Raw genomic sequence first — 70,218 nt, forward strand, 5'->3', positions numbered from 1 at the left:
AAAAGTTATTCAAGAATATCTCCTCAGATTTTGGGGAATTTCCTCGTTCGACCCCTTCCGAAGGTCGGAGAAGCTCGGGGATGGCACCAATCGATCCGCAGGACCGAAATTAGTCCAGACGGAACCACTTTCCAAGTCGCTCCGACCTTCACAAAAAAAGTTATTCAAGAATATCTCCTTCTCCTATGTGCTTTTATCCCTTATCCTAACCCTAACCCTAACCCTAACCCCCTAACCCTAACCCTAACCCTAACCCTAAATATCTCTGCAAATAAGCCACCCAAACTTCACATTTGTGGATATTTACCATCCCAAGAGACAGTTCTCCCAATACAGATCCTTTAATTCTATAAAATTCAAAAATCTGAAAAAACCATAACAAAGGTGGCCTCTCACAGAGTATAGATGCTGCAAAGATAAACAGCTCTTCAGACCAATCATGGGGAAATCCAAGATCAGTCGTTTGTTAGAATGATAGTAAAGCATCTCCTTGGGCCGTGCGGTGTATGGGGCACAGGAGGTTCCCCCGGGGGGGCCAAGGAGGTGCCAGGGGGTGCCAAGGAGGCCAAGGAGGCAATGCTTTGGATACATATCAGGCTCCTCTTCCTTCAACATCACAGGTAAGAGTGCAGAGAGATGCCTAACCCTGACCTGAATCCATACACTAACCCTAACCACTCCCTCCCCAAGCCTAAACCTAACCCCAACTCTCCCAATCTTAGCCCTGACCTGAATCCATACGCTAACCCTAACCAACCCTTCCCAAAGCCTAAACCTAACCAGAATATCTCCATCAGCTGACGTGTTGACCCCCCAGTATAAGTCAATTTTTACCATTTCGTCGTTCGACCCCTTCCGAAGGTCGGAGAAGCTCGGGGATGGCACCAATCGATCCGCAGGGCCCAAATTAGTCCAGACGGAACCACTTTCCAAGTCACTCCGACCTTCACAAAAAAAGTTATTCAAGAATATCTCCTTCTCCTATGTGCTTTTACCCCTAACCCTAACCCTAACCCTGAAAATGGGGGGGTAGCAAACGTCCCTAGTCTCTGGCACCCGTGGAAATAGCGTGTCCGCAGAGCCGGACGCGGACACGCTTGGCTATTATCCCCTTACCTGAACTGAACCCTAAAGCCGTTACGCCCTGCACCATATGTGCTGACGCCACACACGTGATGCTTAGAGTGGGCCCAGTTGATTGCCATGTACACAGTGGTGGTGTAGCTTGTACCGGGCAAAGAAATCTTCCATTTCCTAGTCTCCCCTCTGAAATACAATGAAATACAACAATACAATGAAATACTTAAACAAGTAATGGTAACCGTACTGATGACATGATGGTCGTGTAATTGTTACCAACAGTATGTTATAATAATAACAGTATATAATGATAACATTTATAATATATTCTGGAGGAACGATTTTCACCGCCACACTTGGTGAAATTTTCACTTCTGACTGCTTAATTCGCTTATAATGGGGAGTCATTTTTCGCCAATATCTCTATTTCAATTATACATATCTGATTAATAAATATTAAAAAACAACTATTAGACCTTGATTAAAAAATAAATGTATTACTAAATAGCAAAGGAGTCTGCACAAGCACCCATGATTAATTCACACACACATAAATATTTCAAACAAACAATCACACAGTAACCCAAAATGGGTAACTTCAATGAAGACAGTGGGGGATGGAGCACTGTACGATACGGGAGGCAACAAGGCTGTCCCCATCAGCATAACTGAGACCAGGGAGCATCCTGGGGGAAGGACAGACCACCTCCGGCCATCTTTCATAGGAGACAGGCTCAGTTCCCCTACCCTAACCCTAAGCCCCTAAACACCAAACCCTAACCCAAACCTAACCCTAACCCTAACCCCATTCTTTAAAAAAATTAATGTTATGGTCACTTCTATCATTAGGGAGTTTAATGAATAGTACTGGTGGTAACATGTGTGTGTACGTGCGTGTTTGACATGACACTCTATCTGACCTCTCATGTTTCAGTAAAGCAGGCGACGAAGGCAAGGCCAGCAAACACGAGTGGAAGAGAGACAGACACTTACAGTGAGAGACAGACAGGTGGACAGACAGGTTTCTCACTCTCGTGTTTACTTGAATGTTTTCGGAAGATACAACAGAAACAGGTCAGTGTAAACTATCAGCTGTTTCTGTAATTGATTAACTGTGTGAATCTGTAATGATGTAACTAACTGTTTTTGAGTATATGCAAGTTTAGATGACAATCAGTATTTGGGAGAATATCTACATATATATATATATATATATATATATATATATATATATATATATATATATACATGGGAGTATGTATGAGAATGTATGAGTGTCAATATTTAACAATGGAAATGATAAGCACATTGCTATCTTCAGCTTAGCGTAGCAGGTATGTTATGATGTGATGGGTCGTGACACAGGAAGTCTGGTGGATTATCACATTTATGTGGTTACTGAAAATATATGTGCTACAACAGTGATGACAGAGAAGCTAACAGTTAGCTTAGCATCTGTCAAAGGATCTAACCTAACATTTGTCAGCTGGCATTCATTTAATCAACAGGCCCTTAGAACTGAAAAGTCTAAACTCCCATTGTTTACTATATTTCAAAACAAGTGACTTTTCTTCATTTAAAAAAATATGTCTGATTTAACGTTTCATGTTTTTAATCATTTAGTCAGACAACAAGTCCTTTTTCATTTGAAAAATGTTTACAGGACAATCTGTTTCATCAATTCAATTTCTTTAAAGATGACTTTGTTTGCAAATTATATATTTTAATTATAAATATATATTAATATAAATATATTTTATTTATATATTTTAATATATATATTAATATAAATATAATTATAAATATATATTTCATGAAAATGTAATATACAGTGATGAAACACTGTACAAAAAATGCAGATTTCATGTCATCTGATGGTGATAAACACTAATCTATTGTGGAGAAACTCTGTTGTGTTGACCATTTGATGGTTGAAGCTGAACTTTGTTTCTATAAGAGAAAATAATATGATTATCTGGATAAATATTTATGAAGCAGTTGAAGTGTGTGATCAATGATCATTTTTTTCAAGTGTAGATTAAGGCATCAAGATTTTATCTTGAAAGTCACATTGTGACGTCTACAATGAACTGATTGGACGAGAGTTCAGGATGAGACATTACTCCGACTCTTGACGGTCACAGAATTTAATTTCACACAGTCATCATATGAAACTTGATCAAACTGGAGTCATGTTCAGCTGTTACCACATCTCAGATTAATCTGTCTCTGAGCATACAGATGAATTATTTTCATTCATTAGTAACAACGTTTTCAGATGAGAGCAGGTTCAGACTGAGCACATGTGACAGGCCTGAAAGAGTCTGGGGATGTCTTGGTTAACATTATGCTGCTGTAACATCATCTATGACTGGTTTGGTGGAGGGTCAGTAATGGTCTGGGAAGGCAGATCCTTGGAGGGTCAACAGACCTCCATGTCATAGCCAACGGTTCCCTGACTACCAGACTGAAAATCCTCAGAGTGACTTCCAGACCTTATCCTGGTGCAGTGGCCCCTGTCTTACTCCCGGGGCCCACGTTACCATGGTAACCATGGCACAGCTCCTTACAGTGGTGGGTAACAGTGTAAATCACATCAAACAGGCTTTGGGGAATCCTCTCTATCAGGTGTGTCCAATACAGAAATATCATTGACCCTGAGCTCCAGTTAAATGTTCATATATCCTCAGTACAGGTGTGAACCTCTTTGATCATTTTATTGCCACAGGTAGGTTAACTTAGGTTGGTTAGGGTTGTTACTTACATTTTTTTGAGTTTCACTCAACTATTTTATCAGTTTGCATTAAATTGTAAATGAACATACAATATACTCATCATAATCACATGAGTATTATTCAGCACACACACACACACACTATATATATATATATATATAGTTTTATTTTAGTTGAGCTGACGGAGAGGGAGAGGAAATGCCGAGCGTCTCTGACTGAGTCCAACAACATTTTGCCATCTAGAGTTACACACACACACACACACACACATACAATCACGTTGATACACTTACACACAGATGCGCACACACACACGATCAGAGTGGCAGCTGTGGCTCAGATGGTAGAGCAGCTCATCCACTAACCAGAGGGTTGGCGATTTGATCACCGTCTCTGTCATTCTGCGGGTTGAAGTTTCCTTGGACAAGAAACTGAAACCCAAATTGCCCCTGACGGCTTTGCCTGCAGTGTATGACTGGTATATGATGGAGATAATGCTTCACATAGACGCACTGTATGAATGGGAGGGTGACTGTGTGGAGAGGCAAAACTCAGGATGAAGAAGAGGAGCCGTACACATAGAAGACAACCCTAACCCTAACCCTAACTTGGAAAGACGAGGTGGTTCCAGATGTTTTGGTGATGAGGGCCAACGCCAGTGTGGACGAGCTGTAAACAACAACACTGATCTTTACATGGTAGAGTTTAGATGTCATGTCCCGCCTCCTGCTGCTCTACAGGCTCCACCCCTCACCTGAATGTTCCCCACATGTTCCTGTTGTTGTGAACGAGTCGGACCCGGACAATCTGCTGCACACACTGACTACACATGTCCAGACAACATTTTAAACAGTTTATGTGTGAAAACAGCTTTGATGTAAATATAGAAGCAGAGTAAATATAAGAGAACCAGTCCTCATATATTCATGAGACACTTGTTACTGTCGCTCTGTGGGAGCATTCCATTATACCTCGGATCTCAGAGCTCAGCCCTCGGAATGATGTCACGCTTGAATAACCCAAGTTGATAGCATTCCAGTTGCATAGGAACAATGTTTACGTTAGCCAGTTAGCCATTTTTAGAAAAACAGTCCATAATAACACATTCCGCTGCATTTCATGCACACTAACACTGTAGTAACATGTCCTGAGGCAGTTATTGGACAGTACTATGTGTATAACAAATGTAATGACTAGTGCTATTACACAGTAAAACTACAGCTTTAACTATTGTTGATTCATGGAGCGGCCATCTTGGACGGTGGTGGGGTTCCACCGATCTTCTGAGTCAATATTCCGACTTGAGGGTGTGTTACAGTTGTAACTTCCAACTCGGCAGTGGGTAATTCTGAGCTTCAAAGTTTAATGGAAACATAACTCCTGACTCCTCCTCCTACTGCTGACTGATCAAGATTATGTCTAACATGTCTCAAACCATAACTTAACTCCAACCTAACTCAAACTCTAGCCACACTGAACAGGATGATGACAGTGAATGTCGAATGTACAGTTTGGATTTTTTTCTGCATCTCGGTGGCATTGTTCATTAGATAAGCTCATGAATCTTAAACTCAGTGATATTCAGTCATCTAACACTAAATATACCATTACACCAATCTGGTGCATGAAACTTGTTTGTGTGTGTGTGTGTATATTTTTAGCCTCCTGTAGTCTAATATTTGTGGGAAATAGCAGAGTCAGAAAGAGAGAGGATTAGGTATCAAAAAACAAGAAATGATAATAAAAGTTGTATTTACATTTATATATATATATATAGAATCAAATGTGTGTTTGTGTGTGTGTGAACTTTTACTTTTACTTATATTTGTGAGGACCACTTTGAGCATAGGCCTTATGGAACGAGAACATTTGGGGAAAATGAGGACATTTTGCGAGTCCTCACTATGTCAAGGGGGTGTTTGAGGGTTAAGACTTGGTTATTAGGTTAGATTTAGGTTTAGATTAGGGTTAGGGTCAGGCATTTAGTTTTGATGGTTAAGTAGAATCCCTAAACTGGCAAATGTATTGTGAGTGTCCTCACTAAGATAGGGTTAGTACAACAATGTGTGTGTGTGTGTGTGTGTGTGTGTGTGTGTGTGTGTGTGTGTGTGTGTGTGTGTGTGTGTGTGTGTGTGTGTGTGTGTGTGTGTGTGTGTGGAGAATGAGCTGGGTCATCGTACTCTGTAACTTTACACTGGAGGGTCAAACTGAAGACTTGCAACAGCTGCTGCCATAGTGACAGTTAGGGTGGGGTCAAATCTGGCTCCACGCACAAGTGTGTGTTTGTGTGTGCACTGTTGTGAACTTTTCAAGAAACTTCTTAGACCTGTCAACTTTGATTCTTTGATCTGTATTTGTGTGTCTGTCACTACACTTTGAATGTTTTACACATTTAATGTTCAAAACTTTTAATGTTTTTGGGGTTAGGGTTGTTTTTAAAGGTTCAGTGTGTAGAATTTAGTGATATCTAGTGGTGAAGTATCATGTTGCAGCTTAATACCACCCCCTTCCAAACATGAAAGAGAACCGGTGGCAGCTTCAGTTGTCATAGAAACACAAAAGGTTTAGTTTGTCCAGTAAAAAAACATGGCTGTCTTCATAGAGAGGAGCCGCTCCTGATGTAAATATAAAGTATTTATAAATAAAGAATGTAAGTATTTATATAAGGGCCCATTGTAGGGTAAAGAAAACAACGATAACAATTTGTACAATTTAGATGAAACACACTTGTGAAAACATCACTGGTATTATTTTATATTCAATTTCTGCCGATAGATACTTTCACCTAAATCTTACACACTGAACTTTTAATGTTTTCCACTTTTAATGTTGACAATTTTAAAGGTTTTATACTTTTAATGTAGTAATATATATTCAGGTGGGACTTTTTGTTTATTGGATGTGTTTTGTCTTCATTGTTTTTATATTTTCTGTATTGATTTCTTTTATATGGATTTGTGTATTATTTATTGTTTTAAACCTTTTAGTTTGTGAAACTTTTTATTTGCCTTGGTTATTGATATCATAGTTGTTTACACTTTAAGTTCTTTGTTTCCTTTTATATTTTAGAGTTTTTTGTGTCTCTTATTTTACTTCCTGTCTGTATGTAGTTTCCTGTGATTGTCTTACCTCCATTACTTCCTTTCTTTACTTCACTTGTTTTTCTTTATTCTTCGTCTGTTGTTTGTTTGTTTAAATGTCACATCAGTTGTAAAACTTTCTTATCAGATTCATTTTGCTCATTGTTTTTTATAATCATATCATATAAAAGGATTTATATTGTCATGAAACTTTATATAAACAGCTAGTTTACAATAAAGGTGACTTAGATATACCCCCCAACCCCACCCCACCAGGAGGCAGTTGCTCGGCGAAGGTGGAGTTCAGGCAGCACTGCATGATGTCAGGATGGCACCTATGCTGCCCCCTCTTGGCACGGAGGTCTTTAGACGCTTTACACCTGCTTCACTAGAGGAAATCCAACAGCGACACGAAGCTGAAGAAAAAGAGCATCAGAGAAGGAAGGAAAAAAACATCGAGGTAAATAACATATTGATTGAAAAATTATCAAGTAATAAAAACACTAACAGTCAACTGTGACAGCTGGATGACGTCAGACCTCTTGGACAAGTCACATGATGTGATGAGGAAAAAACAGAAGAGCCTTAGAATAAGTTGAAAGGTTTCTGATTGGCTTTCTCTCTGACTCATAGGTAGCGGAGGAAGATCTTCCCAAACCAGCAAGTGACCTTGAGGCTGGGAAGCCCCTCCCATTCATCTATGGAGACCCTCCCCCTGGGCTCCTCAACACCCCATTGGAGGAGCTGGATCCCTTCTATCAATCACACAAGGTTTCTGTTGAGTTAGATCATGTGATGAGGTCATGAAGGGTACAGGGTTTTTTGTCACTGAAAGTGTTTTGTTGATATAATAAAGCTCTTTTGTATGATTCTCTGACTGCAGACGTTCATCGTGCTCAGTAGAGGAAACATCATCTACAGGTTTAACGCTGAACCCGCCTGTTTCCTTCTTAGTCCATTCAGTCGTTTGAGAACCTTCGCCATCAGGATACTCATCCATTCATATCCTTTGTGGTGTCACAATTCATGTTCTTCATTTTAACCATAAAGTGAAAAACAAATTCCAAAAATAAAATCTAAACAAAATTGAAGGCTATTCACCATCAGCCAACCATGACACAGCCCCGTGTGATGTCACTGTTGCTCCTGATGAATATACAGATTACTTTGATTGTATCAGGATCAATAACTGTACCACAAATTGATCAACAGGATATTGATCAATGATCATCTGATCATGTTCCTTAAAATAGAAAACTTTATTCAGTTTATTCATCATGATGACGATTATGACAAACTGTGCTTTCATGACGATGAGTGATCCGCCATCTTGGAGCAAGACTGTGGAGTGAGACACAATCACACACAAACACACACACACAGACCAACAACTTATATTTTGACATTTTAAGTTTTTGTTTTGTGTAACAGATACGTGTTTACGTTCATCTACACATTTGAAGCAACAATCAAAGTTTTGTCACGAGGATTCTGTGTCGGAGACTTCACCTTCCTCAGAGACCCCTGGAACTGGCTTGACTTCATGGTCATCAGCATGGCGTAAGCATGAATAACATTCCTGATCGGGAGCACACGCATGATGTTGATGATGATGTGATGATGATGATGTGATGATGATGATGTGATGATGATGATGATGATGATGATGATGTGATGATGATGATGATGATGATGATGTGATGATGATGATGATGATGATGTGATGATGATGTGATGATGATGATGATGATGATGATGATGATGTGATGATGATGATGATGATGATGTGATGATGATGTGATGATGATGATGATGATGATGATGATGTGATGATGATGATGATGATGATGATGATGTGATGATGATGATGATGATGTGATGATGATGTGATGATGATGATGATGATGATGATGTGATGATGATGTGATGATGATGATGATGATGATGATGTGATGATGATGATGAAGATGATGATGATGATGATAATGATGATGTGATGATGATGATGATGATGAAGATGATGATGATGTGATGATGATGATGATGATGTGATGATGATGTGATGATGATGATGATGATGATGATGATGATGATGTGATGATGATGATGATGATGTGATGATGATGTGATGATGATGATGATGATGATGATGATGATGATGATGTGATGATGATGATGATGATGTGATGATGATGTGATGATGATGATGATGATGATGATGTGATGATGATGATGATGATGTGATGATGATGTGATGATGATGATGATGATGATGATGATGATGATGTGATGATGATGATGATGATGATGTGATGATGATGATGATGATGATGATGATGTGATGATGATGTGATGATGATGTGATGATGATGATGATGATGATGATGATGTGATGATGTGATGATGATGTGATGATGTGATGATGATGATAATGATGTGATGATGATGATGATGTGATGATGATGATGATGATGTAATGATGATGATGATGATGATGATGATGATGATGATGTGATGATGATGATGATGATGATGTGATGATGATGATGATAATTATGTGATGATGATGATGATGATGATGATGATGATGTGATGATGATGATGATGATGATGATGATGTGATGATGATGATGATGATGTGATGATGATGATGATGATGATGAAGATGATGATGATAATGATGTGATGATGATGATGATGATGATGTGATGATGATGATGATGATGATGATGTGATGATGATGATGATGATGGTGTGATGATGATGATGATGATGATGATGATGATGAAGATGATGATGATAATGATGTGATGATGATGATGATGTGATGATGATGTGATGATGATGATGATGATGATGATGTGATGATGATGATGATGATGGTGTGATGATGATGATGATGATGATGATGATGATGATGATGATGATGATGAAGATGAAGGTGATGATGATGTGATGATGATGATGATGATGATGATGATGATGATGATGTGATGATGTGATGATGATGATGAAGATGATGATGATGATGATGATGTGATGATGATGATGAAGATGAAGATGAAGATGAAGATGATGATGATGTGATGATGATGATGATGATGATGATGATGATGATGATGATCGATGATGATGGATCGATGATCGATGATGATGCTTGCATGATGATGATCGCATGCCTGATCGATCGATGATGAAGCATGAAGCATGATCGATGATGATGATGATGATGATGATGATGATCGATGCTGATGATGATCCGCTGATGCATGATGATGCTGACGATGATGATCGATGATGATGATGATGATCGATGATGCTGATTATGATGCTTGATGATGATCTATGATGATGCTGCTGACGATGATGATGATGATGTGATGATCGATGATGTGATGATGCTGCTGTCGATGATCGATGATGCATATCGCATGATGCTGCACCGATGATGATAATGATGATGATATCGATGATGATGCTCGATGCCTGATGATGATGATCGATGATGATGATGATGATGAGCATGATGAAGCATGATGCCTGATGCCTGATCGATGATGTGATGCAGCAGTAGATGATGATGATGATCATCGTCGATTCAGTATATCGCACAGAGTCTCGTAGACTTCTGGCAAAGTTCCTAGAACATTGCGAACGTTCAGAGTTCTTCGAGCACTGAAGACCATCACAGTCATCCCTGGTTCGTTAGTGTTTCACATCTTTTGGTGAATTTAACACCTTCACTCCTCCTTAAAGAGATAGTTCACACTAAAATGAAAATTCACAGATTCTCTACTCAGCACTGTGATGGAGGGGGGGTGAAGTGTTTGACTCCACAAAACACTTTTAGAGTTTCAGGGGTAAACAGTGTTGCAGCAGAATCCGTCTTCAGGTTCAGCTCAAGGTGTGTTTGACTTGATACAGCGCTGACCTAAAGCGATGCATGCTGGTCCAAACACAATGCTTGGCGGTCAGATTGTTTGTCCGACTTCATTTAGCACGTCACCACTCATGTGACTTTAAAACATGGCAGGAGCGGGCCAGCTCCAGTCAGACCGTTTCCAGCTGCACCTTGGAGTTGCTTCTCTGACATCACAACTCTGTTCTGATTGCCTGAAGGCTTCACTGTCACGCAATTTTGAGCTGGTGTGCAAAAACACAAGGATTTCTAAAATATCCATTTTATTTACGATGAAAAAAACAAAAACTGCAAGATTGCTCGTTGATCTCGTCTCACTGATGCTACAAGTAGAAAAAGTCTGACTTTTCGTCTGCATTGCTTCACTCCTCCCCTACAACTGCAGACAGGTCATGTCGGTGGATCAGGTCAGACATAGTCAGACCAAGTCCAGGTCGAACACACCTTCAGTCTCTTTTGATCAGTTGTTGATTTTCATCCTTCTAATTGGTCCGTGAGTATTAATCCACAGTATCCTACTCAGGTCTGAAGACGATTGTTGGAGCTCTCATCCAATCAGTGAAGAAGCTGGCTGATGTCATGATCCTGACGGTGTTCTGCCTCAGTGTCTTCGCTTTGATCGGTCTTCAGCTCTTCATGGGAAACCTGAGACAAAAGTGTGTCCTGATACCTCCACTGCTGAGCAACCACTCTCCTGATGCTGATCCCAAAAACTTTTACCATGGCAACATCACCCTCAGCAACCAAACCTGTCACAATGACACAGGAACCAGTAACTTTGATTTCTATCAGTATATCAACAACCAAGGTCTGAATTATTTATTTTACCAAAATCTTTTTCATCAATCAAAACATTTTTTTCGAATTTATTGGTTCCAGTCAAATCATGTGTTTTATTTCGGACAGAAAATTATTACTTTCTTCCTGGAAACGTGGATCCTCTGCTCTGTGGAAACAGTTCTGATGCAGGGTACGTTTCCATGACGATGATGGTGGTGATGATGAAACTGATAATATTTATGATGATGATTTTGACAATACTATGATGGCGACAAAATTGATGACAAATATGATGATATTGATGATGATGAAATTCATTAATGATGATGTGATCAGGGTCTGTCCAGAGGGTTTCATGTGTCTGAAAACAGGTAGAAATCCAAACTATGGTTACACCAGCTATGACTCGTTTGGTTGGGCATTTCTGGCTCTGTTCAGACTCATGACCCAGGACTTCTGGGAAAATCTCTTCCAGCTCGTAAGTAAGAAGAGCAGATTAGAGAGATGTCATCACTGGTTACAACTCTCACCTGTTGCTCTCTCTCTCTCACCTGTCTCTCTCTCTTCAGACATTAAGAGCGGCAGGTAAAACCTACATGATCTTCTTTGTGGTCGTCATCTTCCTGGGCTCGTTCTACCTCATTAACCTGATCCTGGCGGTGGTTGCAATGGCGTACGCAGAGCAGAATGAGGCCACAATTTCTGAGGCAAAACATAAAGAGGAGGAGTACGCTGAGATCCTGGAAGCGCTGAAGAAGAGAGACGAGGTCGTCAGAGCTGACGAAGACTAACACAAACAACATGAATGAAGAGGGAAACACATTGAAACATAAATAGACTCAACAAAGATACAACATAAATTCAACACAGATACAGTGTAGATACAACATAAATACAACATAGAATGAAATCTGATACAACAGAGATACAACATTATCACAACATTGATACAACATAAATATTACTTATATTACCACTGTTGTTCCAGGAGGCAGCCTGCAGGGCGGAGCTATCAGAATCACACAACCCAAATGCAATGCAGAGTCATGACCAAGAACACACTGCCATAGAAGGTACCACACACACACACGCACATTGTCTGTTCCTGGAATGAAATGCTTCACTTTGTTAGAGGTCAGAACAGTAGATCTTTGTTTGTTTTTTTGGTTGGTTGGTTGTTTGGTTGTATTGGGTTGAGTTGTTTTTTATTTCCCATCAGTCACCACAGTGTAGATTCTGATGTAGTGAGTGTAGGGCAGAACCCTGAGTGATGGTGGGGGTTAGGGTTAGGAGAATTGATGAACCTTATGTTTGGGTTAGGGTTAGGAGGTCACATGACTATTCAGTTGTTAGACTGATAAGACATTCAAACTTTATGATATTTCAGACTTTGAGGACGACCAGAGGACGTGTCCCGTGTGTTGGTATGCCTTCGTTGAAGTCTTCTTGAAGTGGAACTGCTGCAGGTGCTGGAGGTGGCTGAAACAGCGGCTCAACACCATCGTCATGGACCCGTTTGTTGACCTCAGCATCACCATCTGCATCGTTCTCAACACTGTCTTTATGGCCTTAGAGCATTATCCAATGACGGAGGAGTTTGAGGAGCTGCTGAGTGTCGGGAACCTGGTGAGTGAAGAAAATTCCTGACATGGGTCATTGCATAACCACAGCCGTTTGACGGCAGCAGGTTCCATCAGTCACCAGAGTCATGACATTACAGTCACACTGTTGACCTCTGATCCACTGCAACAGGTCTTCACAGGGATCTTCACAGCTGAGATGCTCTTCAAGCTTCTGGCCATGGACCCATATTACTACTTTCAGGTCAGACTTCCTGTTTGTCGCTTCTCAGTGATGATATGTGGAAACTGTTACCATGGTGATGCGTGTCTGTTCTGTTGTCATGGTAATAGGTGGGTTGGAACATCTTTGACAGCATTATCGTCACCATGAGTCTGGTGGAGCTTGGACTGGCTAATGTTCAGGGCCTGTCTGTGCTGCGCTCATTCCGATTGGTCAGTATGGTTTCATCGTTACCTGTCTTTATTCTTGTCCCCTCACCCAGCTCTCACATGCTTTGCTCCCTCTCTTTTGTCCAGATGCGAGTCTTTAAGTTGGCCAAGTCATGGCCCACCCTCAACATGCTGATTAAGATCATCGGGAACTCTGTGGGAGCTCTGGGGAACCTGACTCTTGTTCTAGCAATCATTGTCTTCATCTTTGCCGTCGTTGGAATGCAGCTGTTTGGGAAGAACTACAAAGATTGTGTCTGTCGCATCGCAGATGACTGTGAACTTCCACGTTGGCACATGAACGACTTTTTCCACGCCTTCCTCATCATCTTTAGAGTCCTGTGTGGAGAGTGGATCGAGACCATGTGGGACTGCATGGAGGTCTCCGGTCAGACCATGTGTCTGATTGTCTACATGATGGTCCTGGTCATTGGAAACCTAGTGGTGAGTCACCGCATGCTGAAAGTTAACCTGACGTACTGTTTGCTTCTAGGTCTGGTTTCAGGGCCTGAATCTTTTCTTGGTCTGGTTTCAGGTCCTAAATCTGTTCCTGGCCCTGTTGCTTAGCTCGTTCAGTGGAGATAATCTGGCAGCTCCAGAAGATGAAGGTGAAAACAATTTGCAGATTGCCATAAATCGGATCAACAGGGCTGTGGTCTGGACCAGGTCAGGGATCTTGGAGCACATCTGGACTCTTATTGGAAAGAAGAACCATGAACAAGAAAACAACGGTAGGGTTAGGGTTACGAGACCAGGAACTTCATTAATGTTTTATCCATTTGTGTTTGTTGTGTTTTAACATTTAATGTTTATTTTTTGTTCCAGGTGTTTACAAATATGACACTTAATTTTTTCTTCAAGTAATATGTTTATAATTACTTTACAGGAGTTGACAGTGAAGATGACAACAAAATCTCAAAGGAGGTTTTACCTTTGACCTTTGTGACTTCAGACCAACAACTGTCAGAGATCAACAGCCTCAGCTGTAGCCGTGACAACGTGACCAGCAGCTACCACAACATCACCTTCCTGAGGGTGCCCATTGCCGAGGCAGAGTCCGAATCAGAATCTGAGACACCTGAAAATGAGGATCAGGAGGGTGAAGAGGAAGATAAAGATAACTATTCCCAAGTAAATATATGTTCTGTTCAATGGGAAATTCACAAATTACACAGTAGCACAAGAAAGTAGTGCAAGGGGAAATATGGTGAGATAAATATATATGAATAAAAATAGAAATATTATATACAACAAAGTAGAACTAATGCTATAAATACACAAGGCTGTTTTTTTCAAAAATGTGCAATATAGAGATGGGGATTAAAGATGTGTTGTTGTGCAATTTGTCCATTCTTTGTAATATAAAGAGTGCAAAATGTGCAGCAGTTCTTACCTGAAATATAGTTTTCAGTGTTTGACGGAAGGTGTGGTTTTATGCAGTCTAATGTCTGATGGCACAGAGGAACCCCTCAGGTGCTTTGAGGCTCATGGCTGGATGAGTGTGAACGGACTCCTGAGCTGCCTCAGTTTAGCAGAGAGGAGATAAGAGGGGGCTCGTCCATGATGGCTTTTAGTTTTCCTTTCTGTTCAGGGCCTCAGTGTTTTCTGATCAGGTTTTTAGGAAACTTTTGAATATTTTTAGTGTAATCACAGGAAAATTAAATCTGAGTTTGCCAGTGTCCAACAGTGGTGGGACTTTGGCAAGACTCAGATAAAACAGCTGTGTCAGCAGTTCACTCACAATATCACTGGAGATATAACCAGATCTATGAAGGACCTGGAGACTCAGGTGGTAGAATTGCTTGGTTTAGTAGATTCTACAGGAGAAGGAGGCTTTATAAACTCCCTCAAATCAAAAAAGTCATATCTGGCCAACCTGCTGGGTGTCACAGCACAGGGAGCTCTGGTCAGGTTTCCTGGACGTCACACAGATGGATGCCCCGTCTCAGCTCTTCTTTGGTCTGGAGAAGAAAAATGGAAAGAGAAAAACAATCCACACTCCAGTGGTGGTTCTAAAATCTCAGATTCATCTGGGATAAGAAAATTCAGTGTCAGATTTTTATGGAGACCTTTTTAAGAATAAACTGGCAGACAACCCAGACATCAGGGACAGTTTCCTCACTGGTTTTCCTAAGGTGGAAAATAAGACAAATATGAGACTGGACGCTCGGTCCCCCTACAAGAACTATACACTGCTCTAATGACACTCCAGAATGGGAGAGTTTCAGGGTTAGATGCTCTCCCAGTGATTTTTTGTCAGTGAAGTCCTTCTGGTCCATACTGGGTGAAGACCTGACAAACAGTCTGGAGAATGGACATCTGCCTCTAAGCTGCAGGAGATGAAGAACTGGAAACCAGTTTCACTGCTCTGCTTGGACTATAAGATTCTGTCCAAGGTTTTGGCCACCAGACTGAGAGAGGTGATGGCTTCTGTCATCCACACTGGACTTACTGTGTTCCCGGCAGGCTGATGTTTTGGAGGTCTCTAGCTCATTGGCCTTTGACACTGGTCTGATTTCGATAGAACAGGAAAAGGCTTTGACCGGATTGAGCATCAGTATCTTTGGCAGACCTGAGATGCTTTGGTTTCAGCCCAGGTTTCACAGCCAAGATCAAGGTTCTCTATAGTGACATAATGAGTGTTCTGAAAATCAATGGAGGTCTGAGTGCTCCCTTCAGTGTTCAGAGGGGGTCCGACAGGGCTGCTCTCTTTCAGGCATGCTCTACTTGTTAGCCATTGAGCTCCACAAGCTCAGATCTAATCTGAGTGGTGTTTCCTTTCCTGACTGCAGGATTCCAGTTAAACTGTCAGCATATGCTGATGATGTCATCATGATGGTTAACAATCAAAAAGACATCAACATGTTAGTAAACACTGTAAAAAGTTTTGATTGTATTTCCTCTGCCAAGGTAAACTGGGAGAAGAGCGAGGCAGTGCTGGTCGGGGACAGGCTGAGGGATCAGCTCAGGCTACCAGGAGGCTTGATCTGGAAAAAAAAGAAGGGTTTAGTATCTGGGAGTTTTTCTGGGAAACAATACTTTTTTAATGGAAAACTGGGATCATTTTCTGTAAAAGGTAAAAGGCCGTCTAGAAAAATGGACCTAGATTTGATCAAAAATATCTTACAAACATTGAGTGCTGATCACAAACAATCTTGTGTCTTCTGCTCTGTAGCATCGGTTGGCCTGGGTGGACCCCTCAGCTTCTCTGTTGTCACAAATCCAGAGTGTTAGTTAATATTTTTGGGACAAGCTGCACTGGATTCCACAGAGTGTCCTGTTCTTTCCAAAGGAGGGTGGACAGGGTCTGGGTCACCTGGCCAGCAGGGTAGCGGCTTTTTGCCTCAGGTTTGTTCAGAGGCTGCTGACTAGACTAACTAACATGGCATGGCGACCTCTGTCCTGCTGCATCCTGAGACATTTTGGTGGTTTGGGTCTGGACTTCACACTGGGTTTTTTGGACTCCGGGAAGTTGAGCTCCTCGTCTCTGCCAGACTTTTATCGAAATATCTTTTCAGTGTGTTTTTTGCTGAAAAAGCAGAGACAGGAGCAGACAGCTTCTTTGTACTGACAAGGAGGTGCCAGTGGCTCTTTCGTTGGGTCTGCCAGTGAAGGCAGGTCTATATTCGGTTCTATGAGTGTTTGCAGCCCGGTGTCTATGGTTATTTCAGCAGAAGTGCAGACTGAAGCTGTGATTGTGTCCACGGTTGTTAGTGTCCCGGTGCCCAGCGGCTCTGTGGATGGGTCTGGACAGAATAAGGATGCTGAGGACAGTCCTGCTGAACAGGAGACTGAGATGATAAGGCCTGCTGGTTGTCATAGTGATGATGATGCTGACATGGACGTGAATTCTGCCTTCGAAAGTGTGTCTGTTGTTGTTTGTTGTTTCTCAGAACATTGACCTGTATTCTGTGGAGGAGATTAATACTTTTCTAGATGATAAGTTAGGTAGGGTGGTTTATGTAAAAGATAATTTCCGGATGTAGAAAAATTAATTCAGTCAGTTACCACAAGAAAGTTGTTGGGTTAAACTTACTGGATTGAAAGAAACGCTACTGTCTAAAGAAACTTGTCACTGGGGTTAGAAAAGGTTTAAAGGCATTGAACACAAAAACAGTAAAGAAAATGAAACTCATACATCACTGGGTGTTTCACTCTTACTGTCTGTTTTTCTGTTTTCTGTTTTCTCTCTCCTCTCTTCTTATGCAGGGTTTAAAGGTGGCTTCATTAAATGTAAACGGGGGCAGAGATGCACAGAAAAGAGCCTGTCTATCAGAAACAATTCAACAGAAGAGACTTGATGTTGTCTTTCTTCAAGAAACAAACAGTGACCATTTAAAAGAAATAGATTGGGACTTATCAGAATCAGAATCTGGTGTTATTACCAAGCAGGTTTACATATCAAGGAATTTGCTTTTGCGTGTTTGTGCAATATAAATATAGAGAATATAAAAATAGGAAACAAAAATTAAATATATAAATAAAATTTAAAAATACTATAACAACTAACCCAAATTAAAACAGAAATTAGTATAAGTATATAATCTGATGGACCACAGCCTCCTGCCAGAGAAAGAGGCTTAAAGTGTCCATGTTCAGGGTGGGAGGGGTCGCCCACAATCTTACGTGCACATCTCAGAGTCCTGGAAACATACAGGTCTTGGAGAGAGGGCAGGTTGCAGCCGATCACATTCTTGCCTGAGTGAATGATGCACTGCAATCTGGCAAGGTCCTTGGTTGTAGCAGCAGCGTATCATACATTGATGGATGAGGGAGGATGGTCTCGATGATGCAGTGTAGAAGTTCACCATCATCTGTTTTGGCAGGTTGAATGTTTTCAGCTTCTGCAAGAAATAAATCCTCTGCTGGGCTTTTTTGATGAGGGAGCCAATGTTCAGCTCCCACTTCAGGTCCTGGGTACTTCAAGAGCTTGACAGACTGGTGACAGGAGGTGTTCGTGTACAGGGAGAAGAGCAGAGGAGAAAGAACGCAGCCTTGGGGGTATCCGGTGCTGATGGTCCGGGGGTCAGAGACATGTTCCCCCAGCTTCAAACGCTGCCTTCTGGTCTTAATGACTACAGACTTAAGACAATTATACGTCATAATGAATATTATGGTGGGGAGGACAGCATGTTCTTAGCCATGGGACAAATTTGAGAGCAGGAGTTGCAATTTTATTTTGACATAATAATGATTATGATTATTATTATTAGTAGTAGTAGTAGTAGTAGTAGTATATATTGTAGTTATTATTAGATTGGGTATAACATCTATTTAATGTGTTTGTTCAGTGTGACGAGTCGTCGTTCTGCAGCACAATACAGACACTTCCTGACATCAGAGAGGATGAAGATCATGAAGATCATGAGTCAAACGCACCTGAGGACTGTTGTACCGACAGTATGAACACAAACACACACACACACACACACACTCAAGTCTTGTGATTGACTGATTCAGATAAATCATGTGTTTTTATGTTTCAGAGTGTTATCTTAGATGTCCATTCCTGGACATAGACACGTCCCAGGGCAGAGGGAGGGTCTGGTCTAACTTCAGGAGAACATGTTTCTCCATCGTAGAACACAACTACTTTGAGACATTCATCATCTTCATGATTCTGCTGAGCAGTGGCGCTCTGGTAAATATGATTATCGATCACTGACCAAACATGATCAGTTTTAATTGATTGTGTGAATTAATGCATTTGTTTTATTGTATTTGTTCAGAAGAATGTTAGAATATATATTTTTTAAATACTCTTAACTTCTCCTGGTGCTGGTTGGTCTGTTTAATCTGGTCATGTGACTGACCTGGTTTTCAGGAATGTGTGCAGTGTGATTACTAACTTATGAAGACAACATGGCTACCATAGCTAACAGTGGACTACAAACTGACTACTAACATGGCTGCCATGCTTTACCGAGGTGAGATGATATTTAACTTTTCAACTCTGAAATAAAATTCATAAATCTTCAATAAACCAAAATATGACAACGAAGATGTAAGAACACAAACTTAATAAAACACATCAAAACAAAAAAAGACCAAGAATAACAACATTAAATTCTGGATAATTCTCATTTAAGTTCTCACTTTACTTTGTCACTGCTGATGAATTCAGTCATCAAACATCATTGTTCACAGCTCAACCAAAAGCCCTTCACCAGGTGGAAAACACATGCACCGCTGAAAACTTTATTCAAAGTTTTTCAAGCATCAGATCTTCTACTGACAAAGAAAATAAAATCACAAGGAAAAGGGGGGCAGACGATGAGGGCGGAGCCTCTGCAGTTTGGAACAAGTCTCCTCCGGAGGGATAACATTGCATGTGTGTTCCAGTGTGAGAAGGAGGCTGGTGAAATAGTCATAGCCGGTTGGGAGGATGAGCAGAAGGTTGTGGAGTAAGAAAACCAGACAAGTAGAACATCTCTTCAGGTCAACCTGGAGACTGATAAGACTGAGGGTTGGCTGGAGGTCAGAGGAGGCAGGTAGATTGAGATGACTGTGGGTCATGAGGGGTTGGTGGTTCCATCCCTGGCTGCAAGTCTGTCTGCTGGTTTGTACTAGAAACCAGAAGCAGATGTTTGTTGGATCACTGACTGGAGATCAGGAGCCGGTAACTTGAGTTGTTTTGCAATTCTAAACCACCAACCAAGAAGCAGAAGCAGGAGTCATCTGGACCATCAAAGGGGTTTCAGGATTAAACTTGCAGATGACAGTAGCTGGGTCCATGGATTCAGGAACAGATGAAACATTTAATGGGGCCCCTTAACATCAGAAAATTAAGCTTGGACCCTGACAGCTGGGATGTATGGAGGATCAATGTCTCTGTGACAGTCTTTGACATGGTGTTCCTACCCCTTGATACGAAAATTAGCCTCCAATAATACATCTACTCAGTTTGTACTGACACGATTAGAAGTTTACGGGACACACGAATGCAGGTAGCTGCAGTGAAGATACTTTAATGTCAACAATGAAAGGCTGGAAGAAGCAATGACAAAGAAAATTGAGGAACTTAAACAGAAAGTCGAAGACAGTGACGAAATAAAAACCAGAAGCTCAGAGAACAAAAGAAACTCAAACCTACAAACTAACAAGAGCAGGAAGTAAAACAGCAACACACATGAGGAATGCAATGACAAATAAAACAGGAAATAACATGTAGTATTAAGTGAAAAGATTCATGCAATCAGATTACATCAAACCATTTGTTTTTTAGTTGAACGATAATCAATGATCTTTGTTACCTAACCCTGACACTGAGAATTAAGAATCGTTATTGATCACTAATCTGGGTGATAACCATGATCTTGTTGTGAACAGGCATTCGAGGATATCTACTTGGAGCAGCGTCGGGTGATAAAGATGGTTCTGGAATACGCAGACCAAGTCTTCACCTACGTGTTTGTAATCGAGATGCTTCTCAAGTGGATCGCATATGGATTCAAGACCTACTTCACTAACGCATGGTGCTGGCTGGACTTCATAATCGTAGATGTAAGAACAGGATCAATAAACGTATTGATAAAATCATCAGGTGGTCACCTGCCGTATGTCACCAGGTGTGTTATATCTTGCAGGTGTCTCTGGTGTCACTGACAGCAAACATCCTGGGATACTCGCACTTGGGAGCCATTAAGTCTCTAAGGACTCTTAGAGCTCTGAGACCCCTGAGGGCCCTGTCCCGCTTTGAGGGAATGAGGGTGAGACAGACATTTTAAACCTTGACATAAAGACACACACATGCATCAGAGGGTGACCTGCTGCTCTGCTTACTGTTATCATCACAAATCATTTAGCTACAATGCCTGTCGATAAAACTGTTTCAAACATCCTCTGGTTCAGATTTACTCTCGTAAACTGTTTTTTTTGTGTGTGTTTTCCGTCCATCCCATTTGCGTGGACGCGATATCTCAAGAATACCAAAATGGAATATCCTCAAATGTGGTACAAATATTTACTTGGACTTCAGGATGAACTGATTAGATTTGGTGGGCAAAGCTAAAAAGGTCAAGGCCACATGGCCTTGCATGGTTTTGAACTCATTATATCAGGAATAACCCTAACCCCCCCTAACTTGGGGGAATTCTTTCACATTTGGTATAAACAGTCACTTGAGGGTCAAGGTCACAATGACCTCCTTATTGTGTTTCAGTTGTCAAAGGTTATAGTGACCTTTATATGAAGTAAAAGTATGTAGAAATATGTACACAAAAACTGCACTGGTTGACGGAGGCTTACAAGCACAGTGCAGTAATTCTATCTCTTTTTTTTTTATTATTTTGAATTTGTTATAATAATGTTTTACATTTTTCATTTAATTTTATTCTTCATGTTAAAACGTGTTTTTAAAATGTTTTATATAAATAAATGTATCATTGTGTCCAGCATGGTGATTTTTGTGTATTTACCCGTCTATCTCTCTGTCTCTCTGTCTGTAGGTGGTGGTGAATGCTCTGGTCGGAGCGATACCGTCAATCTTTAATGTTCTTCTCGTATGTTTGATCTTCTGGTTAATCTTCAGCATCATGGGAGTAAATCTGTTTGCAGGAAAGTTTTATTTCTGTTTCAACGAGACAGCAGAAGAAATATTTCATTCTGATGACGTCAATAACAAGACTGAGTGTCTGGCACTGATCAACTCAAACTTCAACGAAGCTCGCTGGAAGAACTCAAAGATCAACTTCGACAATGTGGGAATGGGCTACTTGTCGCTGCTGCAAGTGGTCAGCCAACACATGATGTCATATAAACACTGAGTTCCTTGAATGAAAAATAAATAACTTTGAATAATCAATAATCAAACTCAGATCATCAATATTTAGACTTAAATAATCAAAACTTAAACCCAGGTTATCAATAGTTGAACTCAGATCATCAATAATTGATGTCAGATAATCAATTAATAAATTGATCAGAATGAATTTGTCTTTTTCAGGCCACATTTAAAGGTTGGATGGCCATCATGTACGCAGCAGTGGACTCCAGAGAAGTTAGTATAAACTAACATACACTGCTCAAAAAAATGAAGGGGACACTTAAATCACAAATCAGATCTTAATGAATGATCCAAGTATAAAATCTTTACTGATGAACATTGTAGAATTAGTTGAGAACAAAATGACGTAACAACGATCAATGGAAATTAAAACTACCAACTCCCTGAGGGGGATTCAAACCACACTGAACATCCCAGTAACAAACTGAAACCACAGTAAGGTTTAAAGTCCTGCCTTTTGTTATTAAAAATGCATCTGCCGCATTTCAGCGTTTAATGAAATCTGAAGCTCTGTCACCTACATTAATGATGTGGTGACTTTCAGTAAAACGTGGGAATTACACATCGGACAGATAAGGGAGTTATTTTAATCCCTCAAGCAGGCATGGCTAGTCATTAACTTGGCCAATGGTGACTTTGACAAGGGTACAGTGAGTGGCATCAGCTGGGCTGTGGGTCTGTGCTTACAAGAGTGGTTAAAATACAAGCGATGGATTTTCCAATCCCATGTGCCGGCACACAGCTCATGCAACTTTTGGAATTGCATGGTTTCCATTGTCGCTTCGTGCCATATTTTGCAGCAGTTACAGCCCCATTGACTGATCTCTTTAAGAAAAGTTACTTCTTTATGTCAGGTTCTGAGGACTGAGTCCAGGGGCCTCATTTGTAAAACAGAGCATGGGATTCATACTAAAAGTGTAGGTGCGCACAAAAGTTGCAAAATTGAACATGCACACCTGAACACAATGTTCACTTTATAAATCACAGTGCACCTGGAAACATTCGTAGGAGCCGCCTCATATCCCACCCCCTACACGCCCACATTCTTACATACCTCTCATCAGCTCTCTGTACTTAAAGATCTGATCCTCGCTCTTTTTCTTCCTCTATTCTTCATTTGCAGCAGCTAAACCCTATTTTTAACAATGTTATCATGATTATTATGATTATTATTATCATGATTATTATTATTATCATTATTATTATTATTATTATTATTATTATTATAATGTTGGTTTATTTTTTGTAAAGGTCTTTGTACCCATATAAATGGTCAATGCAAAGCAGCTCATGAATATTAAATTATCCCGCTGACCAATGGGTGTCCACATTGACTCATGACATAGTCACGGCATCAAGTGATGACAAGACACTGACATCGAGGTGTTTGTTAGTGAGCTGGAGGTGAAGAGAGATCTAATACTGGACTCAGTTCAGCACAAAGATCACAGATCTATAGAATCTATATCAGCTGATTAGTCGTCACTGAACCTTCATTTCCTCCTCATCCTTCCATTCGCGCGCATCCATCACGCATCGTCATGCACGAGTGTCACCACAGTATTTATATATTTAGAGCCATCAGACCGATGACTTCACACTGTGGATCGTAACCTCCACTCTGGGAGATTATTTGAAAATTAAGTTGAAGTTTGAAAGTGAATAGTTTTTCTTTATTTTAGTGAGTGATCATCGGTGCGCTCTGTGTGCCTGATGGCACAGTCACGTTCACTGCAGCGATTTTACACGAACTCGTCCTTAATGATACATGCACAGTGTTAGAAGATATTATCAAAACTATTAATGACTCATTAACTCTGCTGTTTATTATTATCTGAACATAATTTGCTGTATGTTGCTTTAAATTTTTTTCAATTAAAGGCTCTTATGGAACAGTTGTGTCGCGTGAGCACAACTAAAGCTGTTGGTTTTAATGTAAATGATGAAGTGGATCAATAATCTGCTTCAGTTCACCTCCTCACATCTGAATAGCCACTTTCCCATATCCAAATTTTTCATATGGGTGAGAGTTTGTGTAAAAGTGCGCACGTTCTCACATCAAGTTTTTTTATAGACCCCAACATTTGCATGATAGGTGGTGTACACACAAAATGGAGTATGAAAGATAGAACAGTTATAAATGAGGCCCCAGGTCTTCACTTCAGGTTCTGAGGGCCACAAGCCCAGCAAACAGGGTTAGAACAAGCACTGATCTGGTTATTAAATATTATTAATTGATCCTTGTTCAGTGGTCATGAAACTAGCACTGGTAAAAAGTTAACGTAAAAACAAAACTGACTTGGCCCTTGTCGTCATGGTTACCTTCTGTGTAGGTGGAGTTACAGCCGAAGTACGAGGACAACATGTACATGTACCTGTACTTTGTCTGTTTCATCATTTTTGGCTCCTTCTTCACTCTCAACCTCTTCATTGGAGTCATCATTGACAATTTCAACCAGCAGAAAGCAAAGATAAGTTTCTACTCACTGAAATAAAATTCAAGTCTTAAGATTGATAACAGTTTGAACGCTGGGCGATGAGACGCACCTTCGTCTCCATGATGTTTCAATGACAAACATTATTTTTCTGTCAATTCATGTTTTTGTTTCTTTACTTGGGAGGAACAGATATTTTCATGACGGAGGAGCAGAAGAAATATTATAACGCCATGAAGAAACTGGGCTCCAAGAAACCTCAGAAACCTGTTCCACGCCCCAAGGTCAGGGCAGCTACTTCCTGTTTGAACTACTTCAATTTCATTGGACTCAGACCATGAACACAGGTGTGAACAGTTCAGGTAAAAGCAGGAGTGAAATGTTGTATATTCTATGTCTTGGTAGAACAAGTTCCAGGGTTTGGTCTTTGACCTTGTGACAAAACAGTTTTTCGACATCTTCATCATGGTGCTCATCTGCCTCAACATGGTGACCATGATGGTGGAGACAGATGAACAGAGCACAGAGAAAGAGATGATCCTCTACTGGGTCAACTTCTTCTTCATCATCATCTTCACCACCGAGTGCTCTCTGAAGATCATCGCACTTAGGCAGCACTACTTCGCAGTGGGCTGGAATATCTTTGACTTTGTGGTCGTCATCCTGTCCATCGTAGGTGAGTCAGCGTCTGCTGATGTTTTCATCTCATCATCCAATAACGTTACAAAATAATTTTACTTTAATAAACTCTTTTTTAATCAGAGATTAGATCTTAAAAAATCTTAAAAATTAAACAAAAAAAATCTCTAAAACTTATTCTTAGAATACTGAGAAAAAGTCTATGTGTCCTCTTCGTCCCTCCCTCCATTCTCTCTTTCATCCCTCCATTCTCACGTTCACCCGTTTCTCCTTTCACTCTTTCATCCCTTTCTCCCCTCACTCCTTCAGGTCTTCTCCTCGCTGACATCATAGAGAAGTACTTTGTCTCGCCAACGCTCTTTCGTGTCATCCGATTGGCTCGTATAGGTCGAATTCTTCGTCTCATTCGTGGAGCTAAAGGAATCAGGACACTGCTCTTCGCCCTGATGATGTCACTTCCTGCCCTCTTCAACATCGGCCTCCTCCTCTTCCTCATCATGTTCATCTTCTCCATCTTTGGGATGTCAAACTTTGCCTACGTGAAGAAGGAGAACATGATAGACGACATGTTTAACTTTGAGAACTTTGGGAACAGTATGATCTGTTTGTTTACGATCACAACTTCAGCTGGATGGGATGGTCTGCTGAGTCCCATCATGAACACGCCACCGGACTGCGACCCGGACATGGAGAACCCGGGATCCATGGTCCGAGGAAACTGTGGCAGCCCAGCTGTGGGTATTGTCTTTTTCACTACCTACATCATCATGTCCTTCCTCGTGGTGGTCAACATGTATATTGCCATCATCTTAGAGAACTTCAACGTGGCCACAGAGGAGAGCAGCGAGCCGCTGTGTGAGGATGACTTTGAGATGTTTTATGAAACCTGGGAGAAGTTTGACCCCAACGCGTCACAGTTTATTCAGTACAGGTGAGTCCAACAGGTGACTCCAACCTGCAGCACAACAATCACAGTCTGGTTCTTATCTGGGGGATTATTGATCCTATAATTTGATCTAATCTAATCTAATCTGATCCGGTCTGTTGTTCAAAAAATCTAATAATGTCTAATTGTCTGTAATGGATGCTTATGGACTCTAATAATGTGTAATCATCTAATCTTCTCTTATGGACCTTTCTGGTTCCTACAGTCAGCTGTCGGACTTCTGCGATGCTCTGCTGGATCCTCTGAGGATTCCCAAACCAAACACCACGAAACTGATCCACATGGATCTTCCTCTGGTTCCTGGAGATAAGATTCACTGTCTGGACCTCCTGCTCGCTCTCACTGCACAGGTAAAATTATATTATATTATATTATATTATATTATATTATATTATATTATATTATATTATATTATATTATATTATATTATTTTATATTATTTTATTCTATTCGTTCCAGGTGTTGGGTGATTCAGGAGCGATGGATTCTCTCAAAGCAAACATGGAGGAGAAATTCATGGCCAACAACCCATCCAAGGTTTTTTCTATTTTCTCAACCTCAAGTTTATCTTCCTTCATATTATATAATATACATTTATTTTACACATAAACAGAAATTTAATTCAACAATTAAATCAAGTGATTCAATTTCACTCAGCTGTCTTCATTTGTTTTTAATACTCTTTGTGTGTTGATGTGAATGATCTTTCTTGAAATATTTCTGTTGAAGTGCATTAACACAGGAAAACTAATGAAACAACATGATAAAAAGTAAAAACATCAAACTGTCAAAGACGGTAAACATTCTGTCACCTGCATATTGTTGACATTATGTTTGATTCTTCTTGAAAACAGAAGGTTCAGGTTACTGATCCTCTTGTACCAGGAGACATGTTCAGCGTCAGTGGTTTGTTGATGTTTGACCTATGACCTTCAGGGGCTTCAACTATTTAACAAATGGTGCTGAATTAACAGACAGTAATTGTTTCTGACAGGTGTCGTATGAACCAATTAGCAGCACCCTAAGGAGGAAGCAGGAAGAGGTGGCAGCGATGGTAATCCAGAGAGCGTACAGGAAACACCTCTTGCAGCGGACAGTCAAAGTGGCATCCTACAAATATCGCAAGAAGATGAGGGGGCATCAAGATAAGGATTTGTCTCTGGAGTCAAAAGGACTTGTGTTTAAACGGATCAGTCAGCTGTACGGAGACAACCAGGACTCGACTGGTTCTGAGTCATTCACTCAGGTGGAGCTTCAGAGTGAGTTTCTTCTTCACGCTGCTCCTACAGTCATCGCCCCCAACCTACAGCAAGATGAGAACCTGAGAGAATCAATAGTGTGATGAGGCCTCTTGTTTAATGTCTCTTCTTTTCTCTGCACTGTGTGAACTCACCTGTGTGTCCGCTGCTCTGCCAACAGGACACACGTCTTTTCAGCTTCAGAATCATATCAGGAGACTAAAGTTCATCAGGTTGAAAATATGTGTCAGTTCTGTTCCTCTTCTTGAAAACGTTTCATTACATCGTATTCATTTTCATCTGCGCTGACGTACATTTTAATCATTTGTATTAACTTCTGTGTGTGATAATAGACTAGTAATCAGTGGGTGTTGGCATTAGTTAGTCTTAGTTCAATTCTGATTGGTTTATGATCAGAAGCCTCATCTTTTGATGGACATTTGTGTTGACTAATTATATGATGTTATTTGTATTAAAAGAAACCAATCTGTACCAACGATGAATAATAATTTAATATAATTGTAATTATTAATATGATAATAAGAATTTGATTTCATTCTTATTCAAATAGAAGTTGGGCAAACATTTGTTTCCAGAACGCTGAAGGCTGTAGTTAAACTTTAAAATGGTTAAACTACACCCTACATCTCTAAACTACAGTTGTTTACTGGATTCACTCAGAGCTGATGTCAAACCTTGGTTTCTTGTTGTTAAGTTTTATAATGTGATTGATAGGAAAGTGTCAGAGCGATCAGCTATTCAGCGATGAACCAAAGTTGTGATGAAGTGAAAATAAAATCAAAACTTGAAATTCTCAAAGTTTTCTCTCGTTCTTCACACTCAGTTCACATGTTCAACACGTGAACATGTTCACATTAAATTACATTACGTTTCATTTAGCTGACGCTTTTATGGAAAGTGACTTACAAGAAGTGCATCAACCATGAGGGTACAAACCCAGAACAACAAGAATCAAGAAAGTACATTTCCACTGCTATGTGGATGACACCCAGTTATACCTATCAATAAAACTAGAACAGTGTAATCAATTAACTAAACTTCAAGCATGTTTCAGGGATGACCCACAATTTTCTCCTTTTAAACTCAGATAAAACAGAGGTTCTAATAATTGGCCCTAAACATCTTAGAGATACATTATCTAATGATATAGCTGTGCTAGATGACATTGCCCTTGCTTCCAATGAAACAGTCAGGAATTTGGGAGTCATCTTTGATCCTAATTTGATTCTCACTTAAAACAAATTTCTAGGACCGCCTTCTTTCACTTACGTAATATCTCAGAAATCAGACATGTCTCAAAATGATGCAGGAACACTAGTAATTGTAATTCCTTATTAGATAGATAGATAGATGAACTTTATTGATCCCAGTTGGGAAATTGTTGTGTCACAGCAGCAGTTCAACATTCACAGAGAGTAAGACAAGGTGCAAATAATATGAGAATGGTGAATATAATATGAGCAAAGTAAATAAATAATTGACAGTTATTGCAGCATGACAGTTATCAGGCTCCAGCATTGAGTCGTTAAAGACCTTGCAGTTTGTCCAAAATGCTGCACATGTCCTGACAAGAACCAGAAACAGAGACCACATGTCTCCAGTATTAGCTTCACTACACTGGCTTCCAGTTAAATAGAATTTAAAATTCTCCTCCTTACCTACAAGGCCCTTAATAATATGGCACCATCATACCTTAAAGAGCTCATAGTACCATATCGCCCTACTAGAGCACTGGGCTCCCAGAATTCAGGCTTACTTGTTGTCCCTAAAGTATCGAAAAGTAGAGGAGGAACCAGAGCTTTCAGTATCAGGCTCCTCTCCTGTGGAATTATCTCCCAGTTTCAGTTTGGGAGGCAGACATCCTCTCTACATTTAAGAGTCGGCTTAAAAACTTCCTTTATGATAAAGCTTATAGTTAAAGCTGGTCCAGGTTTGTCTTCGACCTGCTCTTTGTTCTGCTGCTATAGGTCTAAAAAGCCAAGGGACACATGACACATGGAGCTTCTCTTTCCTCTTCTCCCTCCTTATCACATATTATAAATTAATGTCTCATCAATACATATTACTGACTTGACTTCTTCCCAGGAGCACCTGTGCCTTATCGTTCACAGATTCAGGGTCGTGGCTGCAGCCTTATCATGGTTTATGATGGTGGATCGCGAATCAGAGATGGTGTTCAAAATGGTGATTATGATCATGGACCATGACCAAGGTGACAGCTGATGGTGGATCCTGATGGCGGCAGTGGATCATGATGATGGATTATGATGGTGTATCCTGATCGTGGTAGCTGCTGATTGTGGACTATGATTACAACAAGACTACTTGATATACAATATGTCTCCTCAGATACCATGAGTAACATTACTGACAATAATTCCTCAATTAATTTACCTTCCATCATGCTACAAACTATTTTTAACTTTACAGCCTTCTGTTCATTCAGATAAGTGGCAACACACTCAGGTAAACAGTTTAAACTCCTCAATAAGCACCAAGGATTTAAGATCCTGAAACGTTTTAACCTGCTTCGGTGAACAACAGCGGTCAAATAATTTATCTTTTTCACAACAAATTCGACATCAGTTTGAGACTCATGTTTTTTATACTTTTTTTTCCAATATGCCGCTGGCACAAGCTTGTATGCCCGCAACAGACCCGCTTTGACTAATTTATAATTAAGGCTGTCTTCAGGAGAAAATTCTGTGTAAATGTCCTGAGCTTTACCAGTGAGTACACACTGCAGCAGAAGAGTCCAAAACTCTTTAAGCCACTTTAAAGTTGTTGCAACACACTCAAAGACTGTTAAGTATTTGTCCACATCTTTCTCACGAAAAACTAGAATAAAGCAATTGTTCTTACTCACATCAAAATATGATACCTGCTCCGACAAAAACTGTAGTCTCCGTGGAACTGCGACTGCACTGAGTTCTAGTTCCTTCAAGCGCAGCACACATTTAGTCTCTTCCTCTATTTTTCTCACCTCAAGATTATTGACTATTTCCTTTTCCTTCACATCTAGCCTGTGCAGCTCTATCTAAATCTCCTTCAATCTCACCTCTTCAGCGAGACCTCATTCACTCTTTTGGTGCAACAACGCACCCTTAACAGTGTGAAACAATCCCCGCTCCACTAACACAGATAGCAGCTGATCTTCCATCATCGTTTTAGCTAATTTTTCCACACACTTAGGCATCCACACACTTAACACTGCCAAAAACTCAGTGTTTGGATTATTCCAAATAATATGCAACAAGAATATGAGCTCACAATCCTCTGCTCAACCACAGTGTTACAGCCAAAGCAAAAAATAACATGCACGTTTCAAAAATACTGTCAAGGGCCTTCTATGTCAATCAAAAGTGATACAGTGAAATTAACAAAAACAACTATTGCTGTTGGTGTTGTTATTGTTGTTGTCGTTGCTGTTGTCAGGGATAGGCTGTCAGTCAGATTGTTTTGTTCATCTTCTCTGTTGCCAAGGTGTTGGTCAGACATGAATTTATTCAGGTGCCTGTGATGAAACTCAACGTTTGACCTCGGATCAGTGACACTTATGAATTTATCCAGGTTCCTGTGATGTAGCTCTGGTAAACATCGGACCACAGATCAGTTTCAGTTTTGAATAAATTCAAACCGTTCAGAAGGCAAACATTCAGTTTCACCACTTTTACATGTTTACATCAGAGAATCTGATCTGCTTCACATACAGCCTTTTAATTTGAAAATCATTTATTCCTCAGCTGACGTCCTATGACTTTTGATTGACATAGAAGGCCATTGATAGTATTTTTGAAATGTACATGTTATTTTTTGGAGTAATCAAAACACTGAGCTTTTTGGCAGTGTTAAGTGTGTGGATGCCTTCCTGGGTGATTTTTTGAAACTCAGATTTAAAAAAGCTGCTGCTTCATTTTACAAACAAACTAACATGAGGTTTTTATGTTTGTGTTTTTCAGATCCTCTGATCTCATTTTAAAATCTGCCGGAAAACATTTTAATATATTCAGAAAAACATTTTAATATATTCAGAAAACATTTTAATCTGAGTTTGAATGTTCAGAGTCAAAGTTCAGCTCTAACTGTTTTATTCAAAAAAAAAAAATCAACATTTAAGGATAAAGGTCTTTTTTTTCAAAACATGATCAGCTGATTAATGATATTGGATAAATATCTAACAATTACTCAGTCGAAAGAAATTTAAATGTAAAATGTAATGAATGAAATCGATTAACACTGCTCTCTACTGGCAAAAAAATGAATTATTCTCTCATATAATAAATTATACTGTTACATTGTAATTTGTACAATAAATAAATAAATTCTATGGTTACATTATAAATACTGCTGTGAAAAAAGGTTTTACAGTTAAAAAGGAATTCTAGTCAAAAACAAAATTTTTCTGATAAATGATAAATTGTACAGTTTGACATTCAAAATAAATTCCACTGTTAAAAATTCGTTCTACTGTTAAAATAAATTCAATTGTAAATTATGAATTCTACAGTAAAAAATATTTCTAATGTTAAAAAAAATCATGTTGCATTTGTTCTATTAAGTTACATTTTAATTTTAATTAATTTCAATGAAAACCTGGATTCATTTCTGTTCTGACGTCACATTTTAATGTTCTATACATGTTATTGTGAAGGTAAAACAAACACACACACACCCACACAGGGGTTGTTTGTCCGTTTCATGTTTCTGTTGATGAATTTAATGAATTTAAACGAGTTTTCTGCTTTAAAACTCTGAACTGAAACCATCACAGCACACTGAAGAACTGAACCAGTACCTGAACCTGAACCAGAATCTGAACCTGAACCAGAACCTGAACCAGAACCAGCCATGAACAGAGGTAAGATCAGGGTTTCAATTATTTTTCTTGTCCCATTGAAACAGTTTGAGGTTCAGTTTATATATTATGATTTTATATTTGTTATGTCAATATTTTAATGTATTATATTTTCTATCATTTCTTATATATCATCAAAATATTATATACTATTATCATATACACCAATATTTGATATATCTCTCCCCTTTTTGTCTCCCACCTGTCTGTCTCTCACCTGTCTGTCTCTCTTGTCTGTCTCTCTCACCTGTCTCTCTACCACCTGTCCATCTCTCCTGTCTGTCTCTTACCTGTCTGTCTGTCTGTCTGTCTATCTCACCTGTCTCTCTCCCACCTGTCCGTCTCTCCTTTCTCTCTCCCACCTGTCCGTCTCTCCTGTCTGTCTGTCTCTCTTGTCTGTCTCTCTCACCTGTCTTTCTCCCACCTGTCCGTCTCTCCTGTCTGTCTCTCACCTGTCTGTCTCTCACCTGTCTGTCTGTCTCTCACCTGTCCCTCTCACCTGTCTCTCTCCCACCTGTCCGTCTCTCCTGTCTGTCTCTCACCTGTCTGTCTCTCACCTGTCTGTCTGTCTCTCACCTGTCCCTCTCACCTGTCTCTCTCCCACCTGTCCGTCTCTCCTGTCTGTCTGTCTCTCTTGTCTGTCTCTCTCACCTGTCTTTCTCCCACCTGTCCGTCTCTCCTGTCTGTCTCTCACCTGTCTGTCTGTCTCTCACCTGTCCCTCTCACCTGTCTCTCTCCTACCTGTCCGTCTCTCCTGTCTGTCTCTCACCTGTCCCTCTCACCTGTCTCTCTCCTACCTGTCTGTCTCACCTGTCCCTCTGACCTGTCTCTCTCCCACCTGTCCGTCTCTCCTATCTGTCTCTCTCACCTGTCTGTGTCAGTCATCCTCCTGCTGTCAGTCATGTGTGTGGGCGTGTCCTCTCAGCCAATCACAGAGAACCAGCGCCTGTTCTCCATCGCTGTTGGTCGAGTTCAGTATCTTCACCTGGTTGCTAAGAAACTCTTCAGTGACTTTGTAAGTGTGTTGTGTATAATTGTGTGTCTGTGTTGTGTAGGAGAACTCTCTGCAGTTGGAGGATTACATTGTGTGTGTGTGTCTGTGTTGTGTATAATTGTGTGTCTGTGTTGTGTAGGAGAACTCTCTGCAGTTGGAGGATTACATTGTGTGTGTGTGCGTGTGTGTTGTGTATAATTGTGTGTCTGTGTTGTGTAGGAGAACTCTCTGCAGTTGGAGGATTACATTGTGTGTGTGTGTGTGTGTGTTGTGTATAATTGTGTGTCTGTGTTGTGTAGGAGAACTCTGCAGTTGGAGGATTACATTGTGTGTGTGTGTGTGTGTGTGTGTGTGTGTGTGTGTGTGTGTGTGTGTGTGTGTTGTGTATAATTGTGTGTCTGTGTTGTGTAGGAGAACTCTCTGCAGTTGGAGGATTACATTGTGTGTGTGTGCGTGTGTGTTGTGTATAATTGTGTGTCTGTGTTGTGTAGGAGAACTCTCTGCAGTTGGAGGATTACATTGTGTGTGTGTGTGTGTGTGTTGTGTATAATTGTGTGTCTGTGTTGTGTAGGAGAACTCTCTGCAGTTGGAGGATTACATTGTGTGTGTGTGCGTGTGTGTTGTGTATAATTGTGTGTCTGTGTTGTGTAGGAGAACTCACTACAGTTGGAGGATCAACGTCTTCTCAACAAAATCGCTTCAAAAGAATTTTGTCATTCAGATAATTTCTTGAGTCCGATCGACAAACACGAGACACAAGGCAGCTCAGTGAGTTCTACACAGTTCTACACAATACTAAACATTACAATGAGTTTAATTGGTACACACATTTGAATGAGTAACAGCCGCAGTTCGATTGATTGATCAGTTATTGATTACTCTGGTCCAGGTTCAGAAGCTTTTATCGGTCTCTTATCGATTGATTGAGTCCTGGGAGTTTTTCAGTCGCTTCCTGGTTGCAAGTTTTGCTGTGAGGACCCAGGTTACATCCAAACTGTCAGAACTGAAGATGGGTCTCCTGAAGCTGATAGAGGTGAGAACACATCGACACTCTCTTGATCTGACGAATCAGAACAGCTGTCTGACTGACCACCTCACCCTTCAGGCCAATCAGGATGGAGCAGGTGGATTCTCTGAGAGTTCGGTGCTCCAGCTCACGCCGTATGGAAACTCTGAACTGTTCGCCTGCTTTAAGAAGGATATGCACAAGGTGGGGGTTAATGAAAATGTAATGATGATGTAATGATGATGTAGTTATGATGTAATCATATGTAATAATGATGACATCTGTGTTTGCAGGTGGAGACGTACCTGACCGTGGCCAAATGCCGACTCTTTCCAGAAGCTAACTGCACCCTGTAGCCCCGCCTCTCCGCCAAGAAGTACCTCCCCGCAGATGACATCATATGCATTCTGTAGCCCGACCCCTGTGGTTGCCGAGTCTGCTGACTAGCATTAATGTTAGCATCTGTTGGTTCTGCATTCCACCTGATGATGTCATTGTGATGTCATACTGTCAGCAAATAAAGATTTCATTCAGTTTCCTATTGGTCCTGAATCTAGTTCTGGTCTGATCCTGGTCTAGTCCTGGTTCTGGTCTGGGGTTGTGGTCTGACATCCAAGTCCCACCCTGGTTCTTTTCTGATCCTATAGTCATTGGTCCTGGGCCCTGTACTACCAAGCAGGATTTGTGGCTATCAAGGTAACAAGGTTTATTCAGAGTTATCAATGTAATTACATTACTTTTATCCGAAGCCACAGCCGCCCTTACAAATTTGTTTACATGTTATCGGGGTAATCACCATGGTAACTGATGCTGAACAGCTGACCTGCTCCAGGTTAAGATGGAGATAAGAGATCAAACAGTATAAAGCTCCGCCCACTGACCACTCCCTTCCTTTGAACCATGACATCATGTTCTTACTGTGGAGCTGCTGTGGATCGTTCCAGTCTCTGAGGAGGACCAGGGTCTTCAGAGACCCACAAGATCCTTTGAGATCCTCTGAGGAGTTTCTGAAAGATCTAGATTCTCCTCAGAGGATGAACCTTTGTCAGCTGCTGGAGCTTCAACAAAACCAACCTGACCCGAAGGAGCAAAGTACTCACAGTACCACAGACTGTCTACATGTACTTCACTTACTGATACTGATGTGCTGTGTTAGCGGAGGAGAACCACACATACTTTAATACTTTGATCCTTTAAATAGCTTTATGTGAAATAAATGTTTTTAGCGTGATAGATGGTTTACAGATTTACCTTGTGTCCTCAGAGTCAGTGTGTGTCAAACTAAAGCTCATTATAGAGGCCAAATCATGGGATTCTAACGTTTCTCAAACCCAGATGTTTTCCCAGCTGTTCTTCTGATTTTTATTATTCAACAGTTTGAACCTCGTTTTTCATAAGCAGTAAACCCCGCCCCTTTCATGTGCATGAGCTCAGATCTTGATGATGAAAACCTGGTGTGACTTAACGAGTTGATAACAAGCTTGGTACGAGTGCTTAGCCTTAATGGGATTGTTATGTGAAGTTCACCCAGATATTGGAAAGATTTCCTGGGTATGTTGAACTTGCTTCGTAGTACAGGCCCCTGGTCTGATCCTGGTCCTTGTCTGTGGTCCTGGCCCTGAGCCCCGTCTGATCCGCATCCAGGGGCCTGTATTACGAGAGAGTTCGACATACCCAGGATCTCTTTATCCAGCTGAACTTAACCTGACATCAGAGTCAGGCTAAGTGGTCACATGATGGTGGTTATCAACTCTTTAAGTTAACTCAAGTTTTCCTCTGGATGTGCGCGTGTGCACATAAAATGGGCGGGGTCTGTATATGACCAATCACAGACATGGACAGTTTGACTGACAGTAGAGCTGAGGATCAAACTGTTAATAAAAATCAGAGGAGAACAAACATCCAGAATAAAAGAAACAGTTCCAGCTGCTAAATGCAGGAAGAGTCGATCTATAAATAATCTCCTGTGTCTCCATCACATCATTTACATGTATCGTCACTGTGTCGGACCATTTTATTCATTCAGGTGAAACCCTGGTGGCTTCAAGATCAGCTGGAGGAAATAAAACACACTGAAAAGAAGGAAGTAGACTAATTTTCATACTATTATTATCTATTATATTTCATAACACTGTGATTCTGTTTCTACTATATATTGATATCAGTGCACACATGTACAATGGGGTTTGAAAACAATTCAGATACAAAAAAAGAAAATCAGTAGAAACCATAAAGAACAATAAAAGCTAAAGAAAAGACTTTGTTATTCATGTGTAAAATGTAAAATGTAGATTGTGTTGAGCTCCTCTGCATCAGCCACAGCGAACAGTTAACACGTGAAGTACATGTAGACAGTCTGTGGTACCATGAGTACTTTGCTCCTACGGGTCAGGTTGGTTCCGGTGGGCTCCAGCAGCTGACAAAGGTCCTCTGAGGAGAATCTACTTCACTTCAAGCGCTTTGTAATTTATAATTAAATTCTATTTTTATTATTAGTAGTAGTAGTAGTAGTACTATAGTTTTATTATTAATAAATAAAGTATTTAGATTAGATTAGATTAGATTTCCTTTATTGTCCCTCAGTGGGGAAATTCACATGTTACAGCAGTAGCACAAGATTTAACACCAAAGAGAGGACAAACAAACAAACAAACAAACAAACAAGCAAACAGAAACACACAACATCAGGTAGTATATATAGCAGCAGTTGTACATGGGCAAATAGCAACATTTTTAAATTGTACTGTGGTTATTGCAGTGGTTAATTGCACATTGCGTGTGTGTGTGTGGTCTACTGGGGGGGGTCAGACCTGGTTGTTAAATAGTCTGACAGCAGCGGGAAGGAAGGACCTACGATATCTCTCCTTCACACACCTGGGGTGAAGGAGTCGGTCACTGAAGGAGCTGCTCAGTGCAATGATGGTGTCCTGCATGGGGTGGGAGACATTGTCCAACATTGATGATAATTTCGTCATCATCCTCCTCTCTCCCACCACCTGCACTGAGTCAAGGGGGGAACCCAAGACAGAGCTGGCCTTCTTTATCAGCTTGTCAAGTCTCTTCCTGTCAGCTGTTGAGATGCTGCTGCTCCAGCAGACCACTCCAGAGAAGATGGCTGATGCCACAACAGTGTCAAAGAAGGTCCTGTGGAGCGCTCCCTGCACTCCAAAGGACCTAAGTTTACGCAGCAGGTAGAGTCGGCTCTGACCTTTCCTGTAAAGTGCATGAGTGTTTTGAGTCCAGTCCAGTTTATTGTTCAGGTGAACATTTATATATTTATTATTATAAATATATAAGTAATATATCATATTACTATTTGTTACAGAGCTCCGGAGGTCCCATAAGATAATGTTAAAAAATAAATATATATATATTATTGTATTATTATCTATAAATAAAGTCTTTGTCATTGTATTATTTACTCTTTAACACGAGACAGGCCACCAGGGGGCGCAGCCTCTTCGGCTCTTTTCGTTAATGGTCGTGTTTCCGTCCCGGCCTTCAACCATCTTCGGCATTGTTCGGCTTAGTTCGGCCGCTAACGGTCGGTGTGTTCAAATGTTCGGCTGCAGCTCGTCCTGCAGACACCGTGAAGAAGGAGAAGAAAAGAACCGACGACAGGACGCGACAGACGGAGTCTCCCGGCGGAATGACGGTGCTGCAGGAACCGGTCCAGGTAAAACTACAGCTTCAGCCCGTTGTCATCAGCCCAGAGCCGAGGATTGCTCCTCTCCGTCCTGGCCTCAGCGGCGGCTCCAGTCCGCGGTGTGAGAGCTTCCCCCGCCGCAGGCCTGAGGTCGGTGCCGGGGACAGCGAGCGTGTGATCGGTGTAAAAACACCGAGGGCTGGTCCGTCACACCTCAACACGAAGCTAGTTCGTTAGCTAATGTCAGTATGATTACCGCTCACACCGGTCGCACCAGACTCCTTCTAAAAAACAGTCAAAGTGAGGTTCACTAAAGTGTCGCTTTGAAATGGAAGAGGGCAGGACGGTTCTTTGGGTCCAGGTTGAGCTGCTCGGTGCCGCTCATCACTTCGGCTGCGATCAAATCACTAAATCACCTTTAAATAATAAGAAAATTCAACACTAAGTTCACATGCTGCTGTTATTGTGCTGGCGCAGGTCAACACGCGTTATTAGCGCTAATAGTTACTAAAGTTTACGAAGCAGCGAAACGACTTCGTGTTTTCCGAGTTGATTATGAGACGGTATCGATTGTTTATTGGTCTGATGACAACTGTGATTGTTTCGCTGATAAAATGTAGATAACGAAACCGATACATTTCTAATGGAGTCTTGTATCAGTAACATTGCTAAAGCTAAAATGCTAACAGTGGAGTTGTGTTAACCGGCTAACTGTGTGTGAGGCTCAGCTGAGCGGCTGTGGAGGTCACTAGTGAACACAAACAGGTTGTTGAGTTCACTAGTGAACACAAACAGGTTGTTGAGTTTATTTATTTTAAAGTTCCAGTCGCCACAGACAGGTTAAAGTGAACCAACAGCTAGTTAGCTTATTGATGCTAACGATAGCGAACGTCTGCCAGCTGCCGGTTAACGTGATCATTCGCCATCAGCTGATTGGCTGCCACGTTAACCGGAGTTAACCAGACTCGGTCTAATGGTTTGTTTTCGTCACTGCCATGGTTGTGACGTCATGACTAGAAATAGCGTCAACACATTGAAGTAAACAGTGCGATTCAATGACGTCATTCACCAGATTATCTAAACAGAAATGTAGTCAGTGCAGAGTAACCAGGCTGATCACTGACCAGCTGTATGTGAACAGTTAGCTTCAAGTTACCTTCAATACTGCAAAAACAAGAGCACATGATGTTTTTAGAATTTTGACATTGACTTGATACACAAATATTTGTTCTCCTGACATCCCAAGTCAAGACTAGTTAATGGTGGTTAATGTGTCTCTGTTCAGGCTGCTGTGTGGCAGGCTTTGAACCACTACGCTTACCTGGATGCTGTTTTCCTTGCGGAGAGACTCTACGCTGAAGGTAACACCTGTCTGTCTGTCTGTCTGTCTGTCTGTCTGTTTGTCTGTCTACCTGTTGACCTGTGTCTCTCCACCTGTCTGTCTGCCAGTGAGGTCAGAGGAGGCCCTCTACCTGTTGGCAACATGTTATTACCGCTCGGGGAAACCGTACAAGGCGTACCGGTTGCTGAAGGCACACAGCTGCTCCACGCCGCAGGTTCGATTCCTGTTGGCAAAATGCTGCGTGGAACTGAGCAAGTAAGAACACACACAGTGACACAGACACACAAGCTGCTTTCAGGCATGTACTGAACTCTGGAGATCCTCTGCAGAGAGAAAGTCTTCAGATTTTCTTTGGACTATCTCTGTCTGACACCCTGATAAGTCTGTAGAGTCGATGTGTAATCCAGGATTCACTCCGTGGGAGTGGGGGGTTGATGACGTTTCTAACACGTGACAGTTGCAAAAATAAAAAAAATTAGATTCATATATCAGGATGAAAAAATGGAGCCACACACATAGAAGACAGATGAAGATGGTAAGAGAGTTTGTGTGTGTAAACAAAAACTTGATCTCTGCAGCAAAATTAATTTGTTACTTCCTGCCTCTGCGGAGGATTTGTTGGTGTTGTGAATGAGTCTGAGCAGAGAATCTCCTACCGCTTCATGTGTGAAAGACAAACTGTGGAGAAAGTCTGGACCCAATTCTCAAGCGTTCCTCGAGAGGTCATGTCTGAAAACTGTGACATGTGACATGACACAGTGACATGTCACATGTTGAATAAAACCATTGAGTCTATCAGTGAATTTATTGCAGTCATTAGCAACATTTACATGAATGTTGAAATCACCTACTATAATGACTTTATCTGTGCTAAGAACTTGCTAAGATAAAAAGTCAGACATATATCTATATATATTCAATAGGTTATTGTGAGGGTGGCCTGTCTCTCTACCTGTCTGTCTGTCTGTCTGTCAGGCTCGCTGAAGGTGAGCAGGTTTTGATTGGTGGCGTGCTGAACAAACAGAAGAGTCAAGATGACATCATCACAGAATTTGGAGACTCCGCCTCCTTCACACTATCGTTGCTGGGACATATTTACTGGTAAAAGAACTTGTTACCATCCTTTAACTCGTTAAGGATGCTAGACCTGGTGACCGCTGACCTTTCTCTCTCTCTCTCTCTCTCTCTCTCTCTCTCTCTCTCTCTCTCTCTCTCTCTCTCTCTCTCTCTCTCTCTCTCTCTCTCTCTCTCTCTCTCTATGAGCAGTAAGACAGATCGTGTTGCTAAAGGTGCAGAGTGTTTCCAGAGAAGTTCAACTCTTAATCCGTTCCTCTGGTCACCTTTCCAGAACCTCTGTCACCTAGGTAACTCCCTCGCACCCACACCCACACACCCACACACACACCCACACACACACCCACACACACACCCACACCCACACACACACACACACACACACACACACACACACACACACACACACACACACACACTAGAGATGCATATGCTTTACTCATCTGCCCATAACTGACCTGAAGGAATTCTTTTCTCCAATTTAGAGACCTGCACCCGCATGAACATTCCACTCCACCTCTACTGTTGATAATATCATTACATATTGCACTTAAGAAGGCTGGTTGTAATTAAATTCACTTTTATTTAAAGTATAGTAAAAATTAACAGGTATTTGCATAATTGTGGAGCCCTTTTGGTGACATTTGGGTAAACAAATATTGTGTGACAATGAAATAATAACGTGTGGTTACAACTTAGGCCCTGTCTCAATTCACCAATTAGCCCTACACCTTTGTTTTGTGTTTGGCTGTGAAGGGGTAGTGTTGTTCCATTTGTCTATGTGATGTCTAGCCCTTCAAACACCCCTTTAACCATAGTGTATTTAGGACCTCTATAAAAAGTGTTAGTGTTAGCATGAAGTGAGTCAAGATGGCGACCACTGCGGGTAAAATCCTTACAAAGTACGAAATCTTCAAAAGTAACCATGAAAAAATAGTTTAAATCCCGCGGTTATATCTTTGTTCAATCCAGTAGCAAATGAAAATGTCAGTGAATCGCTTTGACAAGCATTTCAGGAAAATGGCTATTCACGCCATCAAAACAAACATGTAAACAGTCTGAGTGAGAGTAACGAGTAACGTTTGTAACTTCCATATATGAAGTTTAAGAAAAACTTCCCTGCTCATGTTATAACAGACACTGACTGTGCAGTGATAAATATGTCCCATCTGTCCTGTAGTTGTCAGATGTGTCACTGTTGTAATGTCAGTTAGTAATATAATAACGTTACTTGATATTGTTTGTCATTGTAATAACGTTGGTTGGCTGCTGATGACGTAGCGAGTGGTGTCCCATTTCCTGGGGGAGGTTTTATACCCCTACCCGTTGTGGCTCCGTTTGGAGGGGACACTACCAGCAAAGGGCACTTCATATCTAGGGTTAGGGCCAAGGGAGAGGGAATGGGCATTAATAACTTGTGGCCACTACTTTATAAGTCGTGGGAAGGAGATAAATAACTTAGGGCCACAAGATATGAAGCTGTTCTAACAATCCAGACCTAGCGAACTGAACTAAAGAAGCCTCTTGGTGAGGGATGAAAAGTTTCACTGAATCACATGATGTGGCCTCTATAATGAGTTTCAGTTTGATACACACTGTTTGCACTGACTCTGAGGACACACTGTGGTGGAAACCTTTGACATTACTAGTTGTATGGACCTATTTTTATGAGCCATGGCGCATGGAATGTGCGCAATTGGTATGTTAGTGACAGGATGTGCCTGGCACATCTGGAAACAAGGAGAGATTGAGGTGATCCATCGTGATCATGGTGGCAGATGATCATGGATCGTTACGGTGGGTTGTCGATCATGATGGTGGATCACGATCATAGTGGTGCTTATATACAATATGCCTCCTCACATATTCTACCGTCACTGACCGTAGCTCTTAAATTCATATGTCATTGCTGCTCCCTTTATTTATAAGGTGACCATTTCTTCTAATCAGTGTTGTAAATATTGTTATTTTAGAGAATCTAATCTATATTAATATTATTCACATTAGTGATGTATCATGCCTATTTCACCCACCCGAACCCAACCTCAATTAATCAGAAATAGTAATTTTTATGACCCTACCCCCCTGACCCATGGATCAACTGCAAGTCCACACATACACACACACACGCATGCACACACATGTTGATGCGTCTCTGTGTTTTCAGGAGAGAAACCAGATCCAGATCAGGTCTTCAGGTTGTCCTCACTACAGAACTCTTCTATAGCCCCACCCCCTCCGTCTGTTAGTCCTGCCCAGAACCCGTCCCACCGTCTAGACACCGCCCTAATGGAGACGCCACAGGACACACTGGTACACAATACAAACACACCTCAGTATTTATGTAATCAGATTACTGTGGACTAGTATACACATTACAATTGCAGTATGATAATCAGATTAAATAATCTGTAAGTAATAAAATGACTGATTAGGATTTAGGACCTTTAAAATTGTAAGATGTATATTTTGTGAATGTGATTCAGTCTCAGCAGGACTTCCTGCTTTAATAAAAACAGGTAATGGCATGATGTCATGTATGTTACATTTTATGAGGATCACATGACCATGAAGTGTGACTAATATTAATACCTAATATCCCATGTTTTTTCAGGAGTTGAATCGTCTGAATCTAGAATCTTCTAATGGAAAGCTGACATCTGATTTGTCAGTTTCCTACATTGACTCCTCCCTTATCTCCCCGGAAACTGGATCCCTACTGGGTAACCCTGTTTCCATGGCATCAGCTGGGTCCTTATTGGCTAAACAGAATAAGCCTAAAAGTGGAAGGAGTTTATTGGGAGGACCTGCTGCGCTCAGCCCGCTGACGCCCAGGTGAGTGATACACCTGCACATGTGTGTTCACATCTTCATAGTACTCAACCATATGTAACCAACTGTGTGTGTGATAGTTTTGGAATCCTTCCCCTGGAGCCCAGCCCAGGAGACCCCACATATCTACAAAACTATTCAGCTACTATGGAAACGCAAACTACAGGTCCCAACAAGAAGGTACGAACGCATCATGTAACATAACATGCTATATATACCAGCCACAGGTGTTCACAGCTAAAATGTCATGTGTGGAGGCCACGCACCTCAACAACGTCACATCAGGCGTGTTTGAAAAGGAAACACTCTGAACCTTCACAATAAAAGTTTGTGTGTGAGAACAGAAAAAGGTCAGAGTCTCTCTACGACAACACGTGTGTCATTTGGACAACAACCTTTGATCTGTGTGTTTCCACATGGAGACGAGGAGAGGCCAACCCCCCAAACATCTGGAGTCCAACACCCAGAGACACACGTTCACCTGTCTGTCTCTCTGTTGACATGTCTTTCTTTCTCTCAGTCTGTCTCCCGGATCAGTCAGTCAAAGTCTGTCTTCAGTCAGAGTGGAAACAGCAGAGAAGTTCTTCCTATTCCATTCAACCAATCCCAGACCTCTGCACCACACACCAGGTAACTATTATGACCAATCACAGCTTTTCCCCCTCCGGTCCAATCAGAAAACGACAGGTTAGACAGGTTGGCAAGAGACAGAGGTGATATTCATTAAGGTGTCTTAGAAGATGTCTGTCATTAACTCCTGATGTGTGCAGTCCCAGGATGTCTGATGACTTGTCTGTCTGTCAGTGGCTCTCCTCAGGTGCTCAGTCCCAGTATGTCTGGTCCTCCAAACGTTCAGCCCAGGAGAAGCTCGAGACTTTTCACCAGTGCCAGCTCCACTGCCAAGGTACCAAACTACTCCACTGGTTGGGGCAACAGTATTTTTGTAAAACTTTTACTATAGCACTAACACTGTTTGTGTCTCTACAGGAGAACAGTAAGAAGTTAAAGATGAAGTTTCCAACAAAGATTCCAAACAGAAAAACGAAATGTAAATCAACCAAAACATCAAACAGCAGCAACCTGAACGAGAGTCTGGACATCCTGAGACTGGATCCAGGTCTGTGTCTACCTGACACCAAGATCCAGCACCAGAGAGCTGCTGCAGGTAACATACACACTTTGTGTCAGTGCGAAAGACTGAATTATGAATGAGTGCACAGCTATGAGGAAAGATTTGATTAATTTAACAAAAGTTTTGATCATTATGTGATGATCAGTGCTGATATTGTGGCGTCATTTCAAACAAATAGATGTTTAAACTGTAGTGAGTCAGCTGAGAGAGAGAGGCCTCTCTCTCCCTTCTGGGACTATCATACAGAAGCTACACGATTAGTTAATAGTAATCAAATGCTTATAGTGTTGAATTTAGTCTGGACAAACGTGATCCCTATAAGTTGCTTCCACTGTACTAGAATCCAGGAGGTGGCACAAAATTTGACGGATGCAACCACCTTGCAATTCTCTGCAGGAAAAATCCTGTGATGTAGTTCACATGAAGTCACTAAACAATTTTCATCACAGCTGATGAGCTTAGTGTGCCCGCCCTTGCAGTCTCACCTTTCGAACATTAACCTCCATCTTCAGTGTAAATCTGGCCATGACCTGAAACCTGAGTCTGGTTTCTGGTTTGAACGTCTAGAGTCCCAACAGGAAGTTGCTGATGATGATGTTTGTCCTCTGTGCTGCAGACAGCGTGATGGCGTTGCTGCGGGAACTGGGGCGTGGTTACCAGGCGCTGTGTTCATACAACTGCAAAGAAGCCATCAACATACTGACGTCCCTGCCCCCCCAACACTACAACACCGGCTGGGTCCTCACCCACATCGGCAGGGCTTACTTTGAGCTGGCTGAGTACACACAGGTAACACTCACTTGACACATGCACACAAGTAAAACTCATCCGACACGCACACACAGGTAACACTCACCCTACACACGTGTGTCCGCAGGCGGAGCGTGTGTTCAGCGAGGTTCGTAGGATCGAGTCGTTTAGAGTTGAGGGGATGGAGATTTATTCAACGACTCTGTGGCACCTACAGAAAGACGTCGCTCTGTCGGCGCTGTCCAAAGACCTGACGGACATGGACAAGAACTGTCCTGAGGTCAGAGGTCACCTGTCTGTCTCTCAGATTTTTGTCTGTCTGATCACCTGTCTGACTGATCACCTGTCTGTCTCTCTGGTTCTTGTCTGTCTGATCACCTGTCTGGCTGCAGTCCTGGTGTGTTGCAGGAAACTGCTTCAGCCTGCAGAGGGAGCATGACATCGCCATAAAGTTCTTCCAGAGAGCGATCCAGGTGAGTTTCTGTAATAATAGTTACCATGGTTACCAAGGCCAGGGGCTGACTCCTTGTAGTTTGAGCGAGAGCAGAAGACAGGTGAAGTGTCACTCTCGGATCACCCGTGTCTTTCTCCCTGTACCTGTCTGTCTCTCAGGTTGACCCAGGCTTTGCGTATGCTTACACCCTGTTGGGTCATGAGTTTGTTCTGACCGAGGAGTTGGACCGAGCACTCGCCTGCTTCCGTAACGCCATCAGAGTCAACAACCGACACTACAACGCATGGTACAGTAGCCGTGGTAATGGTTGGGGTTAGTCAGACAGTGTTCCAACGGTCAAAGATCAAAAGAGTTCAAATATTCTGTTTTATAGTCAGTCTGACAGCTTGTGTGTCTTTGTGTAAATGTGTGTCTTTGTGTGTTTAGGTACGGTCTTGGGATGATTTACTACAAACAGGAGAAGTTCAATTTGGCAGAAATCCATTTCAAGAAAGCTCTGAGCATCAACCCTCAGAGCTCCGTGCTGCTCTGCCACATCGGAGTTGTACGTTAGTATTATTACCCTCTGACATTAATAGCACCTGCCATCTTATTTTCCAACTGCTCATTAGCATGTTTAGCATCTTCCAGTCTCTCTCTTTCTCTCTTTCTCTCTCTCTCACTCACTAGGTGCAGCATGCGTTGAAGAAGTCTGATGCAGCTTTAGAAACTCTGAATCGAGCCATCGGGATTGATCCCAAAAATCCACTCTGCAAATTCCACAGAGCATCGATATTGTTCGCCAATGACAAGTACAAGGTAATCAATAGGGTCTGACCTGTCTGTCTGACCTGTCTGTCCTCTGACCTACCTGTCCATCTTTGTAACATGTCTGTCTCTGCAGGCAGCTCTTCAGGAGTTGGAGGAGTTGAAACAGATTGTTCCTAAAGAGTCTCTGGTTTACTTCCTCATAGGAAAGGTAACAAAAGGTTGCTCTTCTCTGACCTGTGCCCTCTGACCTGAGACAGTTTACCTCGGTCCAGAGACCCGTGACCTGTCTTCTTTAAAGATGATTTAATGTTTTAACTGTTCCAGTCATTTCACATCTTATCATGTTCACGCTAGTTTTAAAATACCAAACAACCATTGATTGAGTGCATAATAATACATAAAATAAAGTATCTTATTTAGGTTTAAACTACACTCTACTGTGGAAACTTCTAGTGATCACGTTTGTCCCGGGTTAGATTCATCACTATGAGCAGTTGATTATATAAAAGAATTATGTATCTTATTTATGAACCTGAGGGGAAAATAACACACAGTAACACACCCAAAGTTTATAAGTTTGGTGCAGATCTCAGTGTGAATTTTGAAGACACGGAGAGGAGCAGTAAAATTGTCAAAAATAAGTTTTCAACATCCAAACATGTATGAAAAGACCTGAATTAACACTGTCAGTGGACTTAGAGCTGTGCATGTCTCCCTGGTGTCTGCCCCGGAGTCTCTAACCTGTCTGACTCTCAGGTTTATAAGAAGCTGGGACAGACTCACCTGGCTCTCATGAACTTCAGTTGGGCGATGGATCTGGACCCTAAAGGAGCAAATAACCAGATCAAAGAAGCCATTGATAAGAGATACTTGCCCGAGGACGAAGGTGATAACAATGATCACTGATCATTGGTCATTGGTTATTTTCATTCACTTCACATTTAATCATTTAGTTTATTTTTGTTACTATGACTGAATCATCATCTCTCTCAATCTGTCTGTCTCTCTGTACCTGTCTCACCCTGTTAGCAGCGGAGGTGGACGACAGTCAGGACAGCAGCATCATGACGGATGCTGACGACACGCAGCTCCACACGGCTGAGAGTGATGATGTCCTTTAGCCACGCCCCCTCGTGTGAATACACCTCCTGCTAGAGCCAAGCCCTATTCCCTTCTCCGATTGGATGCAGCACTGCTGTTGCTAGGCAACATTCTGACAGCCAGTTCTTCCGTTTAGCTCCACCCCTTGTGCTGCCCCTGTCCTTGATCGGCTGAAACAGACTGCTGCCTCCCTGAATCCCCGCCCCCTTCCTCATGTGTCATCAACTGGTTCTGTGACATCACCGCTGTTTTTTATGTTCTTTTTATCATTATGGAAATAAATCAATAAAAACATGTAAACCCCAACCATGTCTACTTCCTGTTTAGCAACAGCCAATCAGAGCAGCTCTGCATTTAAAATTCTGTTCTGATAAACTTGAGTCTTTTATTTTGAAAGAGCCAGACTGACCCTGAACAGGTGGATGACTTCCTGCTCAAGTTCTTGTTGCTGCTCACAATAAAAGACTAAAGCGTGAATGTTTTTGTGTAATCTGCACACTCCCCATATGCGATCAAATTTTGCAAATGATGCAACTCCTCCAGATGAGGACCAGAGATCCTGATCTCATTTCCTAGCCACTAACCCATGACCCCACAGAATACCTCACAGGGTGAAGGAGAAGCTGTAAGGAATTAGGAAAAGAGAACCACTATGCGTAGGAAATCCGATTACATCAGACAGTTCTAATTAAGTTTCCTCTTAAAAACAGAATGACATGATCTGAGTAATATGTTTTCAGATTATATAGAAGAAAGATCAGTTACTCACAGAAATAAAAATTAAAGGAGATTTAAATGAAAAAAAAAACGGATGGAATTGTTGCAGCCGCAATCATCTTTGTTTCTTCCTCACTGACAAGGAGAGGAAGAGTCGACTCGCATGCTCGCATCAGAGACAGAGACTGGTTGAAGTTATGTTATGAGCCAACAAATCCAGGCTTGTTGTTTGTAAGCATGTCTGTGTTCTCCAAAGTTTGACAAGACAACAGAACAGTTTCATTTCTAGAACCTTTATCTTTATTCAAGAACATTTCATCTTTATTCAAGAACATTTTATCTTTATCTTCATTCATGAACATTTTATCTTTATTCAAGAACATTTGATCTTTTTTCAAGAATATTTTATCTTTATTCAAGAACATTTCATCTTTATTCAAGAACATTTCATCTTTATTCAAGAACATTTCATCTTTTTTCAAGAATATTTCATCTTTATCTTTATTCAAGAACATTTCATCTTTACTCAAGAATATTTTATCTTTACTCAAGAATATTTTATCTTTATCTTCATTCATGAATATTTTATCTTTATTCAAGAACATTTCATCTTTATTCAAGAATATTTGATCTCTAGTCAAGAACATTTTATCTTTATTCAAGAACATTTCACATTTCATCTTTATTCAAGAACATTTCATCTTTATTCAAGAATATTTGATCTTTAGTCAAGAACATTTGATCTTTTTTCAAGAATATCTGATCTTTATTCAAGAACATTTTATCTTTATTCAAGAACATTTTATCTTTATTCAAGAACATTTCACATTTCATCTTTATTCAAGAACATTTCATCTTTATTCAAGAATATTTGATCTTTAGTCAAGAAAATTTGATCTTTTTTCAAGAATATCTGATCTTTATTCAAGAACATTTTATCTTTATTCAAGAACATTTTATCTTTATTCAAGAACATTTTATCTTTTTTCAAGAATATCTGATCTTTATTCAAGAACATTTCATCTTTATTCAAGAACATTTTATCTTTATTCAAGAACATTTCACATTTCATCTTTATTCAAGAACATTTCATCTTTATTCAAGAACATTTTATCTTTATTCAAGAACATTTCACATTTCATCTTTATTCAAGAACATTTCATCTTTATTCAAGAACATTTTATCTTTATTCAAGAATATTTGATCTTTAGTCAAGAACATTTAATCTTTTTTCAAGAACATTTCATCTTTATTCAAGAACATTTTATCTTTATTCAAGAACATTTGATCTTTTTTCAAGAACATTTCATCTTTATTCAAGAACATTTGATCTTTATTCAAGAACATTTGATCTTTATCTTTATTCAAGAACATTTCATCTTTACTCAAGAATATTTTATCTATATCTTCATTCATGAACATTTCATCTTTATTCAAGAACATTTGATCTTTATCTTTATTCAAGAACATTTCATCTTTACTCAAGAATATTTTATCTATATCTTCATTCATGAACATTTCATCTTTATTCAAGAACATTTGATCTTTATCTTTATTCAAGAACATTTCATCTTTACTCAAGAATATTTTATCTATATCTTCATTCATGAACATTTGATCTTTTTTCAAGAACATTTCATCTTTTTTCAAGAATATTTCATCTTTTTTCAAGAATATTTTTATCTTTATTCAAGAACATTTTATCTTTATTCAAGAACATTTCATCTTTATTCAAGAATATTTGATCTTTATTCAAGAACATTTTATCTTTATTCAAGAACATTTCACATTTCATCTTTATTCAAGAATATCATCTTTATTCAAGAATATTTGATCTTTAGTCAAGAACATTTGATCTTTTTTCAAGAATATCTGATCTTTATTCAAGAACATTTCATCTTTATTCAAGAACATTTTATCTTTATTCAAGAACATTTCACATTTCATCTTTATTCAAGAACATTCCATCTTTATTCAAGAACATTTTATCTTTATTCAAGAACATTTCACATTTCATCTTTATTCAAGAACATTTCATCTTTATTCAAGAACATTTCATCTTTATTCAAGAATATTTGATCTTTAGTCAAGAACATTTAATCTTTTTTCAAGAACATTTCATCTTTATTCAAGAACATTTTATCTTTATTCAAGAACATTTTATCTTTATTCAAGAACATTTCATCTTTATTCAAGAACATTTCATCTTTATTCAAGAACATTTTATCTTTATCTTTATTCAAGAACATTTCATCTTTACTCAAGAATATTTTATCTATATCTTCATTCATGAACATTTCATCTTTATTCAAGAACATTTGATCTTTATCTTTATTCAAGAACATTTCATCTTTACTCAAGAATATTTTATCTATATCTTCATTCATGAACATTTGATCTTTTTTCAAGAACATTTCATCTTTTTTCAAGAATATTTCATCTTTTTTCAAGAATATTTTTATCTTTATTCAAGAACATTTTATCTTTATTCAAGAACATTTGATATTTTTTCAAGAATATCTGATCTTTATTCAAGAACATTTTATCTTTATTCTAGAACATTTCACATTTCATCTTTATTCAAGAACATTTGATCTTTTTTCAAGAACATTTTATCTTTATTCAAGAACACTTCACATTTCATCTTTATTCAAGAACATTTCATCTTTATTCAAGAATATTTGATCTTTAGTCAAGAACATTTTATCTTTAGTCAAGAACATTTTATCTTTTTTCAAGAATATTTTATCTTTATTCAAGAACATTTCATCTTTATTCAAGAACATTTCATCTTTATTCAAGAACATTTCATCTTTTTTCAAGAATATTTGATCTTTATCTTTATTCAAGAACATTTCATCTTTACTCAAGAATATTTTATCTTTATCTTCATTCATGAATATTTTATCTTTATTCAAGAACATTTCATCTTTATTCAAGAACCTTTCATCTTTATTCAAGAACATTTCATCTTTTTTCAAGAATATTTTTATCTTTATTCAAGAACATTTCATCTTTATTCAAGAACATTTTATCTTTATTCAAGAACATTTTATCTTTATTCAAGAATATTTGATCTTTAGTCAAGAATATTTTATCTTTAGTCAAGAACATTTGATCTTTTTTCAAGAATATTTGATCTTTATTCAAGAACATTTTATCTTTATTCAAGAACATTTTATCTTTATTCAAGAACATTTCACATTTCATCTTTATTCAAGAACATTTCATCTTTATTCAAGAATATTTGATCTTTAGTCAAGAACATTTTATCTTTATTCAAGAACATTTCATCTTTATTCAAGAATATTTGATCTTTAGTCAAGAACATTTGATCTTTTTTCAAGAATATCTGATCTTTATTCAAGAACATTTTATCTTTATTCAAGAACATTTTATCTTTATTCAAGAACATTTCACATTTCATCTTTATTCAAGAACATTTCATCTTTATTCAAGAATATTTGATCTTTAGTCAAGAAAATTTGATCTTTTTTCAAGAATATCTGATCTTTATTCAAGAACATTTTATCTTTATTCAAGAACATTTTATCTTTATTCAAGAACATTTTATCTTTTTTCAAGAATATCTGATCTTTATTCAAGAACATTTCATCTTTATTCAAGAACATTTTATCTTTATTCAAGAACATTTCACATTTCATCTTTATTCAAGAACATTTCATCTTTATTCAAGAACATTTTATCTTTATTCAAGAACATTTCACATTTCATCTTTATTCAAGAACATTTCATCTTTATTCAAGAACATTTCATCTTTATTCAAGAATATTTGATCTTTAGTCAAGAACATTTAATCTTTTTTCAAGAACATTTCATCTTTATTCAAGAACATTTTATCTTTATTCAAGAACATTTGATCTTTTTTCAAGAATATTTCATCTTTATTCAAGAACATTTGATCTTTTTTCAAGAACATTTCATCTTTATTCAAGAACATTTGATCTTTATTCAAGAACATTTGATCTTTATCTTTATTCAAGAACATTTCATCTTTACTCAAGAATATTTTATCTATATCTTCATTCATGAACATTTTATCTTTATTCAAGAACATTTGATCTTTATCTTTATTCAAGAACATTTCATCTTTACTCAAGAATATTTTATCTATATCTTCATTCATGAACATTTGATCTTTTTTCAAGAACATTTCATCTTTTTTCAAGAATATTTCATCTTTTTTCAAGAATATTTTTATCTTTATTCAAGAACATTTGATATTTTTTCAAGAATATCTGATCTTTATTCAAGAACATTTTATCTTTATTCTAGAACATTTCACATTTCATCTTTATTCAAGAACATTTGATCTTTTTTCAAGAACATTTTATCTTTATTCAAGAACATTTCACATTTCATCTTTATTCAAGAACATTTCATCTTTATTCAAGAATATTTGATCTTTAGTCAAGGACATTTTATCTTTAGTCAAGAACATTTTATCTTTAGTCAAGAACATTTGATCTTTTTTCAAGAACATTTCATCTTTATTCAAGAACATTTCATCTTTATTCAAGAACATTTCATCTTTATTCAAGAACATTTGATCTTTTTTCAAGAATATTTATCTTTATTCAAGAACATTTCATCTTTATTCAAGAACATTTTATCTTTAAACAAGAACATTTCATCTTTATTCAAGAACATTTGATCTCTTTTCAAGAACATTTCATATTTATTCAAGAACATTTCATCTTTATTCAAGAACATTTTATCTTTTTTCAAGAACATTTCATCTTTATTCAAGAACCTTTGATCTTTATTCAAGAACATTTGATCTCTTTTCAAGAACATTTCATCTTTATTCAAGAACATTTCATCTTTATCTTTATTCAAGAACATTTCATCTTTACTCAAGAATATTTTATCTATATCTTCATTCATGAACATTTCATCTTTATTCAAGAACATTTGATCTTTATCTTTATTCAAGAACATTTCATCTTTACTCAAGAATATTTTATCTATATCTTCATTCATGAACATTTGATCTTTTTTCAAGAACATTTCATCTTTTTTCAAGAATATTTCATCTTTTTTCAAGAATATTTTTATCTTTATTCAAGAACATTTGATATTTTTTCAAGAATATCTGATCTTTATTCAAGAACATTTTATCTTTATTCTAGAGCATTTCACATTTCATCTTTATTCAAGAACATTTGATCTTTTTTCAAGAACATTTTATCTTTATTCAAGAACATTTCACATTTCATCTTTATTCAAGAACATTTCATCTTTATTCAAGAATATTTGATCTTTAGTCAAGAACATTTTATCTTTAGTCAAGAACATTTTATCTTTAGTCAAGAACATTTGATCTTTTTTCAAGAACATTTCATCTTTATTCAAGAACATTTCATCTTTATTCAAGAACATTTTATCTTTATTCAAGAACATTTTATCTTTTTTCAAGAATATTTTATCTTTATTCAAGAACATTTGATCTCTTTTCAAGAACATTTCATATTTATTCAAGAACATTTCATCTTTATTCAAGAACATTTTATCTTTTTTCAAGAACATTTCATCTTTATTCAAGAACCTTTGATCTTTATTCAAGAACATTTGATCTCTTTTCAAGAACATTTCATCTTTATTCAAGAACATTTCATCTTTATTCAAGAACATTTTATCTTTATTCAAGAACATTTTATCTTTTTTCAAGAATATTTTATCTTTATTCAAGAACATTTCATCTTTATTCAAGAACATTTTATCTTTATTCAAGAACATTTCACATTTCATCTTTATTCAAGAACATTTCATCTTTATTCAAGAATATTTGATCTTTATTCAAGAACATTTTATCTTTATTCAAGAACATTTCATCTTTATTCAAGAACATTTCATCTTTATTCAAGAACATTTCATCTTTATTCAAGAACATTTCACATTTCATCTTTATTCAAGAACATTTGATCTTTATTCAAGAATATTTGATCTTTTTTCAAGAACATTTGATCTTTTTTCAAGAATATTTCATCTTTATTCAAGAACATTTCATCTTTATTCAAGAACATTTGATCTTTAGTCAAGAACATTTGATCTTTAGTCAAGAACATTTCATCTTTAATCAAGAACATTTTATCTTTTTTCAAGAACATTTCATCTTTATTCAAGAACATTTTATCTTTACTCAAGAACATTTGATATTTTTTCAAGAATATCTGATCTTTATTCAAGAACATTTTATCTTTATTCAAGAACATTTTATCTTTATTCAAGAACATTTTATCTTTATTCAAGAACATTTCATCTTTATTCAAGAACATTTTATCTTTATTCAAGAACATTTGATATTTTTTCAAGAATATCTGATCTTTATTCAAGAACATTTTATCTTTATTCAAGAACATTTCATATTTATTCAAGAACATTTCATCTTTATTCAAGAACATTTTATCTTTATTCAAGAACATTTGATCTCTTTTCAAGAACATTTCATCTTTATTCAAGAACATTTCATCTTTATTCAAGAACATTTCATATTTATTCAAGAACATTTCATCTTTATTCAAGAACATTTTATCTTTTTTCAAGAACATTTCATCTTTATTCAAGAACATTTCATCTTTATTCAAGAACATTTTATCTTTAAACAAGAACATTTCATCTTTATTCAAGAACATTTCATATTTATTCAAGAACATTTCATCTTTATTCAAGAACATTTTATCTTTTTTCAAGAACATTTCATCTTTATTCAAGAACATTTCATCTTTATTCAAGAACATTTTATCTTTAAACAAGAACATTTCATCTTTATTCAAGAACATTTCATCTTTATTCAAGAACATTTCATCTTTATTCAAGAACATTTCATCTTTATTCAAGAACATTTTATCTTTTTTCAAGAACATTTCATCTTTATTCAAGAACCTTTGATCTTTATTCAAGAACATTTGATCTCTTTTCAAGAACATTTCATCTTTATTCAAGAATATTTGATCTTTATTCAAGAACATTTCATCTTTATTCAAGAACATTTCATCTTTATTCAAGAACATTTCATCTTTATTCAAGAACATTTGATCTTTTTTCAAGAATATTTATCTTTATTCAAGAACCTTTACTTCTCTTTACTACCTAAACACATCTGATCTTTATTCAGGAAATGTGTAACTTGCTATGATGTGGTCTTCTGGAACTTTGAACATTCAGATGAAATATTTTCAGTCAGAGAAAGGTTCCCTCTGTTTCCAGGTTTTATGCTAAACTGTTACTTCCTGTTTTTGCTTTGCTTTGTCCCTCCTTTCCTGTTGGTTGTTCATCTGATTGACAGGCACCTGGGCTGATTAGTGTGCTGAGCTTATATATACAGATTCTTTATATACAGATCTCTCTCTCTACTCGGCTGCAGTGACACCATTGTGGTGTGTGATAATAACTATCATTGAACAAACTGATTAAAGGCCGGGCATGTTGTTGGCTCTAAGCTGGTCTCCCTGGAGGAGGTGGCCAAGGACAGAATGCTGGCAAAACTGCTGTCAATCATGGACAATGCTTCCCTGCCCCTCCGTAAGACACTGGACAATCTAAAGAGCAGCCTCAGTAACAGGCTCATTCACCCCCGCTGTAATAAGGAACGCTACAGGAGGTCGTTTCTGCCTGGTGCCAGTAGACTCTTAAATTCATCTGTCTCTGTCAGACCTGTGGTCACGGAATATTATATAACTTCATCCTGCTCTTAATCACTGTAGATCTGTATTAATATCTTGAATTCACCTGTACTGTTTTTATATTATGGTGTGTTATATCATATCATAGTATATGGTATATTGTATTATATTATACTGCAGTATATCATGTTGCATTACATTACATATTTTAATATCATATTTATATTATATTATATTATTTCTTATATTCTTATTCACATTCTTATTCACTATGCTGTTATATCATGACATATTATGTTATTTCTTCTTTATTATATTATAGTGTTACCATGTTATATTATACTTCATAATATATATAATACTTTATTATATCATAGTTATACATTTAAACAGCATTATTTCCTAGCATAAATATCTGTCAGTACTCAGCATCGCTGAACATTCTTGGTGTATCTTCCCGCACTTTAACACTTTAACTATTTATGGGCATTCTACTGATGTGTTTTAGGGTATTTCATCGATATATTCATATTCAAATTCTTGGTTTTTATTATGTCTTCTTGGTTTTTATTTTTTATTTGTATTACTATATGTCTTCTCAGATTTTAATTGTTATTATGTCTTATAGGTTAGTATTATTATTTTCTTTTAATATGTCTTCTTGTGTTTTTATTTATCAGTGTACCTGCTGCTATGACAACTTCATTCCCCCAATGGGGGATTAATAAAGTCATCTATCTATCTATTTATTTCAATAAACACATTTAGGGGGTTTAGTGTTGAGCATTCAAAGTAAACTGTAACACTTGTTTAACACTTGTACTGTTTGTATGAGGCTTGTGATATACAAGTCATTGTGGATTTGGTTCACCTTTGCTTGTGTGAGTTTGTGTGGTGTAGCTCTGATTTGCAGCCTAGATATTTTGTGTTACTTCATGGGGTAGTTTCAAGTCCCTTGACTTGTGTCTGATTGGTTGACATAAATGCCTTTCATCCAAGGACACTTCCTGTTTCTGTGGTAACTTAAGCCGCTTCAGACATGAACTCCTCAGTTCTCTGGATCTTCTCTGGAGGACGAACTCAAATGTCAGAGTGAGACTCAGTTTGTCTGTCTCCTCCTTCACTCCTGTATAAAGTCTAAATCCAGGAGAAGTGAGGACACAGCAGAGCGTCCTCCACTGATCCACTGAGGGAGTGGGGGGGTGATGAGCTTCTAACATGTGACACAAACATGAAGAAACACAAACAAATGTCTCTGGAGACAAAGACCCTGTGTGTCTTCTACGAAGACATGAAGACAGTTTGTGGTGATGAGAGCTGACGACGGTGTCAGGTGATGTAACCATGATCACATGATCACTTCCTGTCTCTGCTCCACCTCTCACCTGAAGAAGGAGGAGGATCTGATGCTGAACGAGTCTGAGCAGAAAACCTGCTGCTGAGTTGTTCAGCTGTGAAAACATGAACTCTGGATTCTACCTGGAGCTCATGTCTGAAAATGGCTTCAGTGATGTAGATACACGCAGCATCTATAACGCTTCTGTCTGTCCTGGGAGACAGATCCTCGCATGTGACTTTCTACATTTTTGGGGGGATTGTTGTACACTCAGTTAAAAATTTGATTTGTGAAACTGTACAAAAAAGTTTGATTGATTGATGTTGGAGCTGTTTGGTAACATCAGTGTTCCAGTGATGATGTTTGATATGATGTCATAATGTGTCCATATGAGGATTAAAGACATGTCACGTTTGTGTGTGTGCCTGCTGCTCTCTGCTGCCCTCTGTAAAGAGAAGTGAGATTATGGATGGCCTTAAAGGTGAGGAGCAGAATCTTAATGAAGCTGCTGGAGCACAGGAGTGATGGATTGGGGGTTAGTAGAGGAGGTTCTGGAAATGATGTGATTAGTTCTGGATGAGATGAAGTTTATGAAGGAAATTGTGAGGGAGACCAACAAATGAGAGTCGGTTCTACTGCACCTGATAGAGTCAATACCGATGTAATCAGGGTGTGAACAAGACTGGTGGCGCTGTTCATTAATGTTACGTAGATGGAAGTATGGGGACTCAGTAACATTATTGATGTGAACTTGGAAAGACGTGCTCTCAAGGGTGACACCCAGACTCTAAACCTGAAGGGAGGGAGAAACTAAAGAATTATCAACGATGAAGGAAAAACTGTCTGATTTGTTAAGGTGGATTTGGTGCCAATAAGGAGAACCTTAGGTTTTATCACTGTTGAGTTTGAGGAAGTTGCAGAAGAATCAGTATTCAATTTCCTGTTGCAATCAGAGAGGCAGGTAGGCGGGAGGATTGATGTAGGTTTGGCGGACAGGATGAGCTGGGTGTCATCCGCATAGTATAACCCTAGAAATATTACGTAAGATATGGCCAAGAGGAACATAGATCAAAAATAAACAGAAGGACAGGACAGAAGTTTTCATGATGCTGTAATTTTTATTGATTCAAGTGAAAGTGAAAAAGATAAATAAAAAATATATATTTTTAATATAAATATATAAATATCAAAGTATAAAAATGAATAAATAAGTTGATCAATTAACAAATAGTTATGGATTGAGTGGCAGTCATGTGAAACAGCTGTGGTGGTCCTGCAGGGCAGTCTTTAGGACCCCGAGAACATCTCTCCTCAGAGCCATCCAACCACAGGCGGCGCTGTCCTGAGTGACACACAGAGAGACCCGTCCCCTCAGCTTTGATCGATCCACACACTTTGACTAAAATACTCATCATCAAATGATTATGCATGAATTAAATCTAAAGAGGTTTCAACATTTTACCTTTTCTTCATTTACTGAGATAAAATTAAAAAAGTCAATAAATAAACATTATTTCACTTTAATTAGTCAAAGTAATCAACAATAAAAATTTACCTGACCTCATAATAAAATGAAACATTTAAAAAATCACATTTATACAAACATATACCATATATATGATATTTGTATAGTATAATTTACTTATAAAACTTCATGTTGAAGTTCAGCAGAAGGAGAAAGTTTTACCTGCTGCTGCAAAACATCTGTCACATTACTGAAGTACGACGAGAAAACATCTGGAGCTGCAGCCACCATGGAAAGCTGGAGGAAGAAAGAAAGAAAGAATGAAAAAATGAATAATTTAATGAATGAATGAATGAATGAATGAATGAAGTGGGCCCAGCACAGGACCCTGGGAACCTGTCATACTCACACAGCTTCCATCGGTCAGCAGTCGGTGCTGCAGGATCTGGAAGGTGTTGAATTTCTCTTCGTCCCACGTGACTCCACCCTCTCCGACAGGTGAGTCATTGTCTTCGATAATTAGCTTTGTCCCCCGCAGTGTCTCAAACACCACCCATAATACCTGGCGGCACTGCAGGGAGCCAATTCGATGTCAGAGTTCAGAATTTTAAAGAATTTGAAAATAAGGTTTGAACGTAAGAATCCAGCTCTGTGATTGGTTGAAAGGCTCAGGTGAGGTCAGAGGCTTACTTTAGAGAGACCGGCTGTGCTGGCAGAGAAGGCGTTGTCTGGAAATGAGATGTTGACGTTGTACTGCAGGCAGTGAAAAGGAAACGGTGGCCCCTACAGAAAGGGCAGGAAACAGTTCATAGCTTGCTAAAGGTGCTTTTTAAAATGTGGTGCTGAGTGCACAGTTGAAAGGTTGTGGTCTTACCAAGTCTTTGAGCCGGCGATGGGTTTCCTTCACCACGTTTGCCTGCAGTGTGCAGGGCGGCATGGAAACCACCATCAGCTGGAAGCTGCTCAGCTGCAGGAAGGCAAGAAGGACTGAAGAGGGCATCATCATTCTGGGTTTTTGTTTGAGGTGATCGGCACTTAGTCCTGTTCTTCAGCAGGTCCTGGACATGGTTAGAGAGCAAAGAGATTGGTTTGATGTCAGGTCCAATTAGCAAATCAGAGGATGTCTACCTCTGTGACTAATCAGAATCAAGCGGCAGAAACTTGGACCAGGTAAGTTTTGATCTACAACCCTTACAATTACGAACAATGTTGTTCATACAGTAGATGATGCTGTTTTTATTGTTTGTTATAATGATTCTGTCAATTTTAACATTTTGAGATGACCCAAAGAATAACAGGATCAATAAAGTTGCAGTGATGTCAGCGACATGTTCTCACAGAAATCCGTTGAAGAAAAGTGATGAATCAAAGCTTTTTTATCAAAGATGCTGTGATGACATCACATTCCGATGGAGCTTATCAAAGTGATCAGAGTGATCAGACGTCAATAAATATTGATGAGAGACGTCAATTTGTGACCTGAAAGCAAAAATAAACTCTGACCTTTGCGGCAGGAGCTGGAGGAACCTCAGACTTCAACGGGGACAATGTTAGTATTTATCTGTGCGACGGACAGTCATTATATTACTGACGAACATGTTCCCCGTTCAGAGGCATCGAGCATCACGTCAGAGTCGTCGAGCGTTAGCGTATGGGTGGAAACTTGGAGCCTGATGTTTGATTTCAGATGTGGCTCAAGTTTCCAACTCAAACTGAAATTTAGTGGAAAGTGAGTGGCGTGGCCTCGCATGGAGATGGTGAGTCATGTGATTCGTGACGGTTTCGGACTAAATGTTCTTTCTGAGTTGTCAAGTTCTTCCACTCTGAGCTGTCACTTAATCGGAAACGAAACTTAAATCAGTCACATGATCGTTGCGTCTGTTTGTTGAGTGTGACGACTGTTGGGAGTCACTCCAATCTACGATCTACGACCCTGACCTCCGACACAGTGACGTCATTTTGACTTTAAATTATGCTTCATTATCTCTTCTGATCATGTTGTTAACGTGACAGTAACTAAACTGACCTGCAGGTGTCACTCTTTCTTTCTTCTGACCATGTTGCTTCTAATATGATAAATAAAAATCATCTGATTCTAAAAATGGTCTTTGTTCATTTTGATACAGTTATCTGAGGACCTAGAAGAAGACATGTTTAATTCTGTCCACAGACTGAAGACACACTGCCCCATCCCCACTGACTGAAGCAGACAGGTAGACAGACAGACAGACAGAGACAGAGAGAGACAGAGACATGTCATATTATAGTTACTAATAGTTGCTGATTCAGTTAGAATAATTTCCCATTATTTCTGAAAACAACTCACCTGTGGAAGGTTCTTGAGGTTCTAGAAATTCTTCAGGTTCTAGAAATTCTTGAGGTTCTTCGAGTTCCTGGAGGTTCTTGAGGTTATAGAGGTAATAGAAATTCTTGAGGTTCTGGAGGTTCTGGTCGTTGGTTGTGATGAACCTCCTTTAAATAAAACTTCATCCTGCAGGAAGTGAAACTGAATACAAAAAGTGGAAATTTCCTTGGTGTATCCCCCCCCACCACCCCCCAACCCCACCACCCACACACAGAAAGTGTTTCTGTCAGAGTCTCTTAATCTGGATTAAACTATTTATTAAGAGTGTATTAAAGCGTTTTTAAGATTTTTATTGGAGGTTTGATTATGTTTTTTTATAGTATTTTTTAAGGGTTTATTAAATGTTTATTATATTTTAATTAAGTTTTAATAAGTGTTCAAAGTGTTGATGATGGGTTTATTTGGTTTATTAAGGGTTCATTATATGTGTTTATCAAAGTTTTAGTAAGGTGTTTTATGAAGGTTTCATTCAGGGTTAATTTGAGTATTTAGCAATGGTTTGTTATACAGAAATAATTTAGAAATTACCTTGTTTAAGTGGAATTTGAATGTCGGGGCTTGCGGACACTTGGATGACATCACAGGAGCAGAATGGAGGCAGGTTATGATTTTTCTGTTGTTTTATTACAGAATCAATCACCAGTTACTTTCATTGGATTCTGGACTATGAAAGAATTCAAATTTTTTCGGTCAACAATGCTTTTATTTAGGGTTTATTCAGGGTTTACTAAAGTTTAATGAATGGTTTATTAAGGATTTTTTAAGGGTTCATTGCCATTTGTTAAGGGTATATGTAAGTGTTTATTAAGGGTTTAATAAGGTGTTTAATAGGGGTTTATTCTGGGGGTTTAAAGGGTATTCAAATGATGAAACAGATCAATTAGAAAGTGATGTGAAATCATAAAATCTAAACTTTCATGACTTAATTGATTAACCATATTTATTGATTATCTTTTCCATCATCTGTGAGTTTGGCCACAGTCTAAATGTTTCTGTTCCATTTGTTTCAGTAAAAGTTCACTTAACGTTTCAAGAGAAAACGACAGGAAGTTCAGTTTACATTTAGACAGAAAACAAAACACATGGGTCAAACAGGAAGTACACACACGCACGTTTGTATTTCTATCTTAGTGAGGAAACTCATTGACGTAATGCATTCCCTAACCCCTAACCCTTACCTTAATCACCCAAACTGAATAACTAACTCTAACCCAAACCTAAACCTGATTCTAACTCTAAAAGTCTTAATCCTCAAACAGTCCTTTGAAGAAGTTAGGACCAGTCAAAATGTCCTCACTCCTTCAGGTGCTGGTGAAAAATCTAAACTACACAGAGATAAACCAAGACAAAGTCTCCAGGTTTTCACAGTTTGTTCATTTACTAAAGAAAACTGGGTATTTTAAATTAATTACACCTGTATCATTCAAATTGATCTTCAGTGTAGTGTTTAATTGCAGTGTCGTCCGTTCACATCTTCCTCAATGTGTTATCATGACAGTTCTACCGTAATATCTTTAATAAAGAGGTTTCCTTGCCAGGACATGACATATAAAGTTCCAGAAAATGACTCAGACATTTGTTTGCTCACATAGAGAACCTCTAGAACATGTGAGGAACACGTCAGGAACACATGACTAATGTTCATTTTGTTTCTAGAGGGGGAAAGGAGGCGTTATTCTCAGTAGCACACAAAATAATCGTAAAACATGTTAATGGACCAATTAATCACACAACTCAAATCAACCTGAAGATTCAAGAGCAAAGGAAACAGAGAGTTTCAGATCAGGGTTCAGTCAATAAGTGATGAAGATTCTAGAGGGAAGTCTAGTCGATCCTGAAGTCTGAGAGGGTTAGCAGCAATGACGTTGACTCCCTCTCAATAGAGGAGGAATGACAAGAAGAAGGCAATTCTTTGTTTGTAGAACAAACTGTGATCGTTTGTCCTGTTTATCTCTTTATCTCTGAATTTGTTCCAGGAAGTTGTTTCTCTAAGTTGATTTTCTTTCAGTTTAGGTTTCAGCTGTGATGTTTTCCTCCTTCACTTAAAGTAACTCAAGTTTTAATGGAATAAACAGTTAAGTATTTACCTCTGAGATGTAATAGATTACAAATGTAGTAATCAAAAGTATTGATTCAATATTGATTCTGATGTTACTGATACGATTGATAACACTGACTGAACTGCTCTGATTAACGATTATGTTTCTGTTTGAATCCACAGACTTTTGAAAAGCTCAGTCTGGCAGCAGCCCTGCAGGTAACAAACACACACACACACAATTTTGTTTCCTTGTTTTATTATTAACTGATTCATTGAGGGAGCTGGTTGTTTTTATTCTGTTGTAATGATGTCAGTGACCTGTGGAGGGAGCTGGTAGTTAATACTTCAGTTTGTGTCTTTGATCATAATTGTTCACAGGTACACTATGTTCCTGAAAACTTTTCTGGAGACCATGGAGCAGCACTTCTTCGCTGGTTTCAACATGCGTGTATGTCTTCACCAAGCATCCAAAGAAGATACCCCAAGTCAAAATGGCCGGTGGCAGACAGGTAAAGGAATGGTAAATGGTTGTATTTATATAGCGCTTTTCTAGTCTTGAAGACCACTCAAAGCGCTTTACACTACAGTTTTCCATTCACCCATTCACACACACATTCATACATAGAGTGCTTCTATAGCTAGCACTTTTTGTTGTTCTATTGGGCAGTTTGGGGTTCAGTATCTTGCCTAAGGACACTTTGGCTTGCAGATGGGAAGACTGGGGATCGAACTTCCGGTTGGAAGACGACCGCTCCACCCCCTCAGCCACAGCCACCCGCACACAAGGAAGTGTTGTGTTCCCAATAAACTGTCCGCCTGGTTTCTAGAAGCAAGTCTTGCTCTTCCTCAAGCTGACGGTGTGTTTGGTGCCCAGCTTCTCGCAGGATGCAGCCAATCCAGACCCTACTAAAGGAGGAGCTTTGTGACTATGCCGACTACATCTTCTGTCTGGATGTGGACTCCAAGTTCCACAGCCGCTGGGGGATGAAGTCACTGGGTGGACTGGTTGCTGTGGTAGCAACTCAGCAGCAACTAGTGTGGTCCATAATAGACGGACACTTCTGTTGTGTAGTGAAATCCCAATTTTACTCAGTTGTGTGGTAACAATGTCTGTTGTGTTTGAGATTAAGCAACACGGAGCCAACAAGACCACTCGGCTCTTCCATTCCACGTCTCACCTTTATGTTTGGATATGTTCCCTTTGTCTTTCCAATCTGTGTCTGCAGGTTACTTCAAAGTCGACTGCAGCGTGTCCCCCCATGAGCAGCGGCCCATCTCCAAAGCCTACGTGGCTCCTGGGGAGGGGGACTTCTACTACTGTGGGGGGCATGTGGAGGCCTCCTGCAGGAAGTACACCACCTCACCAAAACGTGCTGCTTCAGTCTGGAGGATGATGCTATGAAAGGCATTGAGGCTGCTTGGCAGGCGTAGAGTCACCTGAACAGGTGTTGACCCTGGTTAATATTGTAATGACTATACTTCCTGTTTGGTGGCTTCAGGTACATGTGGATTAATAAGCCCAATAAGGTTATTTTACCTGAGTACCTGTGGCAGGACTTTAAACCCAAAGACCCTGAAGTTCACATCATCAGGTTCTCTGGAGTCGCGAAGAACTACACTGAGATCCAACCCAACATCTGAGAGCACCCAACTGCACCAGACGGATTGTGAAAGTGAGCTTTGTATTCCCTGGCTCATTTTCCAACAGGACTCGTAAAAATGATTAGATAGAGGGTCCTGGTCTAGATCTGGTTTGGCCTCTGCCGAGTTTGTTTGGGTTTGGACCTGTCACTGTAAATAAAGTTGATGACACCTCTCCATGAAGCTAAAATATATCAGATATAAATGCTGCCATCATGTGGTGATGATGTAATTTACAGTCAGAGTCTGTGCAGCTGTGATCGTGGGGTGGAGCGGTGCATTGAGGTCCCGCCCATACACACTCTCAATCAATCCTGAGTCAGTCTCATCTGTCAATCATGGCATCTCAGCCTGTTTTCATATCATCAAATAACTAATTGAATCCAAACTGATCAGAAACACTTGAACAAGCATCAGTGAGATAAGAACGAGCTGAAATGACAGAAATATCTTTGACAAACATCATCACTGTTTCTAAAAATTAGAAAAAGAGGAAGTTTCCACAAAGGCAGGAAGCTGACTCTGTGTGTGGGTGTGTGTTCAGACTGCAAGTAAAACATTCACTGTTTCTGTCTCTCTTTCTGTCTCTCTCTCTCTCACTGTCCCTCGCTGTCTCTCTTTTTTGATAAATGCATTTATTCCTTTAACAGGTACAATGAAATACAATGAATATCAAGGACTCTTGTGAATCTAAAGAAAACACATCTGGCTTTCATCCAGCTCTTCTCATCTGCCTGGTAACAGGGAGAGAAGGCACTAGCTCAAATTTAGGGTAACCCTTAAAACTGTGACCTAATGCCCTGTATATTCAGGCTTTCTCCAAATTCCTCAGGACCTGTGGGCCTCAAACCCAAAGATACATTTCTTTTATAGGGAAGACAACACATAGCATTTCAGACACCACAACCCCATATATAGTTTCTGTGAAAACAAGAGTGCTTCATTTTTCCTGTAGTGTCGAGTTTAAACGTGAGGTCAAGCAACAATGGAGCATGATCAGATATCACTAGAGTTGAGTATTCCATGCATTTGACAGCAGAGAGGAAATAATTATCAACAAAAAAGTAAGCGATTCTTGAAAATGTTTAATGGGCGTGAGAGTAAAAAGAAATCAGGATTAAGAAAATGCCATGGATCCATAATTCTAATTTGGTTCATATATGAGGAAATTGGTTTGGCAATTAGAGAAGGGGATTATCATTTTGGACAAGACTTATCAAATAATGGGTCCATTGTACAGTTAAGGTCACCACCCAAAATTAAGTCGTAGGAGTTTAAATCAGGTAGAAATGAAATTACTTCTCCAATGAATGCTTCATCATCCTAGTTGGGTGCATTAAGATTGACAAGAACAACAGTGACATTATTGAGGGAACCTGAAACGATTACAAAACAGCCTTGGGCTAAACTGTGTATTTTTATGTATCAAAATAGCTGTACCCCTTGCTTTGCTACTAAAATTGGAATGAAAGGTTTGGCCAACCCATGCACCTTTAACCTATGATGATCGTTCATGGTCAGGTGAGTCTCTTATAAGAAGGCAAGTGAGAAAATATTCTACCTCTCCTGACCAGGCCATTGATCCCTTTTAAATTCCAAGAGACAAATCTCAGACTTGCTCCTCCGTTTTTTGTTTATGTTAGCCACAATCGGATATAAGGGTATATGGAGCAGTAACATAGTGCCTTGATAAGGAAAGGGAAAAAATAACACATACAAAAACCATCCTGTAGGACCCAACAACCAAATTCCCCAAACAGAAACCTCTCAGAACAGAAAGCACGTAAACACACCTAATCATTCCTAAGCTCGTTCTAAGAACTAGAACTAGCAGCAGGACCTCATAACTGTGACACTTCCATATGACGTAAAACCCGCAACCTTTCTTTCTTTCCCGAGCTCATAGGGATCCTGTATCTGCAAATATATCTAAGATAAACAGTGCAACTTAGTAAAGGGAATTAGCAGAGAGCAATGCTCATTCAAAGCAACACCTGGGTTGTAAAAGAAGTAGTAGCCCATGACAACCATACCTAAACCATACCGGACAGACAAATAAAATAAGAAAGTTAACAATAATTAAATGTTACATTAGTAACTTCATAGAAAAAGAAATTGTAAGATGACTGCTGACTGTCAAATATATCCATACTTCACATTGGTTCCACACCAGGTTATTTAGTTGCATACAAACTTGGAGAGAGTTTAAGGATCATGGTCTTTCAGGTTAACCTTTTCCAGAACTATCCATTTATGAATGTTCACTCGCATTAGAGCGCTATAAGTCCAGAGGCTGACATCCCTTTAACAGGCTCAGCATCCATTAGCCGGTGGGAGCAATGTGCTGGTCGTCGAAGTCCTGGGTTTTTAGCAGACAGTCAAAGTAGTAGCTGTCATTTCAGAATGAAACCTGGAGACGGGCAGGATGGAATTGTATTCCTGTCAGGTAAAGAGAGTTTTGAACGTGAGACTTTGAATGCAGTTCATTTTTTAGCCAGAACGGTGCTGATGTCCAGGTATACTCTCAAACTTGGAGCCGCGGTAATCCAGTTTGTGTTGCCTGGCCCATTTTTAGACTTTTTTTTCTCCTGGAAACTGAGGAATTTAACAATAAAAGCCCTTGGTTTAACTGTGCCGGCATCTCCTGGTCTAGGACCGAGGAAGCGGTGGGCTCAATCTGTCTCTGGAGGGTTGTTGAAAATACCAGGACTGTCACCACCATTAACAAATCAGACACAAACTTTGTTGGGTCCTGATCCTTCTCGCTTCCCTTGGGTATGTTAATTATCATCAAATTAGAATGACTGGACCTGTTTTCGAGATCATCCATCCACTCCAGGAGTACCCTGGTCTGTGACTGTAGAGACATAACAATGGCTTCCATCTCGGTGAGTTTTTCAAAATTTCTAAAACTTAAGTTTAAGTGAGAGGGTTGTTGAACGATGTCACTTGTTGTCCCAGTGAGTTGATTGTTGTACCATGTTAGCCATGTCGGCTTTGAAGCTATCACGCTGTTTCCTGAGCAAAGCCTCAAGGTCAGTCTTGGTGACTGGGTCAGCATTGCTCCCGCTGTCAGCGGTCGTTGCTAGTCGAGGCAGTGGCGGCCATGGTGGCTAGCTTAGCCAAAATGCTAGAAGCTCGGGTTGTTTTTGCAGGTTGTTTCTGCTTTGAGTCGCTCATTGCACTGTAGCACTCTTAAGTATTTATAGATAAATATACAAGAGCAAAAATAAAAGTAAATTGGTCAAAAAATGCTGATAGTTTGTTAGATTTAGAAAGTATAAGAAATGTTGAACCGATTTAACCCCCACTCGCACGTCTGCTTACTGCCTCATTAAACCGGACGTCCCTCTGTCTGTCTCTCTGTCTCTCCCCCTCTCTCTCTCACTGTCCCTCGCTGTCTCTCTATCTATCTCTCTGTCTCTCTCACACACAGACACACACATTGAAAGAGAAGAGTGTGTGGAGAGAGACAATAAAGGTGCCCTTGCATTCTCAAATCCATTTATGGCCTGTGTGTTTGTATGTGTGTGTGTGTGTGTGGGGGGGGGGTAACACACACATACAGACGTGATTTAATTTCATGGTGAGCGAGCATGACTGAAGGAGGGGAGTAGAGTGAGAGAGAGAGAGAGAGAGAGAATCAAACTTAATCAGACAACCTTCATTTATCTGTACAGAGAGAACGAGCAGCATCCGTCCGAGAGAAACAGGTCTGAACTCTTTTTCTTCTTCTTCTCCTCCTCTAGGTATGTTATCATTAATTCCTCAAACTGTGAATTTAAAGTGAACTGATAAATTATAGTTAAATTATTTTTGTTATATGTTCTATTATGTAATTATTTTATATATTTATTTATATTCTATTTTACTATAATAAGATAATTAATTTATCATGTATCATTATAAAGTGTGACATGTGTGTTTTACCTGATTCAAATGAATTAATCCGGTTCAAACTGTTTAAATAAACCCAAACATGAATGAGGCTGATCAATACAACAGTGTGTCGTCTACATAACGGAGAATATCCTTCTGTGATCAATCGTATCGATCCAAAATGAGCTGGTTCATCCTGAGATCAGTGAATCGTGATCTCAGATCAAGAACTGCACCTTTAACAAAAGACATTCAGCCAATCAAATTAGTGAAAAGTAAGAACAGGAAGTTCACGTCATGCTCCAAAAAGGAAAAACTGTGATAACAGAGCTTTTATTCCAGTTCGGACTTGTACGTGTTAATTTTTCTGACGGACATTTAAGAAAAGTTTGTCTCACACGTTCAGAGAACTGATGTTCTGTGAAACAACACAACATAATTTCAGCTCAGATTTCAAATCCTGACAGGAGGAGTTTGCTTCTCTAGAAAACGTATGGACGGATGTAAGAGGAAAAACAGCTGTTACAGCAGTTCAGTTGTTAAAATGTGTTGAAATTGTTAATTTTTTGTTTTGTGTTGAAATGATTTGGTTGTTGTGTTGTGTTGTGTTGAAATTCATCTTCAACTTCAAACGGTGTCATTTTCACCAAGTGTTTAATCTAAAGGTCTGTGATCCTTCTCCTGTGTGGATCACAGATGAAGGTTAGACTAAAAACAAAGTTTGGAGTGAGACTGGAATATTGGGTTAGAACAGAAAATCTTTCTGTTATTATATTTTATTGTTAAAATATTAGTTTATTAAACTGTCTTTGTCCATTTCTGGACCTTATACCCTGATCTAAACCAACAGATGTCTTTGTATCCAGAGGGGGGCACTCAGTAGGTCCTTACTTTGACATCATGCTGTTGTCGTCCTCTCAGGTGTGCGTCTCCATGGCGTTGGGTGTTTTTGCGTTGTTGGCTATTTATATCAGTGTGTGTGTGGCGTTTAACCTCGACACGTCGTTCCCACTGCTGAAGACGGGCGGAGATGGGAGTTTGTTTGGTCTGTCTGTCGCCCTGCACCAGGACCTGAAGACAGATGCCTACCTGTGAGTACACACCTGTCTGTCTGTCTCTCTCTCTGCCTGTCTGTCTTTCTCTCTCTCGCTCGCTCTCTCTCTGCCTGTCTTTCTCTGTCTGTCTGTCTGTCTCTCTCTCTGTCAGTCTGTCTGTCTCTCTCTTGCTCGCTCTCTCTCTGCCTGTCTTTCTCTGTCTGTCTGTCTGTCTTTTTTTCTCTCTGTGTCTCTGTCTCTCACCAAGCTTTCCTGTGGTAACCATGACAACTGTCTCTTTATGGTCTCTAACTGAATTGGCATAATGGAGTTTCCTGTGCACGTTCCCGGGTCAGGAGGTCAATGTCTCCTCCAATTGGTTCAGAGCCCCTCCCATCACGCTCTTGCTGCTCTGTCATTGGTCAAACGGAAACACTGTGGTGTAATGGACAGGAAGTGTCAGGACATCAGAAAGGTTCAAGAAGGAA

The 70,218-nt window shown here is 39.2% G+C and overlaps 7 protein-coding genes across 13 annotated transcripts in view; 6 read left to right on the plus strand and 1 right to left on the minus strand.

Moving 5' to 3' along the window:
* Positions 1 to 2,000: 2,000 nt before the first annotated feature.
* On the plus strand, positions 2,001 to 8,471 carry LOC138407752 (sodium channel protein type 4 subunit alpha B-like). The gene is made up of 6 exons (XM_069525150.1): positions 2,001 to 2,154; positions 7,172 to 7,355; positions 7,529 to 7,666; positions 7,779 to 7,896; positions 8,153 to 8,243; positions 8,327 to 8,471. Exons 2-6 carry the CDS (start codon positions 7,224 to 7,226, stop codon positions 8,457 to 8,459), a joined length of 612 nt encoding a protein of 203 aa, XP_069381251.1. The 5' UTR covers positions 2,001 to 2,154; positions 7,172 to 7,223; the 3' UTR covers positions 8,460 to 8,471.
* A 2,075-nt stretch (positions 8,472 to 10,546) lies between these two features.
* Positions 10,547 to 28,460, plus strand: LOC109643342 (sodium channel protein type 4 subunit alpha B-like). Of its 2 annotated transcripts, none has more exons than XR_011241094.1 (25): positions 10,547 to 10,595; positions 11,338 to 11,622; positions 11,721 to 11,784; positions 11,931 to 12,072; positions 12,164 to 12,361; positions 12,583 to 12,667; positions 12,982 to 13,220; positions 13,347 to 13,418; positions 13,508 to 13,609; positions 13,694 to 14,050; positions 14,142 to 14,337; positions 14,493 to 14,737; positions 18,898 to 19,006; positions 19,093 to 19,247; positions 20,936 to 21,109; positions 21,193 to 21,315; positions 22,054 to 22,338; positions 22,551 to 22,604; positions 24,725 to 24,862; positions 25,006 to 25,110; positions 25,232 to 25,502; positions 25,775 to 26,199; positions 26,279 to 26,396; positions 26,617 to 26,761; positions 26,871 to 26,948. XR_011241094.1 is itself a non-coding variant. In XM_069525149.1 (25 exons), the coding sequence occupies exons 2-25, from the start codon at positions 11,394 to 11,396 to the stop codon at positions 27,751 to 27,753; spliced, it is 4,536 nt and encodes a 1,511-aa protein (XP_069381250.1). In that variant the 5' UTR covers positions 10,547 to 10,595; positions 11,338 to 11,393; the 3' UTR covers positions 27,754 to 28,460. The 2 variants fall into 2 exon arrangements, 1 of the variants encoding a protein (XP_069381250.1); XM_069525149.1 differs by adding an exon at positions 27,406 to 28,460 and having other exon boundaries at positions 25,775 to 26,396.
* Positions 28,461 to 32,459: 3,999 nt separating this feature from the next.
* On the plus strand, positions 32,460 to 35,062 carry gh1 (growth hormone 1). 2 transcript variants are annotated; one of them, XM_069525343.1, is made up of 6 exons: positions 32,460 to 32,528; positions 33,407 to 33,540; positions 34,171 to 34,287; positions 34,409 to 34,552; positions 34,625 to 34,729; positions 34,819 to 35,062. In XM_069525343.1, the coding sequence occupies exons 1-6, from the start codon at positions 32,519 to 32,521 to the stop codon at positions 34,879 to 34,881; spliced, it is 573 nt and encodes a 190-aa protein (XP_069381444.1). In that variant the 5' UTR covers positions 32,460 to 32,518; the 3' UTR covers positions 34,882 to 35,062. The 2 variants fall into 2 exon arrangements, with proteins under 2 accessions (XP_069381444.1, XP_069381443.1); XM_069525342.1 differs by having other exon boundaries at positions 34,409 to 34,729.
* Positions 35,063 to 37,988: 2,926 nt separating this feature from the next.
* cdc27 (cell division cycle 27) lies at positions 37,989 to 47,912 on the plus strand. Of its 2 annotated transcripts, none has more exons than XM_069525112.1 (20): positions 37,989 to 38,201; positions 39,457 to 39,532; positions 39,621 to 39,768; positions 40,489 to 40,614; positions 40,780 to 40,877; positions 42,755 to 42,900; positions 43,202 to 43,422; positions 43,500 to 43,599; positions 43,940 to 44,049; positions 44,224 to 44,323; positions 44,407 to 44,584; positions 45,168 to 45,340; positions 45,429 to 45,581; positions 45,694 to 45,774; positions 45,914 to 46,041; positions 46,182 to 46,299; positions 46,425 to 46,553; positions 46,639 to 46,713; positions 47,262 to 47,391; positions 47,535 to 47,912. In XM_069525112.1, the coding sequence occupies exons 1-20, from the start codon at positions 38,175 to 38,177 to the stop codon at positions 47,624 to 47,626; spliced, it is 2,409 nt and encodes an 802-aa protein (XP_069381213.1). In that variant the 5' UTR covers positions 37,989 to 38,174; the 3' UTR covers positions 47,627 to 47,912. The 2 variants fall into 2 exon arrangements, with proteins under 2 accessions (XP_069381213.1, XP_069381214.1); XM_069525113.1 differs by having other exon boundaries at positions 47,538 to 47,912.
* A 10,491-nt stretch (positions 47,913 to 58,403) lies between these two features.
* LOC138407673 (uncharacterized) lies at positions 58,404 to 61,334 on the minus strand. Of its 4 annotated transcripts, none has more exons than XM_069524649.1 (7): positions 61,097 to 61,223; positions 60,797 to 60,970; positions 59,645 to 59,828; positions 59,461 to 59,553; positions 59,180 to 59,341; positions 58,993 to 59,067; positions 58,404 to 58,647 (listed from the first exon to the last, which is right to left on the minus strand). In XM_069524649.1, exons 3-7 carry the CDS (start codon positions 59,774 to 59,776, stop codon positions 58,555 to 58,557), a joined length of 555 nt encoding a protein of 184 aa, XP_069380750.1. In that variant the 5' UTR covers positions 59,777 to 59,828; positions 60,797 to 60,970; positions 61,097 to 61,223; the 3' UTR covers positions 58,404 to 58,554. The 4 variants fall into 4 exon arrangements, with proteins under 4 accessions (XP_069380750.1, XP_069380749.1, XP_069380751.1 ...); XM_069524648.1 differs by having other exon boundaries at positions 60,274 to 60,970; XM_069524650.1 differs by having other exon boundaries at positions 60,909 to 60,970; positions 61,097 to 61,220.
* A 2,132-nt stretch (positions 61,335 to 63,466) lies between these two features.
* On the plus strand, positions 63,467 to 64,960 carry LOC109643274 (globoside alpha-1,3-N-acetylgalactosaminyltransferase 1-like). Its single transcript, XM_069524656.1, is given in 7 exon segments — positions 63,467 to 63,620; positions 63,622 to 63,706; position 63,967; positions 64,051 to 64,189; positions 64,392 to 64,501; positions 64,504 to 64,621; positions 64,676 to 64,960. Coding segments are annotated over 7 exon segments (654 nt in total). The 5' UTR covers positions 63,467 to 63,561; the 3' UTR covers positions 64,818 to 64,960.
* A 4,621-nt stretch (positions 64,961 to 69,581) lies between these two features.
* The window catches only part of LOC109643275 (integrin alpha-3-like), a 13,943-nt gene continuing 13,306 nt past the window's right edge, over positions 69,582 to 70,218 (plus strand). The window contains exon 1 of the mRNA XM_069524651.1: positions 69,582 to 69,787. Within this exon, the coding sequence (XP_069380752.1) occupies positions 69,597 to 69,787 (191 nt within the window). The 5' untranslated portion in view covers positions 69,582 to 69,596. The remainder of the gene's footprint in view (positions 69,788 to 70,218) is intronic.

Source organism: Paralichthys olivaceus, chromosome 5 (assembly GCF_024713975.1).
Source record: "Paralichthys olivaceus isolate ysfri-2021 chromosome 5, ASM2471397v2, whole genome shotgun sequence".
Lineage (NCBI taxonomy): Eukaryota > Metazoa > Chordata > Actinopteri > Pleuronectiformes > Paralichthyidae > Paralichthys > Paralichthys olivaceus.

Excerpts from the sequence above, each read along its gene's own strand:
- LOC138407673 (XM_069524647.1), bottom strand. The coding sequence starts at position 59,776 with ATGATGATGCCCTCTTCAGTCCTTCTTGCCTTCCTGCAGCTGAGCAGC. Across the intron at positions 59,554-59,644 it reads ATCGCCGGCTCAAAGACTTG|GGGCCACCGTTTCCTTTTCA; the intron begins GTAAGACCACAA and ends CCCTTTCTGTAG. Across the intron at positions 58,648-58,992 it reads CAGATGTTTTGCAGCAGCAG|GACAGCGCCGCCTGTGGTTG; the intron begins GTAAAACTTTCT and ends TGTGTCACTCAG.
- cdc27 (XM_069525112.1), top strand. The coding sequence starts at position 38,175 with ATGACGGTGCTGCAGGAACCGGTCCAG. Across the intron at positions 39,533-39,620 it reads GGAGAGACTCTACGCTGAAG|TGAGGTCAGAGGAGGCCCTC; the intron begins GTAACACCTGTC and ends TCTGTCTGCCAG. Across the intron at positions 44,585-45,167 it reads GCACCAGAGAGCTGCTGCAG|ACAGCGTGATGGCGTTGCTG; the intron begins GTAACATACACA and ends TCTGTGCTGCAG.
- LOC138407752 (XM_069525150.1), top strand. The coding sequence starts at position 7,224 with ATGGCACCTATGCTGCCCCCTCTTGGCACGGAGGTCTTTAGACGCTTT. Across the intron at positions 7,667-7,778 it reads CCTTCTATCAATCACACAAG|ACGTTCATCGTGCTCAGTAG; the intron begins GTTTCTGTTGAG and ends CTCTGACTGCAG. Across the intron at positions 8,244-8,326 it reads TCTTGGAGCAAGACTGTGGA|ATACGTGTTTACGTTCATCT; the intron begins GTGAGACACAAT and ends TTTGTGTAACAG.
- gh1 (XM_069525342.1), top strand. Across the intron at positions 34,288-34,408 it reads ACGAGACACAAGGCAGCTCA|GTTCAGAAGCTTTTATCGGT; the intron begins GTGAGTTCTACA and ends ACTCTGGTCCAG. Across the intron at positions 34,730-34,818 it reads TTAAGAAGGATATGCACAAG|GTGGAGACGTACCTGACCGT; the intron begins GTGGGGGTTAAT and ends CTGTGTTTGCAG.
- LOC109643342 (XM_069525149.1), top strand. The coding sequence starts at position 11,394 with ATGATCCTGACGGTGTTCTGCCTCAGTGTCTTCGCTTTGATCGGTCTT. Across the intron at positions 12,073-12,163 it reads GGGAAAATCTCTTCCAGCTC|ACATTAAGAGCGGCAGGTAA; the intron begins GTAAGTAAGAAG and ends CTCTCTCTTCAG. Across the intron at positions 25,111-25,231 it reads AACCTGTTCCACGCCCCAAG|AACAAGTTCCAGGGTTTGGT; the intron begins GTCAGGGCAGCT and ends ATGTCTTGGTAG.